The sequence below is a fragment of the Apium graveolens genome, chromosome 5 (genome assembly GCF_009905375.1).
Source record: "Apium graveolens cultivar Ventura chromosome 5, ASM990537v1, whole genome shotgun sequence".
NCBI classification, from domain to species: domain Eukaryota; kingdom Viridiplantae; phylum Streptophyta; class Magnoliopsida; order Apiales; family Apiaceae; genus Apium; species Apium graveolens.
Genome location: NC_133651.1, coordinates 61,035,357 through 61,107,445, shown reverse-complemented (window position 1 = coordinate 61,107,445; position 72,089 = coordinate 61,035,357). Strand labels below are relative to the sequence as shown.

Sequence of the window (72,089 nt, the reverse complement as noted above, 5' to 3'; positions counted from 1 at the left end):
TTTCATGACTCATGTTCATCTGATGTAGAGTCAGCATGGGATTCTGAGAGATTAGATTGAGAAGAACCTTGAGATGATTCTTCAGTGTTAGTACCATCAGTTGACCCTTGCTGTTGCTCCCCATCAATATGTATAGGTTCATCAGTACAATGATTATCTTCAGAATCTGAAGGAATGTCAGGATTTGGATCATTAGGATTTGACAGTTCATCAGAGTTTGATCCAGATCCCAACAATGCATTTTCATTTACAAATATTAGATTCTCATGAGTGTCTTCTTCAAAACCAGGAATCTTCTTATTATCAAAAGATACATTTATGGACACAACTACAGTGTTTGTTCTCAGATTGAAAACTCTGTATGCTCTTGATGGTGAGTATCCAACAAAGATTCATTCATCAGCTTTTGATTCAAACTTTCCTAGCTGATCAGTATGAGTTCTCAAAATAAAGCACTTACATCCAAATACATGAAGATGTTTGAGACTGGGCTTCGTTTCTTCCATCATTTGATAAGGAGTTACCATGCCTATTTATCAGAGTGATATTCTGAGTATAACATGTTGTGTTTACTGCTTCAGCCCAAAAGTAAGTGGGTAGTTTTGCTTCTTCTAGCAGAGTTATGCCAGCTTCAATCAAAGTTCCGTTCTTCCTCTCAACAACATCATTTTGTTGAGCTGTACCAGGAGCTGAGAATTGTTGTTCTATGCCTTTGTACTTGCAGAATTCCTCTATTTTTGAATTCTTGAATTCAGTGCCATTATCACTTCTAAGAGTTTTCACTTTATGAGTGGATCCATTTTAATTTGCCTTTATGTGGTCCAGAAGAATTTATGGAGTTTCATCCTTCCTGTGTAGAAAATAAACCCAAGTATATCTAGTGAAATCATCAACAATTACGAGTGTGTACCTTTTCTTGTTGATGGACATTATGTTCACTGGTCCAAAGAGGTCCAAGTGTAGCATGTGATATGGCTCAGAAATAGAGAATACTGTTTTACTTTTAAAAGATACTCTTTTTTGTTTGGACTTTTGGCAAGCATCACAAAGACCATCTGATGCGTATAGAATATTTGGTAATCCTCTTACAAGCTCCTTCTTGGCAAGTTCATTGATTGAATTGAAGTTGAGATGTGAGAGCTTCTTGTGCCAGTTCCAGCTCTCATCTACTGATGCATTAGAGATAAGGCAAGTAGCTTCATTCTCAAGACTTTCATGTAGCCTTGCTTCATATATGTTACCATGTATGTATCCTATCAAGACAATTTTCTTTGACTTGTTATGAACAACTTCACAGTGTGAGTCATAGAATACCACATGATAACCTCTGTCAGTGATTTGACTGATGTTCAGAAGATTATATTTCAGTCCATCCACCAGAGCTACATTCTCTATTGCTACCTTTCCAATTATCAAGTTGCCATATCCCAGAGTGTGTCCAACATTTCCATCTCCATAAGATACATCTGGGCCAGCCTTCTTCTCAAATTTTGACAGCAGGGATTTATTTCCAGTCATGTGTCCTGAACATCCACTATCCAAGATAAGTGAATTTTTCTTGTTACCCTGCAATCACAAGAATAATTAATTAGAAGGATTTTTAAGGACCCACACTTGTTGGGCCCTCTTTTTGGACAACTTAAGCCTTTGTGTGTCAGGAGTACTTCTGACATTTTTTACTTTGTCAAGATTTGTCTTGTCATAAGCAGATTTAGTAGAACCAAAAGAATTAAGCACACAAGCAACTTTATTAAATTTAGGCAGAGGTTCATAATAGTTGTGGTACAGCTTATGATAGGGACAACAAGTATAAATCGAATGCCAACTACTATAACGACTCGTGTATTTTTGAATTATTTAAATATATAATTGTGGAAGTATTAAATAAATAAAGTATGTGTATAGTTTTTTTTGTCAGCTCAGTTTTATTTATTATTATGTATGTGTGATTTATGGTGTACTGGGTTGCCCCCGTAATTAATTATGAAATTGTATTGAATTGTTTCCACTTTTAAAAGTAAATTTAATTCTAATTAATTTGTATAAATATGTGGATTATCTTTAACATCGTTTTAATGGTTTTATAATTAAAATAAATATTTTTGGGATTTTATAAAATTTAGAAATTAATATTTCATCAATTATTTACCCCTGTATGATTTTCTAGTTGCATTTATTTGTAAAATTTGTTTTTAATTCCAGCATTCAAAAATTATGAAACTCATATTTATTTAAGTTTGAATATTCCGAAAATTTTAAAATTATTTTGGGAATTTTTGAGATTAATTTCGCTCGCACGTTATTTCGTTAATTGTTAAAAAGCGGGTATAAACTGTGTTTCAGAAATTGTTTTAAAATTTTGAAAATTACGTATTTATTTACTTCGGAATATTTCTAATATTTTAAGACTATTTTCATGATTTTCGGGAAATTTTTTACATGCATCTCGGTTCGTAGATATCGAAATGCGGATTGAATAAAAGGCTTTGAAGAAGCATTAGGACACGTGTTAAGCTTCCAGAAATTGGTAGGCTTTGTGTACTGCTGGGATTGGCTGCCATTTGATTAGATTAATAAAATAATAATAAATAAATATAACACAGAGAACTCTGTGTCTCTCTCCCTCGACTATTACCCCCTGTTCTATCCCTTTCTCTCCCGGCTAATTTTACAAAATCCTCCCTATAATCTCCTATTTCCTTTCCCTTATGTGCTATTTTCCTGTTCCTTTCCTGTTCGTGGTAACTTTTCTGTCACCGGATTCTTATTTTTCGGCCGACATCTTCGCCTTTCCGGCCGTTCGCTGTTCCTGTTATACATATATACGTATGTGTATCTACTGTGTTTTGTATGTGTGTTGTATGTGTGGAATCGTGTGTGTGTGTGTGTCAGGTGTGTGTTCTTGGTTGTGTTTCCAGCTGCCTGTGACTTCGGCCACCTGTGCACAGTTGAGTGATGGTGTGACGCGCGTGTTTGCACGCGTGTGCTTTGAGTGTTCTTTTAATGATTCTATTTAATTTCTGCAGGTAATTAATTGATTGGTTTCGTGATAATAAAATATATTTTGTGCCAGAAATATAGATGTAATCGGTGGAATCGGTCTGGACACCTGAATTATTCGGGCACCGACTGATTCCGCCGTTGTCAGCAATGAACATCGGTGAGCTGACGGTGGACCGTGATGAGTTAATTCTGAGTCCTAATATTTAAAAATAAGTAGATAATAAATGTATAAATTTTATTATTAAGTCAATGCGAAATAGTAGGTGAATATTTTTATTCGAGGTTATTGGATTGTGAGTTGTAATTGTTGGTTGGTGCTTGAATTAAATTGTGGTTGCGATTGGGATTTGTGAAATTCTGGATTGTAGGATTGATTGGTTGTTATTGAATTGATGTCGATTTATATTTCGACGGGTAGTCCGATGAACAAAAGAGACGCTGACCGATTTCGGGGAAATCAAACTACGGAAATACGGGAGCATATCCGGTAATTATCGAGACGTCGAGCGAGTATAAGTACATATATACTTATGTTTTATGCGAAACCTGATTGTATATTGTGGTGAAACGTTTTACCAAAACCAATAACCATAATTTTGTACAAGGATGAATATGCGTATTTTCTGAAAACGAACACTGGATCGATTTTTCAAGAACGTGAACCCCGGTTGTTGTGTGTGTGTGTGTTATTATAATATGTATAATTATGAGTCAGAATTTGATATCGTATGGGTAGGTTGTTAGAGAGGATATGTCAAGCATACATGGACATCTAACATAGAGTATTTCGACCCTGTAGGTTATAATCGGGAAACTGAAAGTGGACGTTGGACTAAAGATAACCTAGTGGTCAGATGACGAGCTCAGTAGGGTTTCAACCGAAAAACCTGAGTGTCGAAGTCAAATCCAAGGAGATTTAGTGGTTGGACGTTAAAGCATGAGCGTCTGAATCGGCTTAGAGTCGATCAGTAATAGTTGTAAAGCCCTGCAGGGCAAGTACTTATAAATCTTTCTCGAGATATATTGCAAATATTTTTAAATTCTCTTGTGACAAATTGTTAATATTCAAATAGCACTGTTTTATATTGTGAGTACTTGGAATCATACAGCCTTGAAACCGGATCACATTATTTGAACTTTGAGCCATAAGCCTTATTCTTTGTAAACAATCCTTTGTTGATTTCCAGATACCAAACCACACAAATATGATACTACTCCCCAATGTATAACTACCAAACACCAAACACTGGAACAGAATTATTTGAACACACAGAAACTTTTATACCCCAACCATTCTTTATAACATCAAAGAACTAAACCTTGAAAAATCATTATTCGTCTAATACCTGATCCTCTTATAGGCTGAAAACAATTTCTCATACATACCTTGATATACCCTTGTGATACCCATGAACGGCATTACGCTCTTATTCAAGTGTTCTATCATCATTGATTATGATCCTGTTTTATTGAATTATATTGTTTATCATACTTAACTATTTTAGAATTGGATAGTTTTCTTTATGTGGACCAGATTCGTGGTCAGACCAGATTCGTGGTCGAATTAGGCCAATGTGTGCCTTGGATCCAGTTTATAGAGCAAAGTTGTGTGTCTTGCTCGGGGTTAGTACATGACTGATCAGCAGCCTAACCTTGGTTTTAAAATTTAAAATGAATATCCAGTTCTAATGATTGTTTAACAAGAAACTTGATTCCTCTGAATGATCCCATTTGAATATTGTTTAACCTCAGTTATCGTTATTGTGACTTGCTGAGCTAGTTAGCTCACTCTTGCGAATCTTTTTATGTATTCTACAGTTAAAAAAAGATATGGTTGATAGTGAGGTTTCCTCAGCCCAGTGTTCGAGCTAGGATTCCCGATTGAGTTGGATCGAGCTAGCAGGAGCTTTATATGGCAGTGAATAGCAAGATTGTAAGAATAATTTCATTATCAGTTGAAAGTTAAATTAGTTGAGATTTGGTACGTTGTAATAAAAGTTAAGGTTGTGGCTTGTTTCATACTTTAACCTGTTGCGATCCATGGTTATGTAAAGCAGGGTCATTGCAAATAATAATTCATATACAGGTTTATATATTGTGTGTGTTGTGGACCCCAAACTTCTGACTCGGGTTTGGAGGGCGCCGCAATACTACCACAATGAAAACAAGGATTTTGTGGTTTATAAAATACTGATCTACATCTAACATCAGACTCAGGAATAGCAGTTTTCATTTTCTTACTCCTCCTGCAATCAATAGAAAGGTGATTAGTATTTCCACAGTTAAAACAAGTTTTTCTAGGAGCATTGGGAACAACCTTGTAATTTGAATCCTTAGAAATACCTTACTTACCATTCCTATTTCTTTTAGGACTTTTTACATGAGGTTTGTCAGTAACCTTAAATAATTTCTTTTTCAGTTGTCTTGTTGACAAAAGTCCTATGCTCTTTTCATTCTTAACAGTCTTAATGGTTTCTTTGCTTTCCTTTCTTTGAGATTTATTACTTACCAATTTTTCTTGTGATACTGATGTTGAACCCTTTTCAAAGATGGATTTGGGTTCATCAGCATCTGAAGAGATAAAATTAACAGGACTCTTAAGGGAAATTTTATTTTCAGTGTCAACATCTTTAACTCCATCTTTATCACCTAGGCATTCTTTTCAGTTTTTCTTTGAGATCATCTCATGAACCTTTTTTCCTGAATCAGTCCAGGATTTAAGGTTTTTCTCTCATTTTCTAAATCCATTTCTAATATACTGTATCTAGCCTCAAGGATCTTTACTGTATGTTTAACTCTCACACATTCTTTCTTCAAATCAATATGATTTATTAAGTCAGACTCTAACTGTACATTCCTAGATTTTAAGATCTCAATTTTAGATACAAGTCTATCATTTTCTAGAGTCTTATTCTTAAAATTACCATGCAGAGATTTAAGAATAGATTTCAACACATATATATCTTCAGTATCAAAAGAAAAGAAAGAAGTTGGTACCTTAGACTCAGAGGAAGAAGGATCATCAAGGCTAGCCATTAGTACATCTTCATTTTCAGAATCAGAGGAGTCCATCCAATTCTTGCTTGATGTGATCAGGGCTTTGCTCTTCCCTTTATCATGCTTTGTCTTCTTGCACTCTGTAGCAAAGTGACCAGGTTCATTATTGAGTGGCATTTATGACACTTTATAATGCTCTAATAAGCTTTGAATTGATGCGTTTGTACTCAGGTTGTTAAGTGTTTTAACGTGTTTTCTAGTGTTATTGCATTTCAGGCATTAATCTGTGAATCAGGTGAATTAGCATTATTTTGGTGCTAATATAGTGTCTAGGTGGTGTTGGAATAAAAGCTCGCGAAGTCCGGCTCGAGGCTGCAAGAAAAAGAAAAAGAAAAGAAATAATTTTTGGCAGAAGCCCAGCGCACCCGCGCTGATCAAGCGCGCGCCCGCGCCAGAACATCAGAGAGCCAGCGCGCCCATGCTGATCAAGCGCGCGGCCGCGCAAGGTTAGGATGCAGAATTCCTGTTTTGAATAGAAGACTGATTTTCTGGGGTTCTATGCTGATCAGGGCTATTATATAAACAACTTTAGGTCATTTTTAATAACTAATCAAGCGAGAGACACTTCAGAGCTAAGGAGAAGACGGCAAGAGACCTATAGCACGAATCAACAAAGGCGAAGACGATCTAGTTTATTTTTGTGAATTTTTTTTTTGAGTTGTAATTTTGGATGCTCATTTCTTGTTTTGTTGAACCTATACTCTTGTGTTATACTCTGTTATTTCTTCGTTATAAAGACTACGTTTGTTATATCATGTTTTCATTGGAACCCACGTAGATGATGAGTCCGATTATGGGTTCATCGTTATCGTGGGGTTCTAGCGGATTTATTTATGGATTTCTTTAGTTAAATTGTTTGATGCCTTAGTATGTGGTGATTGTATGATATCCTAATATTGGTTGTGCGTATTCATCTTATGAGCGTCACGAATTTATAAGATAGTGTGTTAATTCTTAATAAAGTGAAAGTGAATTTAAGGATTTAGAACTTGTCATGTTAGCATAGGTTCATGTATTTGCTATGCATGATTCGTAGGTAATTTTAACCATCTTACTTGCCCTGTGTAATGAAGATAGATAAATTGTGCTTAAACCATTATGTTGTCAAATTCTATAGACATATAGGGTCTCAATATAATTGGTGTCTATTCAGCTTCTATCTCTTTTGTGGATGTCTGGTAGTATGGTAATCGTGAAATGAAAGTTGGCGTTTACAAGTTTCGTGTTATCTGATTAGTGTCATCACCATTGAATGCTAAGGTTAAGAATAATAGGGCTATTGAATGAAGTATTTAATGAAGTTAGAATCCCATGTTTGTCATATATATTAATTCAGTCAATATTAATCTCGTAGTTATAATTATTAGTTTAATTTTTAGTTTTAAACAACCTCAAATTATTATCGTCTTAGCATTCAATAATAACCATACATTGTTGCTTAAGTGCGTGAATTATATAGTTAACCAATATAGTCTCTGTGGGAACAAACTAGAAAAGATTATATACTACTTGTGAACTCGTATACTTGCATGTATTATTAGTGCGTGTTTAGCGACTAATAAGTTTTTGGCACCGCTGGCGGGGACTGCAGTGTTAATTTATAGTTTATGTGCTTTCCATCAGTGGTCGTTAAAGTTTATTGACTTGGACACTTTTACTTATATGTTTCTTTGTCTTATTTCAGGTATTCTAGCGAGGGTGTATACATACGCGTTCGCGTACTCATAAGAGAACACTGGATAAAGCCGAGGAAGAAGTTATGGTAGTTCGTAAGGAAGTTTTCGAGGAAGAAAAGAAGGTAGAAGAAGAAAAGAAAGTTGAAGAACCAGTTGTAGTAGCGATGGGAGATCAAGCAGAAAATCTGAAGGCTTTGATGGACTATTCTCAGCCTAAGATTAATGACATTCAGTCAAGCATCATTAGGCCAGCCATCAGGACTAACACTTTTGAGATCAAGTCAAGCACGATTCAGATGATACAAAACTCAGTTTAGTTTGGGGGTTCTCCTACTGAAGACCCCAACATGCACATCAGGGATTTCATCGAGATCTGCGACACTTTCAAGTTCAATGATGTGACTGAAGATGCTATCAAGCTATGCCTCTTCCCATTCTCTCTGAGGAAAGGGGCTAAGTGCTGGTTACACTCTCTGCCAGCAGGATCTATTACCACTTGGGAGGATCTTGCGCAAAAGTTTTTTATTAAATTCGTCCCCATGGCGAAGACTGCTGCAATCAGGAATGCTCTTACCCAGTTTGCTCAGCAAATAGGAGAATCTCTATGTGAGGCTTGGGATCGATATAAGGAGATTCTAAGGAAGTTCCCACACCATGGCATGCCTGATTGGATGATTATCAACTATTTCTATAATAGATTGGGTGCTACTTCTAGACCCATGCTTGATGCAGCATCATGAGGAGCCTTATGGGATAAAATCTACGATGAAGCCTATGAACTTATTAAACTGATGGCTGCTAATGAGTACCAGAATTCTTCCCAGAGACCGACTCAGGGAAAAGTCGCAGGAACTCTGGAGTTAGACGCAGCAACTGCTATCGCTGCCCAACTTAAGGATTTGACAATGAAGGTGGACAATTTGGCTAATTATGGAGTTAATCAAATTGCTAGTGTCTGCGAGCTTTGTGCAGATGCCAATGAGACTGATCAATGCAGAATTTCTAGTGAATCAGCTCAGTTTGTGAGCAACTTCCAGCGATCGCAGCAACCAGTGCCAGCCACCTATCATCCGAACAACCGTAATCATTCTAATTTCAGTTGGAGCAATGCTCAAAATACGGTTCAACAGCCTTATCAGCAATATCCAGCTAAGCTGTATAACCCCCCTGGTTTTCAGCAACCACAATATACACCTAGAAAGCAACTCCAGCTGTAACAAACCAATAAAAAATCTGAATTAGAGGAGTTGAAGCTTATGTGCAAGAGTCAAGTTATTTCTATCAAGACCTTGGAAAATCAAATTGGGCAAATTGCCAACGCCTTGCTAAATTGTCAGCCTGGTATACTAACTAGTGACACTGAAGTTCCAGGAAAGAGGGAAGCTAAGGAGCAGGTAAAGGCAATCACTTTAAGGTCTGGAAAGGTTGTGAATCCCGAACAAACTCAAGAGTTGACTGAAAAAGTTGGGGTTGAGAAAGAAGTAGAGCAGCAGGATGAAGAAGTAGAACCAAGGAAGACTACTGTTGAGCACACTCCGCCCAAAGGTAATATAGGGGAGAAACAGATATATCCTCTACCGCCTTTTCCTAAGCGGCGATAAAAGAAAAAGCTGGACAAATAATTTGAGAAGTTTCTGGAGGTGTTCAAGAAACTTTATATCAACATACCTTTCGCTGAGGCTCTTGAGCAGATGCCTAGTTATGCAAAGTTTATAAAAGGTATTCTCTCTCAGAAAGTGAAGCTAGATGATTTAGAGACTGTCGCTCTTACGGAGGAATGCAGTGTTGTACTGCAACAGAAATTACCTCTGAAGCTTAAGGATCCTGGAAGCTTCACTGTTCCATGTACTATTGGAAAAGTGTCTTTTGACAGATGTTTATGTGACTTGGGAGCTAGCATCAATCTGATGCCTTTGTCAATCTTCAAGAAGTTGGACTTACCTGATCCCAAATCGACTTATTTGACCTTGCAGTTGGCCGACCGTTCTATTACATATCCGTGAGGTATTGTGGAGGATGTCTTGGTCAAGGTTGATAAACTCATCTTCCCTTCCGATTTCATCATTCTTGATTTCGGGGAGGACAAGAAGATTCCCATAATCTTGGGGAGACCTTTCTTGGTGACTGGCCGAACCTTGATAGATGTGCAGAAGGGTTAGCTCACAATGTGAGTGTTTTGGATCAGGATGTTACTTTTAATGTGTTCAATGCTATGAAATTCCCTAATGATAATGAGGAATGCTTAAAAGTGGAGTTGGTCGATTCGGTAGTCACATCGGAACTTGATCAATTGCTAATGTCTAATGCCTTAGAGAAAGCCTTATTGGGGAATTCAGATAGTGAATATGATGAAGGTGAAGAACAATTGCAATATTTAAATGCTTTTCCCTGGAAAAGGAAGATTGATATACCTTTTGAATCTCTTGGAATGGAGGAATTGAACAAAGCTCCTAAACGCCTCAAGCCATCTATTGAGGAAGCTCCCACTCTTGAGCTTAAGCCTTTACCTGAGCATTTGAGGTATGCATTTTTAGGTGATTCATCTACTCTGCCTGTTATTATTGCATCTAACCTTTCAGGTAGTGATGAGAAAAAGCTTCTGAGGATTCTGAGAGAGTTCAAATCGGCAATTGGATGGACTATAGCAGATATCAAGGGAATCGGCCCTTCTTACTGCATACATAAAATTCTGATAGAGAAAGGTAGCAAGCCTACGGTCGAGCAGCAAAGAAGACTTAATCCAATCATGAAGGAAGTAGTGAAGATGGAAATTCTTAAGTGGCTAGATGCAGGGATCATCTACCCTATATCTGAAAGTTCATGGGTAAGCCCGGTTCAATGTGTGCCAAAGAAAGGTGGTATTACTGTGGTAGCAAACGAGAAGAATGAGCTTATTCCTACTAGAACAGTCACGGGGTGGAGAGTTTTCATGGACTACAGGAAGCTGAACAAAGCCACTAGAAAGGATCACTTCCCTTTTCCCTTCATTGATCAGATGCTTGACAGGTTGGCCAGTCATGAGTACTATTGTCTTCTGGGTGGTTATTCAGGTTACATTCAGATTTGTATCGCTCCCGAAGATCAGGAAAAAACTACCTTCACTTGTCCATTAGGTACGTTCGCCTTCAGACGAGTTTCTTTTGGTCTGTGTGGTGCACCAGCCATATTTCAGAGATGTATGATGGCCATCTTTTCTGACATGATTGGCCAGAATGTGGAGGTGTTCATGGACGACTTCTCAGTCTTTGGCGATTCTTTTGATGAATGCTTGCAAAATCTTGGACATGTTCTCAAAAGGTGTGTTGAGACCAATCTGGTTCTCAATTGGGAGAAATATCACTTTATGGTGCGTCAGGGCATTATTCTCGAGCACAAGGTTTCTAGTAAGGGTCTAGAGGTTGATAAGGTCAAGGTGGGGGTCATTGAGAGTCTTCCTCCACCCATTTCTGTTAAGGGAATTCACAGTTTTCATGGATATGCGGGTTTCTACAAGCGTTTCATCAAAGACTTCTCAAAAATTTCAAAGCCATTGTGCATTCTGTTAGAGAAAGATGTTCCTTACAAATTTGATGACGAGTGCCTTGTAGCTTTTGAGACATTAAAGAAGAGTTTAATCACGGCTTGGTCATAACTGCACCTGATTGGAATGAACCTTTTGAGATGATGTGTGATGCAAGTGACTACGCAGTTGGAGCAGTTCCTGGGCAGAGGAAGAACAACATATTTTATGTGGTCTACTATGCTAGTAAGACCCTAAATGGTGCTCAACTGAATTATACTACTACGGAGAAAGAACTTTTGGCTATTGTCTATGGTTTTGAGAAATTTCGATCTTATCTACTTGGGACTAAGGTGACAGTTTTCACTGATCACGCTGCAATTCGATATCTCGTCTCAAAGAAGGACTCGAAGCCTAGATTGATTAGATGGGTTCTTTCGCTCCAAGAATTTGAACTAGAGATCAAGGAAAGAAAAGGAACGGAAAATCAAGTCGCTGATTATCTCTCGCATTTAGAGAATCCTAATGATACTTCATTGGATAAGACATTGATAAATGAATCTTTTCTCGACGAGCAGCTGTTTGGAGTGCAAGAAGAAGAACCGTGGTTTGCAGATATTGTGAACTACCTTGTGAGTAATACCATGCTCCCGACTTATCTTATGCTCAAAATAAGAAGTTTCTACATGAAGTGAAGTGGTATATGTGGGATGAGCCATTTATTTTTTGACAAGGAGCTGACCAAATCATCAGGAGATGTATTCCTTATAGAGAAACGGGGGGGATCTTGCGAGATTGCCACTCAACGGCTATGGAGGACATTATGGTGGAGAAAAGACAGCGGCTCGTGTTCTTCAAGCAGGTTTCTTTTGGCCAACCTTGTTTAAAGATGCTCATCAGTTCATTTTGAAATGTGATTGATGTCAACGTGTAGGTAATATGTCCAAAAGGGATGAGATGCCTCTTAATGTGCTTCTCGTGGTTGAGGTCTTCGATGTTTGGGGAATTGACTTAATGGGCCATTTGTCTCATATTGTAACAATCAGTATATATTGTTGGCGGTTGATTACGTGTCAAAATGGGTTGAAGTTAAGGCGTTCAACGAACGATGCGAAAGTGGTGCTTAATTTTCTTCACAAGCAGATATTCACAAGGTTTGGAACTCCAAAAGTCATAATCAAAAAAAGGGGTCGCATTTTTACAATCGTAAGTTCACTGCTATGATAAAAAGGTATATTATGAATCATCACATTGCTACGTCTTATCATCCTCAGACAAATGGTCAAGCTGAGGTATCTAACAGAGAGATCAAGCGCATTTTAGAGAAAGTGGTGTGTCCATCGAGGAAAGATTGGTCTTTGAAGCTTGATGAAGTTATTTGGGCGTATAAAACAGGATATAAGACTCCATTGGGAATGTCCCCATTTCAGTTGCTTTATGGTAAGGGGTGTCATTTGCTTGTGGAGCTCGAGCATAAAGCATATTGGGTTTTGAAGAAATTGAATCTTGACTTGGATGCGGCTGGAAAGAAGAAGATTCTTCAATTGAATGAACTCGACGAATTTCGACTTCAAGCTTACGAGAACAATAAAATGTATAAGGAGAAAGTCAAGAGGTGGCACGATAGAGGTCTAGTACTCAAATCATTCGTGCTGGGGCAATAAGTTCTTTTGTTCAACTCTTGTCTCCGTCTTTTTCCTGGAAAGTTGAAGTCAAGGTGGTCAGGGCCCTTCATAATCAAAACTGTGTTTCCATATGAAGCGGTGGAAATTTTTGAGAATGATCCGGGCCAAGCATTCAAGGTAAATGATCAGAAGTTGAAGCATTACTATAGTGACACGGCAAACCGCGAGGTGGTTAGTGTCATTTTATTGTCCAAGCTTGTTGTACATTAGTAGGTTGAAGAAGCAAGAAGAAAGGAGAAAAACACAAAAAAGAAAAAAAAAGAAAAAAATTCAGGGCCAACTACAGAAGCTGGGCGCGCCCGCGCTGACCAAGCACGCGGCCGTGCCGTTTTCCCAGTAACCAAGCGCCCCCGCGCTGAACCAGCGTGCGGCTGCGCCGGTTTTCCAGAGAGTGAGCGCGCCCGCGCTGTTCTAGCACGCGGCCGCACCGGGTCCTGTTCGAAAAAAAATTATTTCAGCAGTTTTATAAGGTAAAATCGGGAATTTTACTCCAAAATCAATTCCAACCCGATTTTTACTCTTTCATATCCCATAATTCCCTCTCCTAATCAATTTCATTAGTCCCACGATTCCCACAATCAATTCTCACTTCTATTCCTTATAGAATTAACACCTCTCCACCTATAAATACATACACTTATTCACAACTTCTCCACCACATCACAAACTCTCAAACACAAATTCTCTCTAAACACTTAAGCTTTTATTCTCTTTTCTACAATCTCGATGGCACCCAAGAGACAAAGAACACAAGTTGGAAGTAGCACCACCGATTCTTCATCTGTAGGTGGTGTGAGGCCCAGGTTTTCTACTCCTGAGGCTGAGAAGGAGTACACAACGCTGCTCTCAAAGCCTATTGCTAAGGAGCGGGGGTTTCTTCCATCAGGGAAGGATGGTAAGTTATTGGAGATGATTCTCGAGATGGGTTGGGTACCTTTCTGTGAGGCTCCTGCTGCCGTGCCCATAAGTTTTGTGCGGGAGTTCTATATAAACGCCAAGGCGTAGAAGAATGGTTTCACAGTGGTGAGGGGGAGAACTGTAGAGTAAAGTGTTGAAGCTATCAGGACAGTGATTGAGTAGCCCGTGAGGAAGGTGGGTCAGGACACTTGGAATGATAAGACTCCGGAGGACTTGATTTGGATCTCATCGTAGTTACTCTCTGTGTGCCTGATACTCATTGGAAGTTCAAGAGGGGCACTACTGATTACTCCACATTTCCTGCGTCGTGCATGAACAGGTTTGCACGGGCTTGGAACTCATTTATTTGTGCTAACATCATGCCATCTTTGCATGTGCATGAGATTACTGTGGAGCGTACTCGTCTACTATGGGGTATTCTTCAGGGTGATTATATTGATTTGGGGATGGTGATATATCAGGGGATTTTGAGATTTTTGAGAGGAGGTACTACAGGTGTTATTCCGTATGCGTCCTTTGTGACGAAGTTATGCATGGCGGTTGGTGTTTATTGGCCAGCACATGAGCAGCTGCAGCTTCCCAGTGCTCCTATTGACAGTTCTACGCTGCAGAGCAAATAGGAGTGGTATGGAGAGAAGCCTGATCCTAAGGGGATTGAGTATTCATATGATCATCTGCCAGGTGGTGTGCCTATAGAAGCAGCTACGGCGGGAGGTTCTCAGCATGCCCGTCGAGCAGTTTGGAGAGCTCAGTATGGAGAGGAGGCTGGTTCATCGCAGCAGCAGCAGCAGGAGACGGCAAGAGCAAAGATGGGAGTTGGTTTGAGCTCGACGCCGTATAGGCGTCTCGTGAGGAGGATGGATGCGATGCACGACATCCATAGTCGGTTTGCACACGATCTCACCCAGGCACTTGGGACAGCTTTTAGAGCCACCGGAGTTGACATCCAGTGGCCAGTATTTGGTGAGGACTCAGTGTATCCTCCTCCAGATACGCCTGACACTCCACCCGTTGAGGGTGAGGATTCTGATTCGCAATAGGTATGCCTGATTCCTTACTATTACATTCACTGAAGACAGTGAATATTTTAATTTTGGGGGTAGTAGTTGAAGGAATATGCTTGTCAGTGAGTCTCATATAGTTGCATATTTCATGATAGTTTAGTTCAAATAGTTTGCATATTTTTCCATGTAGTTTTTTTATTATTTTTTTTATAGTTTTATGATATTTTGTTCATGTAGTTTCATGCATTTGCATTATAACATGATCTCTTAGATAATTTTCCGATTGATTGGTGATATTGATGTGAGTGTAGTGATGTCGTATTTAGTGATGTTGAGTCTTATTGGATTGATTTGCATGCTAGAGACACTTGTCTTTCACTAAGTCTTATAGGTTGCTAGAGTGCTAGATCATGGTCATGGTTTGTTTGTTTGTCGAGGTTTAATCGCTTGCTTATATTTAGAATATAGGGTATTCTCTTAATAATAAAAGACATAGATATTTAAAAATTGGAAAAAATTGGATTTCATTGCTAGTTGTGTGATTAGGTGTCAAATGGCTAGTAGCCGGCTCATATTTATATGAGTAGTCTAGGGTTGAATGAGATGGAGCGAAATGCACTCATTCAGAAATTAGTTAAAAAAAGAAAGAATAAGTGTTATGTATAATTGATCACGAGTGGGCTCTTTAGTACTCGAGTTATTAAGTTCTTAGGGGACTTTGTGCCTAGTGACCTAAGGGTTTATAGTCTGGGATCCGCTAACCTAACGCTCGCTACATGGGTACTACTGTATAAGTCTTTTGTGGACCTCACTCATTGCACGATCAAATAAGCATACTTGCGTTGTTTTATTGTGAATAAAAGCATGAATCCATGTTAAGCTCCGATATAAGAATGGAAGTGTTATAAGTTATTTTGAGTCTAACTTTTATTCTATTTATAAGCTTGCGATTGTTTTGATAAGTAGTGAGTCATGATTGTCGATCTAGTTGCGATAGTATATCTGTAAGCATTTACACACACGCGCGTCTCTCGTTTGTAGTTGATTTGTAGATTTGATTGATCTTTATGCGAATAATTGCATTTGCTGAGATGTTGCTTGTTGATTAGTTTAGTTATTCTATGGAGATCGTTGCATTTATATTAGTTGCATTCATGCATTTTTATTTCTTGTTCTTTGAGTCTGTTATGCTTGAGGACAAGCATCGATTCAAGTTTGGGGGTATGTTGAGTGGCATTTATGACACTTTATAATGCTCTAATAATTGATGCGTTTGTACTCAGGTTGTTAAATGTTTTAACGTGTTTTCTAGTGTTTTTACATTTCAGGCATTAATCTGTGAATTAGGTGAATTAGCATTGTTTTGGTGCTAATATAGTGTCTAGGTGGTGTTGGAATAAAAGCTCGCAAAGTCCGGCTCGAGGCTGCAAGAAAAGAAAAAAGAAAATAAATATTTTTTGGCAGAAGCCCAGCGCGACCGCGCCAGAACTTCAGAGAGTCAGCGCACCTGCGCTGATCAAGCGCGTGGCCGCGCCAGGTCGGGATGCAGAATTCCTATTTTGAATAGAAGACTGATTTTCTGGGGTTCTATGCTGATCAGGACTATTATATAAACAACTTTAGGTCATTTTTAATAACTAATCAAGCGAGAGACACTTCAGAGCTAAGGAGAAGACGGCAAGAGACCTATAGCACGAATCAACAAAGGCGAAGACGATCTAGTTTATTCTTGTGAATCTTTGTTTTGAGTTGTAATTTTGGATGCTCATTTCTTGTTTTGTTGAACCTATACTCTTGTGTTATACTTTGTTATTTATTCGTTATAAAGACTACGTTTGTTGTATCATGTTTTCATCGGAACCCACGTTGATGATGAGTCCGATTATGGGCTAATCGTTATCGTGGGGTTCTAGCGGATTTATTTATGGATTTCTTTAGTTAAATTGTTTGATGCCTTAGTATGTGGTGATTATATGATATCCTAGTATTGGTTGTGCGTATTCGTCTTATGAGCGTCACGAACTTATAAGATTGTGTGTTAATTCTTAATGAAGCGAAAATGAATTTAAGGATTTAGAACTTGCCATGCTAGCATAGGTTCATGTATTTGTTATGCATGATTCGTAGGTAATTTTAACCATCTTACTTGCCCTGTGTAATCAAGATAGATAACTTGTGCTTAAACCGTTATGTTGTCAAATTCTATAGACATATAGGGTCTCAATATAATTGGTGTCTATTTAGCTTCTATCTCTTTTGTGGATGTCTAGACTGGTAGTATGGTACTCGTGCAACGAAAGTTGGCGTTTATCAGTTTCGTGTTATCTGATTTGTGTCATCACCATTGCATGCTAAGGTTAAGAACAATAGGGCTATTGAATGAAGTATTTAATGAAGTTAGAATCCCATGTTTGTCATATATATATTAATTCAGTCAATATTAATCTCGTAGTTATAATTAATAGTTTAATTCTTAGTTGTGAACAACCTCAAATTGTTATCGTCTTAGCATTGAATAATAACCATACATTGTTACTTAAGTGCATGAATTAATTAGTTAACCAATACAGTCTTTGTGGGAACGAACTAGAAAAGATTCTATACTACTTGTGAACTCTTATACTTGCGTGTATTATTATCGCGTGTTTAGCGACTAACATTCATCACAGTTGTAGCACTTGATCTTTGTCCTGTCTACCTTTCCAGCTTTAGAGTCCATTCCATCTTTTCTTCCAGTTGACTTCCTTTCACCTCCAGTGAACTTCTTCCTGAAGCTTCTGTTATTCTTAGACTTCCTGAATTGCATCCTCCTGAAGCCATTAACCAGCAATACAGCCATTTGCATGACGTCGTAATCTGTCATGTTCTCATCAATTTCAGAATCAGTATCATCATCAGGATTTGATGATGAATCATCAGTACCTGATTCTGGAAAATTGTTCTTCTTTATTACAACTCCAACAGACTTTTCTTTTGAAGCTTTATCATTTATTTTCAAAGCAACTGATTTCCCTTTGCTTCTTTTCCTCCCTTTCCTTTGTTGGACTTCCAAATCATGAGTTGTTAGTCCCTTAACAATATAGCAAGAATTACAGAAGGGGGGTTGAATGGAATTCTTGAACCTTTTCTCGAAATAAAAATGTTCAGCTCGATTATAGATATATTTGTTTTGATTAGCACAATGCAGAATGTAAACTTAATTGAATCAAAACATAAGTAATTAAAAACAAAAGTCTTTAAAAACTTTCTGGTGGATTTAAACAATTCCACCAGAGATATATATTATATATCGAGAGGACTCTGTGTGCAAGAATACTCACAGCTGCTTACAAATTGAACTACTGAGAATACAGGAAATGCTAAAGATTCTGCTTACAAAGATTTCTCTATTTTTGTGTTTCTCAGCTATCTCAGTTATTTTTCTATTTGCTATTCTCTTGGTTTATATAATACCAAGATTACAAAGTCAAAAAGACTAAACAAATGTAAAAACTATCAGTCTTAAGTTTTGCTGCTTTTCGTCCTCTATTACCCAGTTAATGGGCTTCCACAGTGTGTTTGTATACATCTCGACGGCTGTGTGTCAGCTTTCACTGTTCAACTGCTGTTTGAATTCTTCATATGATCATCCATCGACTTTCAGAACATCCGTTGATGGTTTAATTGATCATCCGTTGACTGCTATATTAAACATCCGTTGATAGTCATTTGATCATCCGTCGATGGCTTTGTTAATCATCTGTCGGTAGCTATTTTGGCACTTGACTCTATTTCACTTATGCAGAATTACAAGACATCATTTATGTACAATTAATCAACCTATTCTGCATATCTAGTTAAAGTCAACATGACTTATATGCTACTACAGATTCTATACAAAGGTGCATACATAAATGTGCTACAAACTTATTATTACATAAGCTACTCACTCGATGGATAATAAGTTAATCATCCGTCGGGACTATAATGAGTAATCTGTCGGGACTATAATTCTTATCTGTCGAGTGCTACATAATTTCACTAAGTAAATTCTACTTAGATATTTTGTTTATGTAATCATCAAGTACACAACACATGCACAACAATCTCCCCCAATTTATGTCTACTAGAATTGTAGCCATAAATTAAGAGATACTTGATGATAACAAAACATCCTGAACATACATCTTTAAAGATAAGTAGATAAACTGAAAGTGCTTCAATTAAACAAAATGTACAAGGTTTGGCTCACAGTCAATTCAAGATGCTCCTCTAGCCTGAGCAGATTTTTCTAGTTCCTTGAAGGTCTGGATCTTCTTCCAAGCTTTCTGTTATTTTCCTCAATTTGATTCTGGAGCTGCCTGTGGAATTCCAATTCATCAGATTCTGAGAGATCTAGCTTTTCTTGCATTTCCAAGAGAGTCTCATTGCTAGAGATACTCAGTTGGTCTTCTAATATGAAGAATCTTCTCACACCCTTATCATCCATGAACTCCATCAGCCAGTAGGGCCTTTGATGCACTCTTCTCCCTGTATATGGGATGAAAAAAGCATTTTGATATTGATAGAGATAAAAACGAATTAATTAAATTAACTAGGAGTGCATCCTTAGCTCTAACACTCCTTAGCTCTTCAATCTTCTTCAATACTAGTCTTCTTGCAGTTACATTGAACCCAAAGTTTTTCTTGAAGGATGAATAGACTTTAATCAACACAACTTGGCTTTCTTGAAGAATCCTGTGAAGTGGCCACTGAATCTCCCTTCCTCCTTTGTACTTGAACACCAACCTTTCAGGTAGGTTTTAGTATGCATCAATTGCCCTTACTTCATCCAGTTCATCCAGATAAAGATTTAGATCTAAAAATTCTTTGATGTCACACAAGTACAAGTAGTCTCCCCTGTTGACCTTGGGTTGAGCTTTAACTACTGACTTGGATTTGAGAGGTGACAGCTTCACTTTCTTGACTGCCCTTGACTTTGTCCTTTTTGGCTTGCTAAGGATTGGTAAGTTGAAGTCAGGAATTGGTATGTTATCCCACTCTATTGGCTCATCCTTTGGCACAATAGGTTCACCATGTATGTTCCTGTAGGGATCCACTACCCTTATGTCTTCAAATACCATAGAGGGCTTTGATGCTTGAGTTGTAGCTGGTGTGGATTCCTTAGGAAATTGATCTTCCAATTCCTTGTCAACAACATCCAGTTTCCTTTTTGTTCTTCTAGCCAAATCTTTCTTCCTTGGGGATTTCTTCTGTTCTTCAATATTCTTCTTTGATTCAGCAGCTTCAGATGGTTGAGAGGGAATTTGTTGAGAAGAGTTTACAGCCTGTAGCTTGGCCAAGATAGCAATATGTTCTTTCTTTTGTTTAGACTTCTTTGCATCTAGAGCAGCTTGCCTCTTGTCCTGCTTTAATCTGGCTTTTTCTTCTTTCTTTGCTTGAGCAAATTGTGGATGTCCAGCTACCACACAAATTTTCTTTCCATTTCTGAATATCTTAGCAATTCTCCTTTTTGAAGCTGAATCAGCTGGATCTTTATAGAAGACAATAGATCTTGACAGAAGCTTCTTTTCATCAGGCTTGGGTGTCTCATACACAGTGTCCATAGGGTTCTTTCCAGATGATTTAGGATAATTTGCCCTTGGTTTAAGAATTGTTTCAGCCTTTATAGACTTGATGCAGGAAGATTGTCCTTTTTCCAGATAGTTCATGCTCATCTCATTCACACTGATTGGCTTGACATGAGAGTGATGGATGGCTGACTTAACTGGCTCCTTGACTAGTTCAAACTTTTTCTGTATCTCCTCATCAATCTTATTCCAGTTGATCAAACTCGACTTTCCTTTTTCAGCAACTTTCAAATTTGTTGCTGCTGTTTTAATTAGATCTATACCATCTGCAACTGTTGGCTTGGAGACAGTAATTGAAGGTACAATTACTTTGCTGATTTGTACTTGAAGTTTCTCCCCCTCAGTTGGTCCTTTCTCCCCCTTACTTGATTCTCTCTCCCCCTTATTGTTATCATCAAGTTGAGGAGTTAGGCCTTGTGCTTTAGCCAGTTGCATGAGAAGATTTGTTTGAGTCTGTTGATTTTGAAGAAGGATAACCACTGAATTCTCAATAACTTGAACTCTGTCTTCCAGCTTGGCCAGCTTCTTTTCAGAATCTGATTCTCTCCTCAATCTTAGTAATAGATCTTGCATGGTACCATATGGCATTACTGAATCCAGCTTCTCAGAATTGTATGTCTTCAAGTCAGCTATATCTCTTTTTAGTTCATCCACACTTAGATTCTGTCTTAAGTGCTGGATCTTCATGAGATATAGAGAGTCTAGGTGAGCTTGAAGAATGGCCTTGGTACCAGCATCTGAAGTTTCCTGAAGGGCTTTTGAATAGCCATCACTTGCTTGACCAAAGATACACCAAATTGACCTGGTGTAGATTCCTTTGTCCATGCCCATCCAGGTAAATTTGAAACAGAACTTGGGCCTTCATCTCCCCCTAAGTTCATGCTTCCATCCAAAGAATCAGAGTCATCATCATTAGAATTTACTCCAAATTCTTCAGATGGCTCACCAGCTTGAGAAGGCATCCTATTGATAGTAGCTTTATCTCTTTGAAGAGATTCTGAGGAGTGTACTAAATTCAAAGTCTGTTCTGCCTCCACATTGCCCTGAGTAGCCAACAATTGATAGGCTGACATAGGATGAGTAAAAGTGTCAGCATCCAAGGAAATGTTATCAATTTCAGCTTTGTAATGTTGCTGAAATTGTCTTTCCTTTTCAGCATCATCCACAATCATTGACTCACTAGCAATGGCTGGATCCACCCTTATTTCTCCTGTACCCGCCTTTCTCTCATAATCTCTCTTTTGTTGCATCAGGGTCTCACCCTTGCTCCCCACCCTCACACCCTCACCTTCACCTACTAAGGTGGGACTCCTCTCACTCACTTTTGTCAATCCTGAATAAATGGATTGCTGAGATTCACTTATTTCCTCTCCTTTTGCCTGGGAGCAACCCAGCCTCTCATTCAATGCACTCTCCTCTCTCAGTCTTAAGAGTGACTGTATTACCACTAAATCTTCTGCACTAGAAATAATTGAAGTTTAAAGTTGTGCAGAGACACTCGACGGATAAGTGATATCCATCGGGTGAGTGGTAAAGCTATCTGACGGATAACTGCTGTTAAGCTTATCCATCGGGATACAATCACTACTCGACGGATGAGCAATATCCATCGAGAGAGTAGAAATGAATGAGGTGGGAAGAGAAACTATTGTTGACTCTGTGTTGATTGAAGTTATTTGAGGCACAAATGTCATAATAGTATCTGAAAGAATTGGCAAGTGAGCCAACAAATCATCTAAAAGATGATGCTCACTTGCACTAGATTTTGGCTTCCCCGACAGAGTTAAAGAAGGGGAATCAGGAATTGAAGTGTTTATCATATCCACTTCCAGAGAGTTTGTTGGTGAGTATGGTGTTTCAGAGGCTTCTATTATAAGAGATTTTGGCTGTGACCACATTTATTGGAGCCACATCAAACTGAATTTGAGAAAGTGTAGGGACTGTGTCTTTAGCACCAGTTTACACTGTATGTGTGCCCTGTGCATCCCCAGTGGTTTTGGATTTCTTCTTTCTTGTGTAAGTTTGGGGTGAGCTTGTGTCCCTAACCCTTTTGGCCTGTGCTCTTGGCTGAGAGCTTTGTTCAATAGCCACATCCTTTTGGGAGGATGTAGCTAGAAGTGAGCTTTTGTCCTTTTTAAGCACTGCAGTTTGTTGGGAAACTGCAGTTTGGCTAGGCTGGGATTCACTCAACTCTCCAACCTTATCCTTGGGGTTTCTTCGATGTTCACCCCTTCCCTCGCCTAACTGACCCTCCTTCACACTCCCCTTTTTGGCTTTGGTGGATTTTTGAACTGATACCTTTTGAGAGATACCAGAGGGGGTATTCTTTGACTTGGATTTATAAATTACAGTTGTTTTGGCAGCTTTGGTAGGCAACTGTTTGGTCATTGTCATAGTTGCCATAGCTACTCCTGAACTCAAAGAAATTGAGGAGATTGGAATAGTTGAGGGTATGGATGAACTTACCTCACTTACCTGAGGTGTCTGCATTACAGGAAAGTAGAACATTGGCACATCCCTATGATGGTTGGCTTTGTTCAAATCTGCAATGATTCTTTTCTCTTGAATCCAACAAGCTAATTTGTTGTTTGGGTTCTCAAGTACAATCTCTTGACAAAGATGGTTAGCCAATATCATGAAAAATCTAGCATAATATACATTCTTTCCCCTTTTGGCTAACTCACATAGTTTAAAACCTAACTCATACAAGATAAGGTCACTGAAATTGTAAAATTTATCTGTAACTAGCATGTATAACATGTTAAGCATGGAAATGTTCACAGAATCAAAATTACTGATTTTTCCAGAGAAAACTTTAGTCACAACATCACACATGAAAATCCATTCCTTCCTAAGACCTAATCTTCTAATATCACTTAGCTTAGTAGTAGGAAGTGCATAATGCATGGAATTAAGCATATTGATAATATTAGTGTCATTGTGTGGTGAAGTTACATTATCATCAGGAATTTTGAAACATGCTTTTATCACATCACTATTGATACAGAACTCATTACCTTTGATAGTTAGAGTAATGGTTTTGTCAGTAGAGTTGTAGATTGCAGTGGTTCACATCTCTTCAACAACTTCACAGAAAATTGTGGGTGATTCAAGCATGGCATAACTTAACTTGTAGTTCTTCACGAAGTCCATCATCTTGTGATAGTCTTCTGATTGCTGAATACCCATATTGACCAAAGCAGTGAAGTTGTTCTTCTCATAAATGAACCCAGTCTGAGACATAATCTTTACTACAGGTGCCATTGTTAGAGAATGAAAGCTTGAAGAGAAGGAGAATATTTGCTTGAGAGAGAATGAAATAAAAGCAGTTGAATTTGAGAGTGATAAAAGAAAATAATTAGAATGAAATAAGCTTTTATACTATCTCAAAAACAACGGATGAAAATAATAAAGAAAAGTAAATTACCCAATAGAAATTGCCTAAAATAGCCGTTTTAAAAATAAACTGTAAAAATTCCACCCATTATCCGTCGTGTAATGCTTACAAGCTGTAAGTATACTCGATGGATAATGTTCAGGGAATTAACGGTTAAGATTTAGACAATTCGACGGATGAGGATAAACTGTTATCCGTCGAGTTTTAAAAGATTCCAGAAAAGTAATTGATTTTTATTTGCAAATAGTATATCGATAGATGACTCAACTCGATGGATAATGGTCATCCGTCGAGATGCAAATTTTGACTTAGCCAAAATTTCATCCAAGACTAAAAATCAGCTAAATTTCTAGGCTACATTTCAACTTGCAAAATAACTCAGATAAATTCAAGAGTAATTAAGCATACCTAACTCACTTACCAACCTTGAAAAGGTGGATTCATCCAGTGGCTTGGTAAAGATAGATCGGGTTATCATCAGTTGAAGATCAAGGCATAAGATATTCCAAAGACTGCTTTTCGAACAAGATACGGACACTACGAATTTCTTGTGATGGCATGTGGACTGACCAATGCACCAGCAGCATTCATGGATTTGATTAACAGAGTTTTCAAGAAGTACTTGGATAAATTTATCATTGTATTTATTAATGACATCTTGATCTACTCGAAGGCTAAAGAAGAACATGTAGAACACCTGAGAATCACTTTGGAAACATTGAGGAAGGAACAACTTTATGCAAAGTTTTTGAAATGCGAATTATGGTTAAAGGAGGTGCAATTTCTAGGTCACATAATTAGTGTTGAGGGAATTATAGTTGACCTAGCAAAGATTGAAGCTATTTTAAATTGGGAAAGACCAAAGACTCCGAAGGAAGTTAGAAGTTTCTTGGGATTAGCTGGTTATTACAGAAAATTTGTTAAGGACTTTTCCAAGATAGCTACGCCATTGACCAAGTTGACACGGAAGAATGAAAAGTTAGAATGGAATGAAAAATGTGAAGAAAGTTTTCAGGAATTGAAGAATCGACTAGTAATCGTACCAGTACTTGTGTTACCTGATGATCAACGAGACTTTGTCATTTACAGCGACGCCTCCTATTGAGGACTTGGATGTGTATTAATGCAGCATGGCAATGTAATCGCATACGCTTCTAGACAACTAAAGCCTCATGAGCAAAAATATCTGACGCATGATCTGGAATTAGCAGCAATTATGTTTGCACTGAAACTCTGGAGACATTATCTATATGGCGAGAGATGTGAAATCTACACAGATCATAAGAGTCTGAAGTATATTTTTACGCAGAAAGAACTCAACATGAGACATCGAAGTTGGCTAGAGCTAATCAAACATTATGACGTATCAATCAACTATCATCCAGGTAAAGCGAATATTGTAGAAGATGTATTGAGTCGATAGGAAAGATTGAATCTGCTGACGTCCTCAAAAGAATTGATCAGAGAATTCGATAAATTGGAATTTGAAGTTCGTATTATAGAAAGCTCCACTGAAGTGAACTACGCAATGACATTCCAGCCCATAAAAATGATAAGGGAATTTTTTGAGTTGCTTCGAGAATCTGGATACCCAATATACCGGAGTTGAAGGCAGAAATTTTGCAAGACGCTCACAGCTCAAGATATTCAATTCATCCCGGAAGCACAAAGATGTGCAGAGATTTGAAGGGAAACTTTTGGTGGCCAGATATGAAGAAAGAGATAGCGGAATGGGTTAGTAAATGTTATACGTGCCAACGAGTCAAAGCTGAATATCAATGCCCAAGCGGATTACTACAACCACTAGATATTCTAGAATAGAAATGGGAACACTTAGCAATGGATTTTGTAGTAGGACTTCTGAGAACTAGAGCAAATCATAATGCGATTTGGGTTATCATTGACAAGTTAACGAAGTCAGCACATTTCCTTCCAATCAACGAAAGGTTTTTGCTTGACAAGTTAGTACACCTATATCTTAAGAAAATAGTGATGCGCCATGAAGTGGCGGTATCCATTGTATCTGATCGAGATCCCCGTTTTAATTCGAGATTTTGGAGATAATTTCAGGAATGTCTAGGAACTAAACTAAACATGAGCACTGCTTATCATCCATAGACGGACGGGCAAAGTGAAAAGACAATTCAGACAATTGAAGATATGCTACATTTATGTGCGATAGATTTTGAAGGTAGTTGGGACGAACAGTTACCGCTAGTGGAATTCTCTTACAACAACAGCAATCATGCTCGCATTGGAATGCCACCTTACGAAGCCTTATATGGAAGAAAGTGTAGATCACCTGAATATTTGGATGAAGTTGGAGAACGCAAAATTCTAGGTCCAGGAGTGATTCAGCAGACCAAGGAAAAAGTAGAACTTATCTAAAAGCAACTCGACACAACGCAAAATTGACAACATAAATATGCAGATCCAACCATAAAAGATGTGGACTATCAAGAAAAAGAACATGTATTGTTGAAGATATCACCATGGAAAGGATTGACTAGGTTTGGCAATAAGGGCAAGCTAAAGCCTCGATACGTCGGTCCATTTAAAATTTTGAAGAGATTCGGAAAAGTTGCATACGAGTTAGCCTTACCGCCCCATATAAAGCATATCCATAATGTGTTTCACGTGTCAATGCTTAAAAAGTATAATCCTGATACAAGACATGTAATAGAATATGAGCCGATAGAGCTTCAAGCTGATTTATCGTATATAGAACAACCAATAAGAATTTTAGATCGACAAGAGAGAGTATTAAGAAACAAGTCTGTACCATTAGTACAAGTCTTATGGAGAAATCCCGTGGTTGAAGAATAAACTTGGGAGCTTGAAAGTGATATGTTAGAAAAATATCCTCAGTTATTTTCATAGCGTGATTCTGAGGACAGAATCCTAATGGGGGAGAATGTAACAACCGAGAAATTACGCTTGTAATATATCTTAATAAATGTGATTTATGTGTATTTTTATGTCAGTAAGTGTATTGAGTCCTAAAACCCTAATTGCTATGTGCTACGTGTTATCTGTTTTGATCAGAATGTATTCCGGGTATTTATCGAGTGTTTTATTATAAGTTAAACGTCTTGATCTCAAAAGCCGTATAGCCCAAACAGTGTTTTAAAAGCCAATATTTCAAATAAAATCATTGGCCCTATTTTTCCAAGTATGGCCTATGCCACATCGATATATTGAACATCTAAACGTTTTACAAATTTTCTTATTTCGTGAAAAATGACTTTTCCGGGCCCCTTCGGTTGTCAAAAACCCCACAAAAATCACATTTTTATTTTTATATGATCATGAAATTATCAAACATCATTTTTCTTTGCATTTTTGTATTATTCACAATTTTTGGGAATTTTGGCATTTATTTTGTTTTTATTAAATATTTAAAATTTCATAATTAATACCTAAAAATTATAAAAATTGGGGCCAGTTAATTTTATTAGATGTATAATTGGGGCCTTAATTTTATTTAGGGGTATTATTTTAGCTAGTATAAATAGCTGATTTACTATTAATTATTAATTAGTTAATTATTAAAAAAATCAGAAAAATAGAAATTAAAAGTGTTGGTGAAGTTCTTGTTCTTGGAGGAGGGTGAAGATCAAACTGTGATTGCAGAAGATTCACTGAACCACTGAAAAAGCTCGAGTAACCAAAATCATCCTTGTGAAGAGACCGATCTAGTGATACTAATATCATCAACTGAGGTTGGTTAATCGTTAAAATCGAATTTTGTGTTCTTAGTATGAATTTCGATTTTTGAGTTTGAAGATTCGTTTGATTGTTTTGATGATCCAGTTAGCTTTATCTTGATCTTAGGAATGATTTGATGTATTTACTTTGATTTTATAACCCCTGTAGTGCTATATCGAGTTCTTGGTTTTAGTGTTTTTTTATTTCGTTTTTTTACAATTTATAGGAGTTTGTGATTGATTCTAATTGTTGGAAGTGATTGTAGACACTTAGGGCTTTGATTTAGTACCAGAATCGTGTTATTTGGTTTCGATTTGACTGAAAACGATGTCGCCGGAGTTTGGAGTTGAAGGTCGCCGGTTTTTGTTCGATTCTCGCCAGAGAAGGCGATGGAGTCGTCGTCGGTTGTAGTGAATCAGGTAGATATGCTGTAGGAGTGATTTGGATTGAATTTGCAGCAAGAAAGGAGCAAAATCATTTCGTTTGGCCTTTGATTTGAGCTCGTCGGAGTCCGGCGAAGACATGCCGGAAACTAGAGCTTTTCCAGAAACCGGTCGGTGTTCTTCCCTACCCGGTTAGCTTTCCCTGACCCGAATTTTTAACCCATTATGACCCGGTTTTGATCCTGCAAACCCAGTTGTAATTTCTGAAAAGTTGTTTCTGGAATTTTGATTTAATTTTATTTTATAAAAACAGAAAATTAGTTTTTAATAATTAGAAAAATTAAATAATAATTAGATTAAAATCTGAATTATTTTGAAAATAATTTCTAAATTATTTTGAAAATAATTTCTAAATTATTTTATTAATTTAGAAATTCGAAAATTTATTTATTTATTTATTTATTATTTAACTAATTATTCAGTAATTGAGATTAATTGTTTAGATCGATTAGTTGTTCGGTAATTAATCAGTTTAATCGAATAACTTGTAATAATTCGAGTTGCGTTCCGAATTTTAGGAATTCGGAGTGCGAGTATCGATTTATTTATTTACTTATTTCTGGATTATGTAATATTGATTCGTATTGATTAAATATTTATAATTAATCAATTTAACTAAATAATTTGTAATAAATTGTAATAATTCCAAAAATTAGGGAATAATTATTTTAAAATATGATAATTCTTAATTAGTTGTTTAAAAATATAATGAAGGTTTATAATTGTGATTAATTAATTATAATTGATTAAATTTTGTTTATTGCATAATAATTAAACCGTCTATCCGATTTAAGTGAAACGAAGACCGTTAGAGTCAGAAAAATGACCTGATTCTATTAACAATAGTTATAAATCATAATTTCTTTCGAGAGCGAGTCAGATTATGATAATTAATTATTTATAAACCCTATTATTGAGAAAAACGAGTCCAATAAGTCCCGAAAAATTAGGAATCAAGTCAGATAGTGTTTGTTAATACGAATATAGGTCTAGTATCGATTCTAAAAATATTTATAAGCCTAATTTAGTCATGTGCCTTATGTGCTATGTGATTATGTGATTATGTGAACTCTATGTGTTAGATAAATATATACGAGTCAGATAGAATCGTATGGGTAGACGTTAAGGGCTACGTTGTATCAGTCTAAGATATACGTACGACATAAATCAACTAAACAAGTATCTTTCCTTGATAGATTCAGCACCAGCAAGGCGAATCAAGTCGGAGATAAAAGGTTGTGAATTACCCGAGGCGAAGTGCATACCAGGCAAGTTTTCCCCTATTCTATGTTCAGAATAGTGAAATGCTTACAACTCTTCCTGACAGCTACACCTTGATAAATCTTGTTCACAAACACTGATACACAATTATTGATCCTTTATTTCTATTTCATTTTGATTCTTGATTTCTCCTAATTCATTGAATCCTCTATCGTATTCCAGTGATTATACACTTATGTACACATATATTCTGATATATTCTGACGTTGGGATACATCGAAAGTATACCGATTGTTCCGGATGCTAAGCTATGGACTGGATGGTTACGATACGGGTCGGGTATGAACCAGACCCTTGATTATTAAGCCATAGTGTCTGGGTACCCTATATGTTGGTGAGGTCTATACAGTTGGGTATAGATTTGCGCTATATCATAACTGATCAGCAGGTTATAGTGCATATGTTGGTTCTTGTGTCCATTCTCATTCATTTGGTACTCGCCAGTAATGGCATTCATTGTTCCTTACAAAAACAGATGGTTGTTCAAACCAGCCGATTACCGGTTTATTTATCCTTCTCTCTCTTCACTATATATATATATATTGTTGCTAGCTTGTTGAGCAATTTTGGCTCACCCCTATTATTGTTGTTCACCTTGTTTTTTAGTTAAGGTTGAGAATGAAACCCATCAGAACCCGAGTAATCAAGAAGCGGGTCAAACTGCGGGACCCTCTAATTCCAAGAGTGTTTATCCCTATCCCAGAAGAGAGTTTTGAAATGTCAAAGCAGATGTAGCAGGATAAGTGGTAGTTGTAATTTGAATAAAGAATGTTTAGTTTAAAATTTGAATAGAAAACTGGTTTATAATAAAGAGAGTTTGTAAGACAGTTTATTTAGAATTGTTGTAATAAAGTTGGTGTGTCGTTCTTGTTTTCAATCATTAACCTTGAAAAGATCCTGAGTAGTAATCATAAGGGATAGTTATATATTTATATTACAATTGTATAGGTTCAATAAGTAGTTAGTGTTCGTAATACCCCAGATCTATACCCCAAATTTGGAGGGTGTTACATCCGTTAATGACTAAAAATCGTTGTAGCAGGTTGATTCCACCAGCGTAAGTAGGTAGATAAATTTACCCTATTGTTTTTTTGTCTCACCATTGAAACCGACGAGTGTGGTGAATTTTTTTTCAAAGTCTGCCTCTGCCAATCCCATTTCGCGTAGCGTGTCAAACATCATTATATTGGATGCACTTCCGTTATCCACCAATATTCTTTTTATCAAACAATTTTCTACAGGAAATGACATCACCAAACTGTCATGTTGTGGTGCCCTGACATGTTCCATGTCTGATTCATCAAATTGCAAGACATGTGAGTTATTTGTTGTGATTTCAGCCCTACGAAACTTGTAGCCCCTTTTCTCTAGCTATCCTCTTGGCTTGCGAGTATGTTGCTCCATAAATTTCAGATCCGCTAGCAATGAAGTTGATTACTTTGTGATGAGGGGAGGTGGTGAAAATTTAGTGGGAGTCTTTTCTCTTTGAACATGATTACTTTTGTGAGTTGACATGTATTCCGTCAAGTAACCTTTCTTTACAAGAACCTCTATTTCCCTTTTTAAAGCGACATAGTCGTTGGCTCTGTGTCCGTAGTCTCCGTGGAATTCACACCATAACTTTAAATCTGGATTAGACTTAGGCTTGTCTGTATTTAAAGGCCACTTAGCGACACTTCCTAATTTGCCAAATCCTTTAACTAACACCGTTGGCATCACACTGAATCCACAGCAGTCAAATATGGGTGGTAAATTCGGGTATTTTCTCCAATCTGCACGAGTTTGTAGTGAATTCACATTTTGTTCTTCTCGAGAGCTTCGAGAGTATGGCTTTTAGTCTTTGTGTCTTGCCTAGACGGATTTCCTACTCGATCGATAGTACTTGTCCGTGTCTTCCCTCTTGTCTTTCAGGCGCACCTGCGCCATAGTTTTGGCTTGCGCGTCATCCATATTCCTTCACGGGTACTTGGTTAACTTGTTGTAAAAATGTGAGTATCTTTTCAATCCTCTTCTAAATGCTTCAAAAATAGTAGAGGTGTCACAATTTGTTATAGGGACATTCTCTCTGTTGAATCTAGTCAGGTAGTCCCTCAGCGGTTCTCGGTACTTTTGATAAACCTTGTACAAGTCACTCGTAATATTCTCGAATTGTCTACCACTTGCAAACCGCATATTAAATGAATCTTCTAAGCCGAAAAATGTTTCGATACTCCCTTTGGACAATCCCGCAAACCATTATAGTTTTGGGCCAATCAATGTTGACCCGAAACCTTTGCACATGCAAGGTTCCCTGTATTCCCCAGGTATAGGCACTGTAAACATACATTGCTTGTATTGAGCTATATGCTCTTGAGGATCTATTGAACCATCATATTGCCTCATGTGAGGAACCATAAAAAGCTTGGGAATTTCCACCAAAGCTATGTGATCTGCAAACAAGGAATCAGTATAGCTATAGGATGTACTTTTTTCAATGGCTTTCGTACACTGGGTATCCGTTGGATCATCTCTTTTACTTCTTGTAATTCACTTTTAACTGATTCCGGTATTTCAGATCGTGATTTAGATTTCCCGTGCTTTGATTTTTTTTCCCGTGGCGCGTCTCCAACTTCCCGTTAAAATGGATGTCGCCTTATTGTTCAATCCTCGCTTTCTTCCCCGTGACCTTCCCGTCTTTCTCCTTTTGTAGTTCTTCTGTCCAGCCCTTCATCTGTGTCTAGGCGTCTAGTGACACTTTTCACTGTATGTCTACTCTTTGTTTTGTTGTTTGATATCACTATTGTTAACTCCTTTTTTAAGGTCTCGTTTTCCGATCGTAGGGTTTCCATGTCAGCCTATAGTTTCCTCACAGCATCCATCAATTCAATATTATCAGCCTGTTGAGAACCCTCTCCTTGAGGTTGAGGATTATCTGCCATCTTTACAAATCACCTAGACTCTTAAAAAAATTCCCACATACGACGCCAAATTGTTTTGGGTGATTTTCGAGTTTAGTTCTAAGTTATAAGATTCGTAAAAAATGATAAATAAATAAGTAAATGCGATAAGAAAATAAAGACAACGAAAATTAGTGACGCGGAAAACTTCCGTAAGGAAGTAAAAACCGCGGGTGGGGATAAAGCCCAACCAATTATTGTACTATGTTGATGTTTTGTGTTATAATATTAATGAGTTTTTCTACAAGAATTGAAAGTGTAATTGTTGTAGGATTGTGTGTGCATTACATGAACTACCGAGTTAACACTACACCATAAATGGCCTATCGCAATGATTTTTAATCATGAGTGTTACAAAAAGATGTTACGTTAGGTATGTAGTTTTTAACCTATCGTAACATAGTACTTTCGATGTTACTATAGACTTTGAAACATGTTACTATAGCTACAAAGTGTTACATATCGTAACATGTGAAAACTTATGTTACAATAGGATATTAATGGATTTTAAAAAAATAACATTTTGCAAATAAATATATACAATTATTTGACTTCCAAACTAATCAAGTTTCATAATACAATTAATTAATAATATTAAGATATACTTTCAGATAAAATAATTAAATAATTATGTAATTATTTTAAATAATAAAGTAATATAATTTTTGAATTATTAATTACACCATTTTTAAAATAAAAATATTATAAATAATCATTATATTAGACTTTAAAATTAGCAAATTTTGATAAATTAAATTTTTTTGTTTAATTTTCTAAACTGTATAAAGTAATTGATTTTTTTATTAATAAAAATTTGAATAATATTTATAATTACAAAAGTTTCTATAAAATAAAAAAAAAGTCAAATCATCAATTTTTAGTTAGGCTCAGGCGGGCTAAAAATTCTCTCAAATTTTGGAGAAGCGGACAATTTGCTTGTCAACTCGGCGGGTTAAAATTTGAGGTAGTGAGAACTTACTATCTCTCTGAAAACAAATCTCCGCCTACCCTCTCTAATCATCTCTCTTTATGTCTTTCTCTCTCGCAGTTCTTACTCTCTCTGTCAGCTCTCTTCTAATTGAAAGATATATTAAAGCTAAACTTTCACAGATCGATGCAAATGAGTACTCCTTCAACCAATTCTAGTTCAAACAAAACTAGGGTTTTATGTTTGAATTGGGTATTTTATTTCTTTGTTAATTTCTCTTGTTCCCGTAATAATTTCATCTTTATCTCTTTTTTTATAGTGCTAATTTGGGGTCGAATTAGCTTTAGGGTCGAAGAAGCATTGAGGTCTAATCAACTTTAGCTTACCTTGCACTTCTACTTTAATGATGGTAATGACTTGGGGTTGAATTAGCTTTAGTGTGTTTAATTTTGTTTCTCTTTAAAATCTGATTTTTCTTTACGGGCCTAAATATAGTGTTTGTCTTGCAGCAGAAGGAGCACCCCAAGTTTAAGAGGAAGGGTGATGATCTATTTGTTGAACATTCCTTGTCTCCTACTGAAGCACTCTTTGGTTTCCAATTTACCCTGACTTGCCTGGACGGCAGGCAGCTTCTCATTAAATCCCAACCAGGAGAAGTCATCAAACCTGGTAAGTTGGAGCATTGCAAATTAGCGCTAATTTGAAGTTACCCCTGTAGTATCATTCTCTTTGCTTGGTTGTTTAGTTCTAAATTTTGCTGGTTAGTTGTAACTAGTATTTACTTGTTTATGTTAAGTAGGGTGCTTGTGTACGTGTGTGTGTGTGTGCGCATTTTTAATTTTTGACATGTGGCTGCACTGAATACTATCTATGTAGATTGAAGTCTGGATGTAGTTTTTTTGTTTGGAGGGGGGAGTAAATCTTAAGACGAAGTTACATTGCTCCTATGAATATTGGTTTCTAAAGCAATTCACGTGTACTAGAGCATGTGAATACATCCATTGTCAATTAGTCAGAAAATATGTATTATATTTAAAGATCCGAAGGAGTAGTGCTATACCTGAAAAATATACTAATTGGTTTTATACCCGTACTGATGCCATGGTTATTCATTATGAATTGTTGTCCTCTAGACCAAATTCAGGGGTTTATAATTTTCTGGCCAGTTATGTTCATTATTTGCAGATATAGACAGATTCTGAGGAACTTCTTATCATTAAAACTGGGGAGTCACTTTTGGATGCTCTAAAGGAGCATGTGAAGGAGAATCACGAATACGAGTAAGTAACAAGTAGTAAAAATAAAAACATAACTGAATCACCTATGTATACTTGTTATTGGAAAGAAATAAGATTAATGGAAGAGTTTAGCTATAGAGGTACCAGAGATAGATGAAAATTAATATCATGGTGACTTTTTCCAGCAAAGGTAAAATAGGTACCCTTTATTAATGGTTATCTTATTTCTTCTTTTGTCTGGTTGTTTTACAGTGTGCCTGAGGTGATAGCATTGTCTATTGTTGGTGGTAGCCTCCCATACCTCGAGTGGTTAAAAGAGAACGCAAGGGACTGAATTCAATTCCGAGTATAATAGCATATATATGTGTCATTGAGTGGAGCCGTGAGAATTTGCAGAGCCTCAAATGTATGTGGCTAGTGAAAAAAACTTTTTAGTTAGCATTATTGAAACTTTAAAAGAATTAAAAAAGAGAAAATAATGTCACCTCGCTTTTTTTAGGTAGACCTATTTACATTAATAGATTAAGTAATGTTGACCCAAGTATATAGATTCAACCCTGCCTATAGCACACCACAAGCCCTGTCTCTTGCACACAGCTGTGATTATGTGTTTCCTCCGCACTGTAAAAAACTCTTTAACAACATGAAATACTAGTGTATAATTATGATGTATGTGTTCAAGTCATATGATTATAGCGTTTATCTGTAAAAAAGATTAAGAATGTAGTTGTGGTGTAAGGAGATGTTTCCCATATGATTGATACTGTATGAAATTAGAATGTTGGAAAAATTGTGAATTGAGTAATTTGTTTGAAGAAGTAGTCACATTTGAATTATGATTGTAGTATGTTCACATGATTGAATTATTGATGGTAAATTATTGTTAGGCGGTAGATTTCAATTATTTTTGTCTTATTTGGTATTTTGAATTGGCGGAATTTTAAATATGTCTTCCCATCTTTCACTACAAAAATTGGAAGTGTTAGGCTTCCAATTTTGAACTGTTGTATGTTTGGGTAATTGATTTACCTGATGTTTAGTTTTGGCGAGGAAATGGTCACCACAAGTGGACCCCATTTTGTTTTTGCAAATTCAAAGTGCAAAGGTAACATAAATATTATGATACTATAAACATATATTGATGTTAACTTTGATGTCTATTGTAATACAAAAGTCCATGTTGCACCAGAGCAAAGGAAATGTTATCTTAGGGGTCAAAGGTAACTCGGAAAAAAAAGCAACTTAAATTTTATGTTACCTTAGGTCTTTTGGGTGACTATGGTAACATTTTTTTGGCCGGCTGTAACATATTTTGGGTGTTGCTGTAGGTTTATATATGGCGCAGTGTAATCTCCTTTATTTTCTCTGTCCAGTTCTTGTTTTTCCTGCATCTGTTGCATACAACGTTTTTAAACCTTCGTAGCTTGATACTCGGAACCTATAGTCCCAAACTTATCCTATTTTTATCTGTAATTGACCTGGTTTCGTGCTTATAAGTGAATCTTTCCTACTTTGTCATGTTCTTCTCTTTCATCATGTCATATTCCTTTGTCGTCTCGTCATGTCGATCATAAAAATCTTGTTTTAACATTAACCTTTTTGAATCCAAAAAGATGTATAATTTTTTAATTACTTTTAAAAAATTTAAAATAACATTAAAAAATATTTTTTTATATAATTCCACGCCATTTTCTAAAAATTATATATACATTTATTTCTAAAAGTTATATACATTTCTGTGTATACACTATTACTGCTATTGACTCACGTATGGACATCTGTCATTCCAGTCCAAAGTACCAAATTATAACATGACTCGCTAGGGGAAAAACATACTGCCGATTAAAATGTCTAGTTGTGAAATATGAGAACTTATTTTGTTTTCTACTTGTTTTCAGATTTAAGTACTTCAAGAATAGTGTTTGACACCGGCGGCGATGATGATTAGAAAGTATCATCTCTCTTCTTCTCCAGCACTGCTTCAACCAGCACAAACAATATTTCCAGTAGAGATGCACAAAAGGCCCACCGGGCCTTAAAAACCCCGGGTTTTAACCGATCCGGGTTTTTCGTGTTTTGACTTTGACCGGGCCGGGCTGGGTTTTGCCTAAAAATATAAGGCCTGTCGAGGCCCGAAACCGGGGCCGTAATCGGACCAGACTTTGACCGGGTCGGGCTTGAACGGATTTTGACCGGATTGGGCTGGGCCAGATTTCGGGCCCGGGCTTTTTGTTCATCTCTAGTTTCAGGCCATATTTCAAATTTCACGGCACAAGTATCCTTCATTTTTTTTTTCTATTTTAATTAAGCATTGTATTATTTTACTCTCACATCTTTTACCGGGTATCCAAAATTTGAATATTTTCAAATTCAAGATGTGTGTTTATTATCATATTAAATTAAAAAGTTAATTGTACTTCCCCTGCTTTGATAAAAAAAAATATGTATCAGAAATTTGGTAAAATCGTATTGCAACCCTTAACTTATATTTTCGCAATCGTTATAGTAATTTTAAATTTTTAATTGATAATAGTAATTTTAATTTTGATTTTCATTTTATAGTCTTAATGCTACTATTTTGTAGTTCTGCTAAAAATAATTTTAACAATTAGTTTTGATTATATATTTAAATTAAATTAAGTATAGTAATACAATTTTGAAATTGATATTATAAAAATGAAAATCGAACGTAAAATTAATAGTATTATTTGAAAATAAAAAATTTATGATTTTATAGTTGATATAAAGAAATATATAATTTTTAATATTATTTGAAAAAGAAAAATTTAATTTTAATTAAGTATATTGCAAAATTTCGATTTTGCCCCTGTCCAATTCAACAAAATTTTGGAAAGGAGAATCCCAAAAAATCAAACTGAGTTTCCCAAAATTCTAGTACAAATTTGTTTTTAAAACAAAGTAATAGGGTGTAAAATGCATTAATCATAAATTAAATAGTATCTTTTCCGGACAAAAAAAAAATATAAGGGATATATGACAATGATGTGTATATATGGACAAAGCAATTGCAAAGAAATAGATGAGGGGGATAAGCTAGCAAAATACAATATTATGTTAAAGTTTGAATCAAGACAACGGGTAAGAGCACAAGTAATCAAGCCTACAAAATTTAGCCTATAATCGTAATTTAAGCCCAAACTGCACTTTCACTATATGCTTCGCAAATTGTTTAGGTGCAACTTCAACTCTCATGTGTAGAATATCTATATGCATCTACCAAAATATTGATAGCTACAAGCACGTTTCAGACCAACATGATGGAACTAAGATATTTTTAACCAGTTGGTTAGTTACTTAGCTCTAACTAAGGAATACAAAAGGATCTCTTCTATATCAGTCTTCCTTCTTGTCGAGCTCATCGATTGCGGCCAACCTTTCAACCAGGGGTGGATGAGAGTAATGATACGCTGAGTACCAGGGATCTGTGTTCATAGCTGACAAGTTCTCTTCCTGATAAACCATCACATACAGTGAATAAGGGAATATTACTTCAATATACTTCTAATTTGATTCAACATAAATGCACGGGGGATGACATTCCTAGATAGGACAGTACATTATACGATATATCATGCACGCAAAGATAAATATATCACTAAAATATTGGAAACAAGAAGGCGTTGAGCTGACAATAGTTAAGGACACAATCTGGGACTGGGAGGCACACTATTAGCATTCTACAAAAAAATAAACATTCAGAAATTTATGCAAATAAAAGCTATAAGAAGAAAAATATACCTGTAGTTTCACAAGAGCAGCTCGAAGAGGTTTAGAGTACCCGAGCTTCTTAGCAAAATCATCAGCCTTCAATTAAAGAGAATTAAATATAACTTGTCAAAAGAAGAATAATCATAACTTTATTAAAATAAAGTAGAAATGACACCTATATGACCTATTTGAATAAAAACTTCAGCTAAACTTATCCACAACCATACACAGAAACATTACCTGAAATTCAAAAGCTCGGCTGACAAGATTTAGTACAAAGCTTACAATACGCTGGAGAGGTATCACTGTGTGCTGCAAAAAACAGAGGTTGTAGAATCCAGTTCATGAATAGGATCAGTTGTTATCACTTGTCCAGAATACAGGGATAGAAACTATTATAGTCCTATTAAGTATTAATCATATAGGCTACATAATTCGATGGATATTAGTAAAAGATAATGGCTAAATGTCTCAAATGACTTGGGCCTTTTACTACTGTAATGTACCATACCTTCGTCACAACAGTTCAGGGTATATAATTTACCTGGAAAAGAATGAGTCCAATAAGGACTGGCTGTGTATCAAATCCAAAGCTCCCGAACAGTTCCTTTGAGTTTCTAACCAGTGTATATCCTCCAAATTGTGAGAAAGAGAGTATCTGTAACATGTAGGTACCCGGATCTGATAAGCTTAATCTGAAGCTAAAATAGCCTAAGCATTACATTTTCCATTTTAATAATTTGTTTAATTGTCGACTAAAATAATATATAAAAGACCTAACATAATATGACAAGTCACACAACCCAAAATACCCTATTAATGAGCTGCTCTGGAGTATTAGCATACATAAAATGCTTAGGACTAGATTCTCTTTAGGAATGATCCGTAAGACATATATTTCAGAGAATTTCCTGTTCTGCCGTAACTTGTGAGTTAGGGGAATCACTTTCTGTCTAATTAAATTCCCAAAATACCCACCAACTCCCAAAATTAAATGTAAGATTTAAGATTCAATGACCAGCAGTTGGAGAAGTGCAAAGCAGATGAATGTTTTAACTCAGGAAGCATCACTGCAATTTCAAGCAGCAGTAAGATTGCTGCTCAAGGATGATCAGGGACCAACATTGGTCTACGGATCACAAACATAAAAAAAATAAAAAAAATAAAAGACTTTCAATTTAGCAACCAAAAGACAAAGGAAATAAAAATAAATCCTTAATGCAAGAAGTGTAATATATAACAACTTTTAATGTCTTGACTGATAGCCTTGAACTAGGTAATGGTGATGGCACAACATTTGGGACATCTACAGCATACCTGAACAGCAATGAATGTAAACATGGTGTGATTAAGCTTCCAATGACCCAGTTCATGGGCGATAACAGCAACAATTTCCTCATTTTTGCACTGCATAACATCAGTTAAAGCGGAGATCTCAAAATTTGTAGCAGCTTTCAATTTTATGTACTTTATTTGGTATTTAAAAAATGCCGGGTTAATGGTATTATGTTACCAAGGAAAACATTTATGTCAGTCATATTTGTACGCTAAACAAGATCACTCGTTAAAATAGACAGCACATGTAATTCATCTAAAGCTCAACTAAACAAAAGCTACATAGAACCGGAGGTCTTCCAAGAGCATCAACATAAAGTAGGAGGGAAGGATGCAAAAACAATTACTGAGTTGAAACAGAATAAATTAAATTCATGCCAGGGTAGAGTCAATAATATGTATCACCCATTGTTATAGAAATCGGCCGATTTTTCAAAAATCTCCGATAAATCGCTTAAAAATCGGTCAAAAATATTTGTTTGATTTGACCGATTCCCGATAAATCGCCGACAAATCATTCAATTTTTTAAAAATCACCCGATAAATTGCAAATCAGTATCTCAACTGAATAGTTCCGATTTCTGAATCTGTAATCATGGTATCACCTGACAAATTTATTATCAAATACATTTGACAAGATCAATCTTTTCGCTTTGCTAACAGTAGTACTAATTAGACCCGGCAATTTTCTACACGAAAAAGACACGAAAATTTGGTAATTGTATTTGCATTTTGAGTACACTAACACGAAAGTACATGACCAAGTAAATTTTGTGTTTACCCTTCAAGTACACGACACGACGATGTACACAAAATAAATAAAATTATAATTAAATATAAATATTTATAATGAATATATGTAAATTTTAGATAAATATGTATAGTTATTTTTATAATAATACATGATTTTATAATATTGTATGTAAATACAATTTATATATATATATATATTTAATATGGTTTATACAATTCTTATCTAAAAGTATTACATTTTTTATTTTATTTATACTTATATTTATATTTCTATTCAATTTTACATGAAATACGACACGAGAACGGCACGAAACAAAGGTACACAGACATGGAAATACGCGAACTCTAAATGGGTCGGTTTTGTGTTTGGCATTTGAGTACACAACACGAGAAGGTATACGATAAGAAAATAAACGACATGAACGAATTGCCAGGTCTAGCACATTTAGTACAAATCGCCCTACTGTAAAACGAGAGTCAACAGAGCAGAAAGGAACAGCTAAACAGGGTCAGTTATGCATTATGACATGAAGGTGTAAAATCGATATTTTCTACTTTACTAGATAAACACCAAATCAAACAAGTACGTGAAGGTGTAAACAATGAATATGGCTCTGCACCTGCTGGATCAATGTATCATAAAGGACGATCCTCTTGTTCTTAAAGAATCCATACATATACGCCTGCACAATATTGGAAGGTGATTAGATCACTAGAAGGGGCAGAAATAGATAAGCAAGACCAAAATCTAATATCCTATCTAACAAAACATTTTATCATCCAATAGAAGAGCACTTTTTAGATAAAGAAATGATTAGTAGAACTAGCTGCTAAATGGATGTTTCCACATCAAAGACTAAAACCAACTTCCTGAATCGATTAAATTCAAAATTTGTGGGGAGAAACAAGTTCATTTTAAGAATTTTGCAACAGGTCATTAACCAATCAGTTGTAGCATATTTTATAAAGCATGGGTTTTTCAGCAGCTTTCTGAACTTCAATAATTGTTTATGTAAAAGATTAGACAATCGCTGGGAGAATAATGCTTTTCTATGGATCCAATAAAAGAAATGTCACAGTTATAAAAAAATCCAAAACCAAAAGGCCAACTGCTGAATGAGGAATCAATTTATTCATTTTTTTGTAACTATTTCAACTTGTACGACGCATTCTGCACTATCTAGGGGGAATTTGAGAGAAGATACACACTATAGCCAAAGTAATCTTCTAGATACTATAGCCCAAATGATATTCTAGATATAGTTTAATTCAAAAATAAAGTAAACAATATAGACCAAGATTGATTCTCACATTGCTGTGGCTTGATCGAGTAGATCCGTCAACTACAAACAGCTTCTTTAGGGGGAACTTGAGAGAAGATGCAAGGTTCTCGATTTTCGTCCTTAGCTCTCCTTCTGGAAGCTATTCATTTACAACATAATTACACAATAGGATTCCTGAAAATCATTTATGTATGTAAAACAAGAAACTAGCTGGTACTCACAGGCGTGAATTTGTTAAAAAGTGGGGCTATAAGAACTGGGTATATAGTCATCATAACAAGAGATAAAACAAGCATGAATCCCCATAGATATATGGCCAGGTAAGGGCCTCCTTTCTGCAATCAAAATAAAACTGATAATAGCAAGAAACTCAACTTGGAGAATCTAAAAATAAATATCTCAGCACTTTAACTTTGCGAGGTAGACGAGAGGCCCCTTTAGCTAAAAAATGTACAATTAAGCATAATCTATTCAGCTTACATAAGTTTGGATATGAAAACCGAGTATACCTGTACTATTACGATGATCGCAGCTACAATAGGTGGCCCAATTATGACAGATAGGGCAATTCCTTTCATCATATCCCTAACGAATAACCATATTGTTTGCTGTATAATATAATTACATATATTAGAAATGACTTTTGCAGCCTGTAACTAAGAATAACCGAGTATACCTGTATTATTACGATGATCGCAGCTACATATATTAGAAAAATGATGCTAAGGTAATGATTCAGAAAAGCTATTTAAAATTTGGATTGGACTCTTTAGTATATGCTACATAAAGCTACTAGAACGTAATGTCAGAAACTAACTTTGTTAAAACCATGGCGGGCCTCAATCACGAACGTTGAATACAATGAAAATGGTAAATCAGTAATCTGCACAAAGCACAAAACAAATATTGTCAAGTAAATATATATTAATAAATTGCACACATAAGCATGTAAAATATACAATTTAATATCTAGATAAGTTGCACAGAAATTCCTGAGAGAAATGTTTCAATTCTTAAAGTATTGTCATAAGGTACTATCGGATTCATCTAAGTACTGTTATCATGATGGACAATTTCAACACTTGAAAAAAACAATGTTATCAAGAATTAGAGGACTTCTACAATTTTTTAAAAAAAACCGAGACATCACCTTCAAATTAAAGTTCCAACTTGGTAAATCTTACTATACTCATTTAAGCGAGTGGGAATTCTAAGGTTGTGTTTGGTTAAAAGTAAAGCGAGCACATCAAGGCAATTAGAAGAGCAAGAAAATGATGAATGATGAAAGACATCTTTGTTAGATGAGATAGTTGGACATGATTGTGCATAAGGAGAAGCAATGAAAAATGTGAAGGATACAATGAGAGATTAGCACGAAGGGCACATGACAAAAAAACAGTATGACAGAAAAGGTGAAGATTGGACTTAAGGTCAACCAGAGAGCTTAGCCTAATAAGTTATTTCAGTTTCGTCACAGACCTCTCTTGCCAACCAAACACAATTAACATGTGTGAGACAACACGTGAAGTGAAAATATGCAAGAGAAAATCAAATCAAAGTCTATCATATCAATCTTCTGTTTTAAAAGCTCCTAGTTACTCAAAATGTCCACATTCCATATATCAATGACTTTCTGCATTTCAAGGAACCTATATTACTTTATCATGTCTAATCAAGATACACGGCATCTTAATTCAAATCACACTGAGAAGGCCAAATTATAATCTGCAAATGGACCAATAACTTTTGCTCTTTATCAGTACTACTATTCATTCTAATAATTAGATAGATCATCATTTTGGGCCAAAGGAAGTAATTACTAGCAGCAAGCACAAGTGGTCGACTTATTGAACTATCACTACCATATGAACATGCTTTAATACTTTCCATATATGGAAAAGAAGATATTATATTACCTGTGACCAAATCATAAAACCAGCCAAAAACGAAAGAGTGTGCAGTATTTCATTTTCTGCGTTCAAGCCAACCAAAAGCAAAAAAAATTCCGATCTCTGCAATCAAAACCTAATCAAACAACAAGAAGCCTCCTGCCAGATTGTGTTGAATTATAGAACAGGATACTCACCTTCCAAAACCAGGGCAACAATCCAAAGAACAAAATTGCAGAGTCCATTATTATAGTCACAAACTCGTGAACAAAATGGAAGTTGCTGAAACCAAAAGGGAATGCTAAAAAACATAAGAAAACAAATGACCACCATATATAATATTTAAACAAATATTTGGTAACCAGACCTCTTATCAATACTATAGGCTCTTGACTTTTCAAACTTTTCTTGGCTAATGACACCTTCCAAAGTTTTTGGAAGTGATGGTAGTTTAAGGGCAGAATGTTGCCTCAGATCGAGGTAACTCTCAAAGACATACATCAATATCATAAACCCTGAAAAAAAAATAAAAAAATCATTAGTCCAGTAACATCGCAACCAGTACTGTGAATGCAAACAACGAAATTGTGTAGGATTCAAACAGATATGTGCCAGATAAGTGATAACATTTTTATGCCAAGCCAGGTGCATAGGGATCTAAAATAATGTAATTGACAAGGGAAAACCTAGTGCTCGTCATATTAGATCCTACACGTGTAACTGTAAAAGCAGTGTTGTTAAAGGCGCGCCGAGGCGTACGAGGCACAGAGAGGCGCAGCGAGGCGCACTGAGCATATAGTTCTTACCGAGGTGCAGCGACTTCAATCCAATGATGCGCGCGCCTAGACCCCTAAGGCGAGAGGTGCAACGAGGCGCAAAAATTGATAAAAACAGCCTTAAATCCCATACTTTTTTAAGCCCAAAAGCCCATATTTGTTTTTAAACCCATGTTATCTATAGAAACAAACGTGAAGATATATCCTTACACATATATGTATTTTCTACTTCTAATCTTCTCTGTTAAGCTGTGTGCATATCATGTGTGTATATATATAGTTATATATGTAAATATATATATGAATACAGTTATTTATACATACTAATATACCATGTATTTGCTTATTCTTTTGTTGTTTCCAGTTACAAATAATATATATGTATGAATGTACACTCTATCCAGCAATGGCTACTGCAAAAGTGATGGTAAGAAAACTATCCAGCATGGAAGGTTCTTTAAGTTTCATATTCCTATTTGTGGTGTTTTTGCAGAATTCTATAATATATATTTCGTTTTCTAAATAAATTCGTTTCACTTTGATGAGGCACGCGCCTCGCCTCGCACCTCATCGCCTAAGCTCCAGGGGACCCTAGCGCCTCGGTGTGCATCTCACCTTTAATAACATTGTGTAAAATTGATTTTATCTAAAGTACTGCCAAAGGTCTGGGGTCGAATCTCACCAGAAAATATCAAATCTAATTTTTATTTTATAAATGCTAAAAGCTTAGGATTAAAATTTTGAAAACTAAAGAATTTTACATTATATTTGTGTTGCATAATTTTAACTGAAGTACTTGGTCAATTTAACATGCAGAAACATAGTTCTATTTCTATAGGGCACAATATCTTAAAAATTTGAATGTGTTGCATAAATAGTTCGTTATATTTTGTAATACGATAGTACACAGAAGTAATAGTTAACTCGTCAAGATCAAATAATTAGAAGAAAAGGGAGCGAAGGAACTCACTTAAACAGAACAATAAAAGATAAAATTAACAGATTGAAATTATGCATGAAGTAAAGAAGACAAGAAGAGATGACGTTATCGAGTTGATAACAATTGAAGCCCTAAGTATCATTCAGAAAGAAGTCTTTAACTTTGGACCTTTCGTTATACTTTAAAGCGCCTGAACTGGGTGGAATACGACTCTCTTACTCAATCCCATATCAGATCTATAAATAACAAAAGGGACAGTCATCACATTACTTACCTATTTTTTCCCCAGCCCCCAAATTTAGTAATCTTGACATTTTAAGGCACTTATCATTTGCAAAATGTGTCACCCTAAATTGTCCTACACCTGCACTTCTTCCAAACCTTTGCACTGTGGCGTTCAGCATACAAGTTAGCATTAAACTGTACTTCTAACAACTGTGTAAATATTAAAAAAGTTGATGGCTTGAAACAATAAGCAAGATGATAAAGCCCTATTCCTGAAATGAGTTCAATAAATAGAATTTCTTTGAGCAAACTCATACTCATGCCCCCAATATCAATATGAGGAGTGCTACATACTTCAAGAGTTTATAATTCCATATCTAGAATTGCTGATGAATCCCTGCCTTAAAATTCAATTCCCTTTAACCTGGCAATTTTGATTTCGTATTTTCCTACTTCTGCAATTCACGGAATTCGCTCCATCAATCAAAAATGAAAAATATAATGGTCCAGAAAAATTTAATTTCTCCTGAATCTCCAAAATTCCTGTTTCAAAATCATCTCCATACTAGCCCCTACAAACATCCCTCGTTTACAGACATTGGAGCCAAAATCAAAACCCAGAATTCCCTTTAGTTTGAAAAGAGAAATTGCAATAAGAGAAGAGAAATAACATGATGAAAGAAAGGTGGTTTTGAGTGGAATTCAGAAAGAAGGAATCAGAAGCGAAATAAAGACAAGATGAGAGAAGCTGGCTTTTATCAATTCTTCTTCTTGGTGGACTTAAATCTATATATCAGGCATTAGATAATGTTCAGTTTACAGAAAAAATGACAATCCAGTTCTGTGGACAAGAATTTTTTTATATTTTAGGATGTAAAAAGCAGACACACAAATACATAATACAATAACCAAAAGCTGGTATTAGTGACATTAATTGGACTAAGCTTTTAATTCGAGTTCGCCTCTTTGAAATATTTTAAGGCAAAATGCTAGCACTAACAAGGAATGGAGGTTATATTATAATGGATTTTTTTAATAATTATCAGGTAATAGTTTCATTCTATTTAGTTTGTGGAAATTAGTGTAGCGGTGTAGCCATATATTTGTTTAATATGTGGGGGGGGGGGGGGGGGCTAATAGCATATCAAACATGTAGTAGGCTATTTATATTAAGTCCAATTGTTAACGAGCCTAAGTCCATTTCACTACTTGACTAGGTATTTAATTATCTATACAATGATTTAAATTCCTCACATTTCATATTATGTGACGTTAATAAATTTATTATCTTAGAGCAAGTCAAACAGTATCCTTGATGTTCCTTAAAAATATTATTAAAAATCTAGCTCTTAGTAGTTTAGGATATTATAAGGTAGGTCAACTCCAACAATACTACTTATATTTTCTCCTTATAAATATCATAATATTAAGTTCAAATTCCACTAATAAAAAGTTATGAAAAAGAGATGTAGATTTGGAGGGAAATGATTATTTTATTGGTGAAAACAAAATAAGGAATTACTAGAGCTTCTGCGAGCCACTTAAGAGGCTATTGGAGCATTATTTTGTGTCAAAATCCTTAAATGTTAAGTTAAGACATAATATAGCTAGCCTGTTGGACTTGCTCTTATATATCTAAGACTTAGTTAATCATATCTTTTGCGTTTGGGAAATCCTTGGGCTAACTGTTCTTTTGCATTTATCCACCCAAATTTATATTTCGTAAATAAATCATTGTTCTCATAATTTTCCTACATCAAGCATCGAGTGATCAATTTTAAGGTCCTATCATAGAACAAACGGTAATTAACAAAATGAGGAGAAAAACACATGACAATTGCTTGCTTATTGCATTTTAGAAAACATATAATAATGTTGACTGAACACCTGATAGTGGTTGATAACTACAAGACTCCAGCAATATCTGTGAAAATTGAAGTTGCGGTTACCGAAACCCCCAATGAATGAAATTTAATCTTAACTAAAAAAAGCTATACTCACAATTAGGCTTGAATCTTAAGAGGACTAAAGATTGTCTATCTCCTTTCCCTCTCAGGCATCTTTTCGTTACAGATAATTAAGCACTTTACGTATCTGATTTCATTAATTATACCCGAAAAGAACAAGAACAAATAATTACAATAACCAAACCTAGAATCAACACATCATGTAGCTATAAGAATTTCAATATATTCATATAATCTTGAATACTGATGACAAATTAAATAGTTAATATACACCCACATATATCAACAACAGCATAGGCCGAGTATGAGCGAGCGTAACTCATCGCAAAACACTAGCATAGGATGAACAGATTTGTGCAGACATATAATTAAGTATAAACATTTAGATATAGAGAGGGGATAAAAGAAAGATGAGTAGAGTATATACCAACAACAGCTTCCATGTACGGAAACGCCATGGCGGCTTTCAGTAGTTACACTTCACACCGGAGAGACGAAAGAGAGAGGGTAAAACTAAAAACTTAAGACTAAACCCCCAAATTTTATTAATTCTTAATAAAATTAATTAAGAAAAAAATATAACATAGATGGTTCTGTTTAAGCAGAATATTTTTCTGAAACAAGTTATCAGTCTCACTGAAATTTTCTACTTTAATGAATCAAATATATATTTTACTAATATTAATATTTTAGTCATTATAATTTCTAACTATATTCTCATTGATAATTTCAAATCACCCCGGGGTCTACTCCTTATTCTACGCGACCTCAACCTCCATTTGAGCGGAATGACAATAATTTGTGGCATAGTTGTAGGATGGGCACCTACAAAACATAATCGAAGCAGGGTGGCGTCCCCGCGCCACCTCCGGCATAAGAATGAGAAAGAGTATCGGAGAACAAAGGGTAAAATAGGAATTAAACATATACCATTAGATGGTGGTGTGTGTATATGTGTGTAGATAGTAAGGATTCAGTAACCCTCAATACACCTTTTGATTGGCCTTTTATAGGCTTCCCATTACGGTTTAGGGGTTTGTACCTTGGATCTGGACCGTAGGTGAGTTTTTTATTGAGAGACGTATGGACGACTGTGATGAGCCAACGTGTTCCCGGATACGGACCGTTGGAAGGTTCCAGATCCGGGACACCTGGACGGTGGTGATATTGCCACGTGTCCTGGAGTCCCTCAGTGTTCTTACTAATTGGGCCCTGGACTCCTCTTATTGGGCCAGAACTAATATAGGCTATCATTTGCCTCCCACTCCCTTATGCGGGTTTCCCGGATGGGGGAGTAGATTAGTTATTGTTGCATTACTTAGAAGAATTTTTTTTGGGTTTTTCTTTGATTTATTGCCCCCTAACTACGGGGTCTCGTGAATATGAGACCCCGGGGTCTTATGTATATGAGACCCCGGGGTTGACTCGGTTAGTCTCTTTGATTTGAGTCCAAGATGGGGTTCCTTGAACTCTTAGAAAAATTTTAGGGTTTTTCTTTGATTTGTTGCCCCCTAACTCTGGGTTCTTATGAATTTGAGACCCCGGGGGTTGACTTAGTTAGTCTCTTTGATTTGTGTTCAGGGTGGGGTTCGTTGAACTACTTAGAAAATTTTTAGGGTTTTTTTTTATTTGTTGCCCCCTAACTCCGGGGTCTTATGAATTTGAGACCCCAAGGTTGACTTGGTTAGTCTCTTTGACTTGAAACTTAATTTGAGATAAGGACGGATGGTTAAGGACAGGCTGTCCTTGATTTGACCGGACTCTGAAAAGCAACGGCTAAAATTTCGGGGTGTCTGGAGTCTGTTGGAATTCCATCTGGACTGACAAATATTTATGTATGTATATACATGTATATTTGAGTGCACAAAACGCTTCCCCCCCCCCCTTTTTTGAAAAGACGTGCCTTTGCAATAATTACCGTGACAAGAGGTATAATAACTGTTCTGCAGTTATTATTTGTGGACCAATGGGAAGCCGCCCCGTGGCGTGGACGTTTTTTTGGCCAAAAAACAGTTCACCTCTTTTCCTCTTTCTCTCACTCTCCTATACATACTTACAACCCCTTCTTCTATTTTCTTTTACGCGCATACAAGGTTGAGAGAAAACACTGAGAATTTGTCGAAAATTTTGAAGCTTTTTGTTTGAAACCTCTCTCTTTCTCCTGTTACTTGTAAGTTTCTTTACTTTTCTTTCACTTTTCCTGTTCTCTTTCGACTCTGTGCCTTACATGCCATCAATTTGTGAGACTATGGTCTCGATACTTTGTAGTTTTTGTTCGAGTTTTGCAACTGATTCGCTGCTTTAAACTTGAGTTTGTGTGGTTGTAATGTTGTGTATAGCATTGCAGTTTTTTATATTTGTTTTGTGTGTGAAACACCGATTTTGCTAAATTTCTATGCGAAAAAATGGGTTTTTGGAAGTGTAGAGTTTAGCTGAGTCCGGGGTCTGTTCTTGGTTTGTGTTTTTGGCTAAAATTGTATATATTTTGTGTAGATCTTGTGTTTGACCTTGGATTTGTATAATACACGCTTCTGAATTTCTCTTGTTTGGTTTTTATTTTTGTGTTCGGGTTCGGGTGTGGCATTGACTCCGGGGTGCGTAGATATATATATATATATATATATATATATATGTATGTATGTATGTATATATGTATGTATAGTATATGCAAGGTATGAGATTTAAGCAAACAGCTAACCTTAAGAAACGGAACCCGGACAAACCTGAATTTATAGGCGAGATAGAACCTAACTCTTCCTCTTCATCTTCCAGTAGAGATTCCTTAGAAATGCCTCCTCGTGCAGAGAGACCGGTCCAAGTGTTAGCCGAAACCTTAGTTCCGGGGCCCAGGGGTACCCTGTCTAACGACAATGGGTCCTGGGAGTACGTAGACCATTATTTTGTCCAGTGTAGGAGAGACCCCAGGCCCCTGGGTTTTATTACAGAGATTTGTCCGAGGTTTATGGGGGCCCGGAGGGCTTATATAGGAGAGAGCCGTATGATGAGGCGGTCATGGACAGAAAGTTCTTTAATGCCCTGAGGTTAAGATATGAGTGTGGCCCTGTGCATAAAGAGATCGGGGAGAAGAATACCGATGTCGAGGTAGATAGTGCATTTTGGCTCGCGTTTAACCTTGGGGATGAGTATGAGTGGAGGTTGCTGGAGGCCCATGAGAGTGTTTATCACATATCGGCTGGGACTTATGTCAGGATACCCTTAGAGCATCTCCGGGAATGTGCTTAGGCCTGCATCATTTCACCAAATCCCTCTGCCGAGATGTGTATGGGATTCCCTTCACTCAGTTGGCCCCGAACTCGGTGAAGTGGATTAGTTGGTTCCTGGCTTGCTGTCATGCCAAAGATTACCTGCCCACATTTAGGCTCTTGCACCATCTCTTTAGGATTATAATATCTATAAGTAGGCCGATATATGAGCTACTGTTTTGGATTAAGGATTGTGGGTTTCCGTCCGACAAGATGGTTCTCCCGGTTAGCATGCTAACCTCCCTTAAGGGTTGGCACTGGGAGTTCATATTTTTCCAGGGTGGGGATTTGGAGTTCATGCCACTTCACAAATTTAATTTCAAAACAGATAAATTTCCGTTCCAGAGGCTCAGACAAGGCGCTCTCACGATGTTGTATGCCTTATGTGGGGAACTCGGAGCACAGTGGACCCGGGACACTTTTAACAATAATGTGAATATGCATGATGCCGGATGTAAGTCACTTTTCCTTAATTTTTTCCTTGCTTTTTATTATTATTGTCTTCTTTTATTCGGGCCTAATATTTGAATTGTTGCTACTTTAGGTATTCCGAAGTTGATACCGTATCCAAGCAATATGTCTGCACATTTGAAGGATTTGGTTGCGAGGTGTAGGTGGATTGGGGGTCTGAACAGTCTGGACAGCGGTAAGAAGAAAGTTGGTGAAGCTGAAGATGGTGGTGCTGGTTCGGGAGCTGGACCGGTTGCGGCTACACGTCCGGGGAGAACTACTATCCAGATCAATGAGCCTCGGGAGGAAGCGGTGAAAGAAAAGGAGAAGGAGCAGCAGAAGGCTCCGAGAAAGAGGAAGAATGTGTCTGCGGAGACCAGGGAGGAGGGAGCCGAGGGGTCTGGGAGCCAGGCTTCTAAGAAGGTTGCTACGGAGATGACCCCGGATACGCCTGAAACCCTTAAGGCATTGTTGGCTAGTTTCACTCCAGAGACTCGCCAGAAGGAATTATTTGGAAACTACGCCACAACTGTCAAGAGGAGGCAGTATCGGATGGAGCCTCTCGAAGACTTTCTTGTTTCTATGCAGGAGGATATCACTGTTGTAAGTATTTGCTTTAGTTTTGTACTTGTCTTTTTTCTGTGTTTTTATTCTTCAGTTTTGACTCGTATTTGTTCGCAGGCCAACTCCCGGATTGCAGGCTTGGTGGCCATTACCCGGACTCTGAAGGTGAAAGCTGAGGCTGGGGATGTTGCTAAGACTCAGGCTGAGAATTTGGCCCGGGAGCTGAAGGAGCTGAAAGAGGCTAATGCCAAGGAGATTGAGGCTCACAAGAAGCTCTTGGCTAGAATCAGGGCGGGGCAGAATCAGGCTGAGGCCTCTGTCTGGGAGATGAGGGGGGAGAACCGGAAGCTGGCTGCGAGGCCAACTGCGGAAGAAGTTTTAGCCAGCTTTCGGGGGACCCTAGCTTATTTCGAGGAGTTGAACGAGAAATCCCCGGAGAAGATCCAGATATGTTGAAGGGTTGCCTCTCGGTACCTTGCGGATTGCCCCAGGGGTACCATTGATGCCTTCTTTGAGAAGTACATTGAGGAGAAGACCCCTCTGGAGAATGAAGCTAATGTCATCTTGGCTAGAGAGTCCGGGGTTGGACCGTCAACTAATGCTTCTCTTATTTCCGAGCCTCCTCTAGCCCCGCAACCGCCACTTCCTCAGAAAGATCCGGAGCAGCCTCCTTCTCCTCCCTCCGAGCCAGCAGCTGAAGATTGATATGTTTGGCCCTCGTGCCATGTAATTTGAATTTGATATTTTTAAGTGATTCTAAACTAAGCACCTGGCTTTTTAAATTTGTATGTATGTTAGATTCTTCCGGGGTCAGTTTCCCCGGATTCATTTATATTATATCTTGTTTTCTCGCATTTGCCTTGTAGGGATGAATTTTAACATATTTGAAAATTTTTCCAAGTACACGTTGTTTGTGTTTTTAACCCCATGTAGAGGTAAAAATTTTAATTTTTAGAAATTTTCTAAGTATACATGGGTTGTGTTTCTCGACCCCGGGCAGGGGTAAAAATTTCAATTTTTAGAAATTTTCTAAGTACACATGGGTTGTGTTTTTAGCCCCGGGCAGGGTAAAATTTTCAGTTTTTAGAATTTTTTTAAGTAAACATGGGTTGTGTTTTTCGATCCCGGGAAGGGGTAAAAATTTCAATTTTTAGAAATTTTCTAAGTACACATGGGTTGTGTTTTTTGACCCCGTGCAGGGGTAAAAATTTCAATTTTTAGAAATTTTCTAAGTACACATGGGTTGTGTTTTTTGGCCCCGGGCAGGGGTAAAAATTTCAATTTTTAAATTTTTTTTAAGTACACATGGGTTGTGTTTTTCAGCCCCGGGCAGGGGTAAAAATTTCAATTTTTAGAAATTTTCTAAGTACACGTGAGTTGTGTTTTTCGATCTCGGGCATGGGTAAAAATTTCAATTTTTAGAAATTTTCTAAATACACATGGGTTGTGTTTTTCGGCCCCGGACAGAGGTAACAATTTTTATTTTTAGAAATTTTTCTAAGTACACGTGGGTTGTGTTTTTTGACACAAGGCAGGGGTAAAAATTTCAATTTTTAGAAATTTTCTAAGTATACATGGGTTGTGTTTTTCGACCCCGGGCAGGGGTAAAAATTTCAATTTTTAGAAATTTTTTAAGTACACATGGGTTGTGTTTTTGGCCCCGGGCAGGGGTTAAAAATTTCAATTTTTAGAATTTTTCTAAGTACGCATGGATTGTGTTTTTCGACCCCGGGCAGTGGTAAAAATTTCAATTTTAGAAATTTTCTAAGTACATATGGGTTGTATTTTTTGACCCCGGGCAGGGGTAAAAATTACAATTTTTAGAAATTTTCTCAGTCATAAATTTATCTAAGTCATGCATTTTGGTGTGCATATAATGGCAATAATCAAACAATAGAATGAAATTGTTCTAAGCTATTGGATGCTCAAAATAAGTTTTATCATTTAAATGGAAATAATTTAGAGTGTACATTCCGGGTCGAACAAATACAGATTTCAAATCATTTAATTAGGAAATAAGGTGTAAAGCATAATATAATGTAACATGTAATCGAGGATTTATAACTCAACAGGAAAACAGAAATAGATAAACAATATTAAACTGTGAAGCACAGGAACCCTACAGATGAAGAAATTATAAACACAAAGAACCAAATAATGTGATTGACTCGTTAAGTCCTCCAACAGATCATGGGAAGAAGTTCATTGTCATATTTAAGCAGCCATGAAGAATAAGACATCAAGGGACTTTAAGCATCAGTTGCATGTATTGATTTCAAGTGTTACATATCAAGGGTTTAGTGAGAGAAACAATGGATAAACATCAGTCTGTATTAACTCAGGAACACAAGACAAATTGAATTATGATCCTCTCAATGCTAGTTGTTTTTGAACCAGACCAGTGCACCAAACATCAATATTCAAGAAAGTATTTTGATTCAATCACGGAAGAAAATTGATTGATACATTGAAGAATGGTTTGACAAAGAGCTAAAATACTCTAAGTCATGACAGCTCTCTCTATCTAGTCGCCACAGGAGTACTTGTCGCCACAGAGCTGTTATCAGAGTTATGCACAAGACAACTCCGTCGCCATAGAGCTGTCGCCACAGAGCTGTCACCACAGAGATATGCACAAGACAACTTTGTCGCCACAGAGCTGTAGCCACAGAGTTGTCGCCACAGAGCTGTCGCCACAGAGCTGTCACCACAGAGATATGCACAAGACAACTCTGTCGCCACAGAGCTGTCGCCACAGAGAAGGCACAGGGGAAGCTGTCGCCAGAGAGAAGGCACAGGGGATGCTGTCGCCACAGAGCTGTCGCCATAGATGTGTTGTTCACTGATTTGAAGTGCAGAAAATTTAATGAAATGAGTGGACAAGAATTGGCCACCTGTCCATTGAATTTGAAAAGACTACCGAAGCAAATTGAATATATTTTCATTCAGTTAGTTATCTTCTTCAGCAAACACATAAAGTTTACGAGAGCTCCATTAAAGCTTCACATTTATTATCTTTGTAAACATACTGTTATGCTGCTGAATTTATTGTAGCTAATCAATAAATTGATTAGATTGTAGCAACCTCAAGGTTTATATTAATAAAACAATATATTCCTCGAATTGTTTTGTGTTATTTTTGATTCCGTACTTTTAACGAAGAACTTGAAACAAATTGAAAAAGATTGTAGGTATCGTATTCAACCCCCCCCCTTCTATGATACTTTGGGACTAACAATTTGTATCAGAGCTTGTTGATTGACATACAAATCAAGATCCGGAGAAAGAAACTAGTTCTTGAAAAATTTCTTGAATTTTTTAATTTTCAAAAATTTTTATTTCTTGAAATTTTTGAACTTTAAATAATTTAATTCCGCCAAGATGATGAACAACCAAAGAATTGGAAGTATAAAGGTTCCCCCATTCGATAGAGATAATTATAACCTATGGAAGAAAAAGATGATGCTGTTTATGAAAGCTTCGAATCCACTTTACATTGGGATATTACTGAATGGACCTTATGTTCCGATGGAAGTAGTTGCTGAATCCACAACCCCAACTAGTGTGAGAATTCCTTCTTCATCCACTCTCAGGGATCCGTCTAAATATACGGAAACTGATAAGGAGTTGATAAATCTGGACACAAGCCTTCAACTCATAATTGTGGAATCGACCGATAATGATATGAGCCATCAACTTCTAGGATGTAACAGTGCAAAAGATATATGGGATACATTGAGCTTTTGATGGAAGGAATAGAAGAAGTCAAAGAAAACGGGATGGATATTCTAACGACTCAGTATGAGGCATTCAAACTTCAACCCGGAGAAGCACTATCTTCACTCTTTGAGAGATATACAATACTGTTAAGTGAATCAAAGCTGCAAGGGAAAGTTTACCCTATACGAGAGTCTAACAGAAAGTTTATGCTGACGCTCCCAGTTCACCTGGAACAAAAGAACACATCAATCAGGGAAAGAGCGGATTTTATTACTATATCCATGGATGTCTATGGTAAGCTAAGAACACATGAGCTGGAGCAAGAGCAGAGAGCTATTATCTATGGACCTGGTTCTATTAACAGTAAGAGTATGGCACTTGCAAAAACCACTACACTTGTAGTTCGTGAACCTGAATATCAAGAAAATAAGGTTGCACCCTTTTCAATAATTAAAGAAATTGTCATAGCTGAAATTGCTCATGGTGAGCCAAAAGATGAAAGTGAGTTTTATACTCAAGAGGAACTTGAACAGTTGGAGGACAAATCTATGGCATACATGGCTGCAAAATTTAGTCATATTAGATTCAGAAGAAAGCCCAACTACAAACCAAGGGGTTCATCAGGGAGATTTCAGAAAGAAAACTACTCGTCAGGGTCAAGCTCCAGAGGAGGCTACAAGTCAAGTTATATAGACAAGAGTAAAACCAGATGCTACAATCGTAATGAGTTAGGGCACTTTGCATCTGATTGCAAAAAGCCTAAGGCAGTTAAATTAAATGATTCTTATGAAAAGAAGGAAACTTATGAAGATCTGAAAAGGAAGAATGAGAAGCTGAAACAGAAGCTGAATGTTTATGTGGTAAAGAAAAAGGGAAGAGCATACATTGCTAAAGGAAAAAGCTGGGATGATACTGATTCGGATGAAGAGGAAGAGTATATAAATCTGGCTCTTCTGGCAGACTCTGCAGAGGAATCACCACAATCATCTCAGGTTCCTGAACTTATCACTATAGATATGTCTATATCTGAATACAAATCTACTGTGCATGAGCTTACTTTAGAATTGTATAATGTTCATACTAGCATGCTTGCATATAAAATGGAAAATGATAAGTTAGTTCTTAAATCTGAGAGTTTAACCTCTAGAAATGAAGAACTAGAATTGCTGGTAGTTGGACTAGAAGAACTTAAGCAAAAGAATGAATATCTAGAGAATAAGGTTAAGTACAATGCAGGCATAGAAGCCATTCTTAGAACTCAAATTGCTGATATAGAGAAGAAGTTACAGGCATTTAAGAATGCAGCTTTGACTCAGAAGGAGATAATAGATAGTCAAAGATCTAAATCTAAGACTTCAATAGGACTTGACTATTCTAAGCTGGACAATAAGAAACATAGTGGTACATCTGAGATAACCATGTTTGTCTCAGAAAAGGTTCCATATGTTATTAAGGATACTGTATCTCCGTTATTCACTGAGTCTGTTTCAGAACCTTTGGATGAAGTAAGTTTGCTAATCAATGAGGAATTGATTGCTGAAGATAGAGAGAAGGTAGAGGAATCCCCTAAGACTCATAAGGCTCCAGTTAGTAAAGCTAAACCCATAACTGACCTAGGTGCTAAGGTGGATAGAAAGGAACCTGATACACTTAAGAAACCAGAACCAATAGTCAACCCTAAGACTGGTGAAAGTGTTAAGGTTAAGACTAAGAATAACAGGAATGGAAAGGTAGGTGTTAATAAGAAATCTGATTTTGCATCTTCTTCATCTGCATCTAGGTTGCTTTGTAATAATTGCAATTTTGCTGCACACCTTACACATGCATGCACTAAAGATAAAGTGTAATCTATTGCAACTTCCAGTATGCCTGCCATGCTTAACATGCCTAGTTTTCATGAACCCTGTGGTGTAGTTGGATGTATGCCATGTGCATTTGTTACCGTGTCTGAATATTTTAAAGTTTATCATGCAACTACTAGCACTTGCACTGACACTAAGACAAGCATGGGTAATGAGCACACACAGGCTAAGACTGTAGTACCTCATGTCTCTAAGTTTCACATCTATGATAAGACTAGCACTGAGAAGGAGTCAGTCAAAGTGAAAACTAAGCCTATAAAGGTTTCATTTGTTGATATTGTTTCTACCCCTAAATCTTCAGGACCCAAGAAAGCTTGGGTACCAAAGTCTTCTTAATCAATCTGTGTTTGCAGGGTAAGGTGAGAAAGGAAAAGATCATGTGGATTCTGGACAGTGGATGTTCCAGGCACATGACAGGAGAAAAGTCCTTGCTCATAGGTGTGGTTGAGAAAGCTGGCCCTATAGTTACCTTTGGAGATGACATCAAAGGATTTACTAAGGGATATGGCAATTTGAAAATTGGCAATGTCATCATTGAAAACATCTCTCTTGTGGAAGGATTAAAGCATAATCTTTTGAGCATAAGTCAGTTTTGTGATAGGGAATACAATGTTGATTTTAGAACAGAATGATATTTGATCTCTCACAGGAAAGATGAGAAGCTTGCTTTACAGGGGGTAAGGAAAGGTAATCTGTACGTAGCTGACTTGAAGTCTACCTGTGATGGAGTAAGCGGATGTTTCTACAGCAAAGCTTCATCAGAGTAAGTTGGCTATGGCATAAGAAGCTCTCGCACTTGAACTCCAAGACAATGAACTCCTTGATCAAGAGAGAACTAGTGAGAGGACTACCACAGATTGAATTCTATCAAGAAGGACTCTGTGAAGCATGTGAAAAAGGGAAATCAAAGAACGCATCACACAAAAGCAAGGAAATGACAAGTATAACTGAACCTCTTCAGTTGATTCACATGGATTTATTTGGTCCAGTGAACGTATTGTCACTATCAAGGAAAATATATGCTTTAGTGATGGTCGATGATTTCTCCAAGTACACATGGGTGTTGTTTTTACAATCCAAGGATGAAGCACCTCAGATGATAGTGGATCATATAAAGAAGATTGAGATGGAAGCGAAACTACCTGTTAGAAAGATGATATCAGATAATGGGACATAATTCAAGAATGCATTTCTAAATGAATTCTATAAGGAGAAAGGTATTTCGAGACAGTATTCAGCTCCAAGGACTCCACAATAAAACGGGGTAGTAGAAAGGAAGAATCGTACCTTGGTTGAAGCAGCAAGGACTATGCTAAGTGAATCAAGACTTCCTACCTACTTTTAGGCTGAAGCCGTCAACATAGCATGTTATACTCAAAATTGTACCCTGATTAATAAAGATCATGACAAGACTTCTTATGAGATAATGGCTGACAAGAAACCAACACTGAAATACTTCCATGTGTTTGGTGCTACATGCTTTGTGCTGAAGGAAGGAAATGAACATCTAGGAAAGTTTGATGTTAAAGCAGAAGAAGGCATATTTCTTTGCTATTCTCTGGAATCTAAAGCTTATAGGGTTTATATGATTGCTGATCAGAAGGTGATTGAAAGCCTTAATGTAACATTCGATGACACCAAGTTGGCAAGCCTGCAGAGAGAAAAGGATTCTGAATCTCTGAAATTTGAAAATCTATCAGATGATCCTTTGGATACAATAGAACCTGAGATTGCTAGAACTGTGCATGTGGTACATGGCAATGTTGATTCAGGATCAAGTGGTGATAATGGTGGAAACAATGATCATGATAATTATTTAGGAACCCAATCAAGAACCACTATAAACAGATCAGAATCATCCAGTCATGGTGACAGCAACTCAGGGGGAGCAGAAAGAGGATCTATAGTTCACACTCAACATCAGACTGAACAAGGGGAAATATCAAGATCATATCTGCCTCGTCAAAGAGTTTGGAACAGAGACCATCCCTTTGAATTGATCATTGATGATCTTGACACAGGAGTAAGAACTAGACATGCCACTCAGAATGAATGTCACTTTTCAGGGTTTCTTTCAGAAATGGAACCTAAGAAAGTGGATGAGGCACTGGAAGATCCAGATTGGGTTATTGCTATGCAAGAAGAACTCAATCAGTTCGAAAGGCAGAAGGTATGGAAACTGGTACCCCGACCAAAGGACAAGTCAGTGATAGGGACTAAATGGGTATTCAGAAATAAGCTAGATGAAGATAGCATTGTAACGAGAAACAAATCCAGACTGGTAACTAAAGGTTACTCTCAAGAAGAGGGTGTAGATTATGACGAAACCTATGCACCAGTGGCTAGACTTGAGGCAATCAAGATGTTTCTGGAATTCGCAGCATATTCAGAATTTAAAGTTTATTAAATGGACGTGAAGATGGGGAGCTAGAAGAAGAAGTGTATGTGGAACAACCACCAGGTTTTGAAGATCCAAATCTGGCTAATTTTGTATACTTTATATTCAAAGCTCTCTATGGTCTTAAGCAAGCTCCAAGGACATGGTATGACACTCTCTCTGAGTTTTTACTTGAAAATGGTTTTACTAGAGGTGTCATAGATAAAACTCTGTTTCATAAAATGCATAAATCTGATATGATATTAGTTCAAGTATATGTTGACGATATTATATTTGGTTCTACTAATGATGATATTTGCAAGAGATTCTCTAAGCTAATGTAGAGGAAGTACGAGATGAGTATGATGGGAGAGTTGAACTACTTTCTTGGTTTACAAGTGAGTCAAAGGAAAGATGGAATATTCATTTGTCAATCCAAGTATATCAGAGAACTTCTCAAGAAGTATAATCTGGAAGATTCAACTCCAGCAAAGACTCTCATGCTAACAACCTCCAAGCTTGATCAGGACAAAACTGGTAAGAAATTTGACATCACAAGGTACAGAGGTATGATAGGCTCATTACTATATCTCACAGCAAGTAGACCAGTGATAAGTGGAATTTTATACCACTTAGAACGTCTTAAAATGGCTTAAATTGGTGTCTTGAAATCAAGTATTTTGTGTATTTGATGCGTTTTTCTAGTGTTTATGCATTTCAGGGTATTAGTTGCATTTCGGGGGAGGAATCATCAAGAATAAGCCTTGGCATGTGTTCACCATTGCGAGAGGAAAGAAACGGGCAGATTACGGCGAAGAAACGGAGCAAAATCAGATTTTTTCCAGTAGAGGTCTGAGCGCCGCTGAGCGGCCGCGCAGGGTCGGGGAAAAAATATATTATTTCAGGACTTCTACTTCTGTTTGGTTTCCACTTCTATGTAATCTGAGTTTTATGGGACTATTATATAAGTAGATTTGAGACGTTTTCACAAGTGTGGATTGAAGAAGATTGTGTTTTTACGCAAGGAGCAAAAGAGATAAGGAAGAAGACCGATTTAGCACACCGCAACGAAGAGGAAGCATATTTTCTTGTGATTCTTGTTTTGTTGTAACGTTGGATGCTAGTTTTCTTACTTTGAACTTATTTACTCTTGTGACGTACTCTGTTTTAATATAATTAGTTTAGTTATTATTTTCTTGTGTTTGCTTATCATGATTTCATATGAACCCATGATGACGATAAGTGCTATTATGGGCTAATCGTGATCATGGGGTTGCAACGGATTTATTATGGAATTCTTTAGTTAATTGTTTTATACTTTAGTGTGTGATGATTGTATGATATCTAGTATTGGTTGTGCGTATTCGTCTTATGTACGTCGCGAACATATAAGATAGGGTGTTAATCTCTTGTGAAGCGATGGTGGATCTTGAGATTTAGAACTTGCCATGCTAGCATAGGTTCATGTACGTTGTGCATGATTAGTGGGTAACTCTAACAGTTTTATTTGCCCTATGTAATCAAAAGGAATAAGTTATGCTTAAATCGTTGTGTTGTCAATTTCTGTAGACATATAGGAACTCAACATAATTGATGACTATTCAACTTCTATCTTAATTGTGGATGTTTGGTAGAATGGTATTAGTACAATGAAAGTTGGCTTTTATCAGTTTCGTGTTATTCGATTAATATCATCACTGTCACATGCTAAAGGTAATAACAATGGCTATTGAAGGAAGTAATAATGAAGTTGTGATCTCATGAGTGTTTTATTATTGATAATTTGAAGTGTTAAGTAAGTGATTAATTAAGTAGTTAATTGTAGTTAATATTTAATCAACAATCTTAAGTGTTAGTGTCTTAACATTGAGAAGTAATCATACATTGGTGAGTGAGTTTAATTAGACAATAATTTAGTCTGAGTCTCTGTGGGAACGAACTAGAAAGTATTCTATATTACTTGCGAACGCGTATACTTGCGTGAATATTAGCGCGTGTTTTCGCCCTAACAAGTTTTTGGCGCCGCTGCCGGGGACTCGGCGTATTTGTTTAGTTTATATACTCACCATCATTGGTCATTAGGACTCAGTGATTAGGACGTAGTAGTTAATTATTATTTCCGGTTGTGTTTCAGGTACTTTAGCAAGCGTTTATGCAAACTCGTTCTCGTGCTCGCAAGAGGACTTTAGATACAGCTGAGGAGACAGACGAAGTTCTTGATATTCCGGAGAAGTTAAATTTTGAGGATTCGGATTCAGGAACTGAGCGGAAAGAACCAGTAAACATGGGAGATCGTATTGTTCAAGCTGATCCAGCTCTTATGAATTTTTCTCGGCCTAAAATTGATGACATTCAGTCAAGCATCCTTCATTCGGCTATTCAAGCTAACACCTTTGAAATCAAGCCGGGCACTATTCAAATGGTGCAGAATTATGTTTCTTTTGGAGGAGCGGCAACTGAAGACCCCAACATGTACATAAGGAATTTTGTCGAGATCTGCAGCACTTTTAAGTATAATGGCGTGACTGATGAGGCTATCAAGTTGAGGCTTTTCCCATTCTCACTGAGGGACAAGGCTAAAGACTGGTTACATTCTGAACCAGCTGGGTCCATCACTACGTGGCAAGATCTTGCACAAAAGTTTCTGGTGAAGTTTTATCCGATGGCAAAGACTGCTGCTATGAGGAGTGCTCTTACTCAGTTTGCGCAGCAACCTACAGAATCTATGTGCGAGGCTTGGGAACGCTACAAGGAAATGTTGAGAAAATGTTCACATCATGGAATGCCGGATTGGATGGTGATCACGGGTTTCTATAATGGTCTGGGGGCCCAATCTCGGCCCATGCTCGATGCAGCAGCTGGAGGCGCCTTATGGGCTAAAAGCTATACTGAGGCGTATAATCTTATAGAGACGATGGCTGCAATGAGCATCAAAACCCAACTCAGAGGATGACGTCAGGCAAGGTAGCAGGTATTCTGGAAGTTGATGCAGCCACCGCTATTGCAGCCCAGCTCCAAGCGCTATCAATGAAGGTTGATTCTTTGGCTATATATGGAGTTAATCAAATAGCTATGGTTTGTGAGCTTTGTGCAGGTTCTCATGCTACGGATCAGTGTTCTCTTGTCAACGAATTAGTTCAGTATGTGAATAATTATCAGCGACAACAGCAGCCTGTGCCAGCGACCTATCATCCTAACGACAGAAATCATCCAAATTTCAGTTGGGGGAATAATCAGAATGCTATTCAGCCACCATATCAGCAAGGAGTGAGTAAACAGTTTAACCCACCTGGATTCCACCAACCACAGCAGTATGCTACAAGGCAATCATATCCTCAATAGGGAAGTACAGCTGCACCTACTAGTGCTGATTTTGAGGAACTTAAGCTGTTGTGCAAGAGTCAGGCGGTTTCTATCAAGACCTTGGAAAATCAAATCGGTAAATTAGCCAATACAGTGCTCAATCATCAACCTGACACTCTTCCCAGTGACACGGAAGTACCAGGCAGGAAGGAAGCTAAAGAGCAAGTCAAGGCTATTACCTTAAGGTCTGGAAAAGTTGCTGATGCTGAAAAGGCAAAAGAAGGAGAAACTGAAATTAGAGATGAAGAATCTAAGCAAAAGGAGAAAGCGGCGGAACCAAGAAAGACTACTGTTGAACACACTCTGCCTGAGGCTAATACAGGGGAGAAACAGCTCTATCCTCCACCACCTTTTCCTAAGAGATTACAGCAACAAAAGCTGGATAGACAGTTCGGGAAGTTTCTGGAGGTGTTCAAGAAACTTCACATCAATATACCTTTCGCTGAGGCTCTGGAGCAAATGCCTAGTTATGCGAAGTTTATGAAGACTATTCTTTCAAGGAAGGTGAAACTGGATGACCTTGAAACCGTTGCTCTCACGGAAGAATGCAGCGCTGTTCTGCAACAAAAGTTACCACCAAAAATAAAAGATCCAGGAAGCTTCACTATTCCTTGCACCATTGGCAATCTTACTTTTGACAAGTGCCTTTGTGATTTGGGAGCAAGCATTAATCTGATGCCGTTGTCGATCTTTAAAAAGCTGGATCTGCCTGATCCAAAACCCACATACATGTCTCTACAATTGGCTGATCGTTCCATTACTTACCCAAGGGGCATAGTGGAGGATGTGCTCGTCAAGGTGGATAAGCTCTTCTTTCCTGCAGATTTTGTTATTCTGGATTTTGAGGAAGATAAGAAGATTCCCATAATCTTGGGAAGGCCTTTCTTGGCTACTGGTCGTACCTTGATAGATGTACAAAAAGGTGAACTTACTATGCGGGTACAAGATCAGGATGTGACCTTCAACGTATTCAAGGCAATGAAATTCCCTACAGAAGATGAGGAGTGCTTAAAAGTGGATGTGATTGATTCTGCGGTTACTTCAGAACTCGATCGCATGTTAATGTCTGATGCATTGGAAAAGGCCTTAGTGGGGGATTTTGACAGCGATGATGAAGATGGCAACGAGCAATTACAATATCTGAATGCTTCTCCCTGGAAGCGGAAGCTAGACATGCCGTTTGAATCTCTTGGTACTTCTGACGTTAAGAATGCTGAAGGAAAGCTCAAACCATCAATAGAGGAAGCACCTACCTTGGAGCTCAAGCCATTACCTGAACACTTGAGGTATGCTTTTTTAGGTGATTCATCTATGTTACCTGTTATTATTTCATCTGACCTTTCAGGTAGTGAGGAAGACAAGCTCTTAAGGATTTTGAGAGAATTCAAATCGGCTATTGGATGGACCATAGCAGACATTAAGGGGATAAGTCCTTCATATTGTATGCATAAAATTCTGCTAGATGAAGGTATTAAGCCAACTGTGGAATAGCAGCGAAGACTGAATCCCATCATGAAGGAGGTGGTGAAGAAAGAAATTCTAAAATGGCTGGATGCAGGCATCATTTATCCTATTTCTGACAGCTCGTGGGTGAGCCCCGTACAATGTGTACCTAAGAAAGGAGGTATCACTGTGGTCGTAAATGAAAAGAATGAGCTCATCCCCACTCGAACAGTTACAGGATGGAGAGTATGCATGGATTATAGAAAATTGAACAAAGCCACAAGGAAAGATCACTTCCCTCTTCCATTTATTGATCAGATGCTTGACAGGTTGACGGGTCATGAGTATTTTTATCTTCTGGATGGTTATTCAGGGTATAATCAGATTTGTATTGCACCAGAAGATCAGGAAAAGACTACCTTCACTTGTCCATTTGGCACGTTTGCTTTTCGCAGAGTTTCGTTTGGGTTATGTGGCGCCCCAGCCACTTTTCAGAGATGTATGATGGCTATATTCTCTGACATGATTGGAAATAATGTCGAAGTGTTCATGGACGACTTCTCCGTCTTTGGACATTCATATGATGAATGTTTGAATAATCTGCGCGCCGTACTCAAAAGATGCGTGGAAACTAATTTGGTGCTCAATTGGGAGAAATGTCATTTTATGGTGCGTGAAGGCATTATTCTTGGGCATAAGGTCTCTAGCAAGGGTCTGGAGGTGGACAAGGCCAAGGTGGGAGTCATTGAAAATCTTCCCCCACCTAATTCTGTGAAAGGAATCCGTAGTTTTCTTGGTCATGCGGGTTTTTATCGGCGATTCATCAAGGACTTTTCAAAGATATCTAAGCCGTTGTGCAATTTGCTTGAGAAAGATGTGCTTTTCAAATTTGATGATGAATGTTTGGCAGCATTCGAGACTCTCAAGAAGAGTTTGATCACTGCACCAGTTATTACAGCACCAGATTGGACAGAACCGTTTAAGATGATGTGTGATGTGAGTGATTATGCGGTAGGTGCAGTTCTGGGACAGCGCAAGAAAAATCTCTTCCATGTGGTCTACTATGCGAGTAAGACTTTAAATGGGGCCCAATTGAACTACACCACTACTAAGAAGGAACTTTTGGCTATAGTCTTTGGTTTCGAGAAATTTTGATCTTATCTACTTGGTACGAAAGTAACAGTATTCACTGATCATGCGGCTATTCGCTTTCTGGTTTCCAAGAAGGATTCGAAGCCGAGACTCATTCGTTGGGTGCTTTTACTTCAGGAATTTAAGTTAGAGATCAAGGATAGAAAAGGTACTGAGAATCAAGTAGCTGACCATCTCTCTATGTTGGAGAATCCCGATTCTACTTCACAAGATAGGACGTTAATCAATGAATCTTTTCCGGATGAGCAGTTGTTCGTAGTTCAGGAGGAAGAACCATGGTTTGCAGATATTGTAAACTATCTCGTTAGCAATGTAATGCCTCCTAATTTGACATCCGCTCAAAAGAAGAAGTTTCTGTATGAGGTGAAGTGGTATATGTGGGATGAACCATATTTGTTTAGACAGGGAGCTGACCAGATCATCAGGAGATGTATCCCGTTCTGTGAGACGGAGGGGATATTACGAGACTGCCATTCCACGGTTTATGGTGGACACTATGGTGGTGAGAAGACGGCAGCTCGTATTCTGCAAGCAGGTTTTTTTTGGCCTACTTTGTTCAAGGATGCTCACCAGTTTGTTTTAAGGTGTGATCGTTGCCAAAGAGTGGGAAATTTAACAAGGAAAGATGAGATGCCATTAAATGTGATGCTTGAAGTCGAGGTCTTTGATGTTTGGGGAATCGATTTCATGGGACCTTTTATCTCGTCTTGCAATAACCAGTACATCTTGCTGGCAGTCGATTATGTCTCAAAATGGGTCGAAGTTAAAGCTTTACCGACAAATGATGCAAAGGCAGTGCTAAATTTTCTTCATAAGCAAATTTTCACAAGGTTTGGAACACCTCAGGTAATCATAAGCGATGAAGGATCGCATTTCTGCAACCGTAAGTTCAATTCTATGATGCAGCGTTATAATGTGAAACATCGAGTAGCTACTGCCTATCATCCGCAAACAAATGGTCAAGCGGAAGTGTCTAACAGAGAGATAAAGCGCATTCTAGAGAAGGTTGTTTGTCCGTCAAGGAAGGATTGGTCTTTAAAGCTCGATGAAGCTGTTTGGGCTTACAGAACAACATACAAAACTCCACTTGGTATGTCCCCGTTTCAGTTGGTGTACGGTAAGGGATGTCATCTACCTGCGGAGCTAGAGCATAAGGCCTACTGGGCATTGAAAAAGTTGAACCTGGATTTAGATGCAGCTGGTAAGAAAAGAATGCTTCAGCTTAATGAACTTGATGAATTTCGACTTCAAGCGTACGAGAATAACAAAATGTATAAGGAAAAGGTGAAGAGGTGGCACGATAGGAAGCTACATCCTAAGTTATTTGTGCCGGGGCAACAAGTTCTCTTATTCAACTCTCGACTCCGACTTTTTCCAGGGAAGTTGAAATCGAGGTGGTATGGGCCTTTTATCGTCAAAACTGTGTTTCCACATGGACCGGTGGAAATTTTTGAAAATGATCCGGACCAAGCATTCAAGGTTAACGGTCAGCGTTTGAAGCACTACTATGGGAACATGGTAAACCGAGAAGTGGTTAGTGCCATTTTGTTGACTACTTGAGAAGGGTACGAAACGTCAAGCTAATGACGAAAAAGAAGCGCTGCGTGGGAGGCAACCCATGAATTGTTGTTACAGGAACCCTTAGAAGTTAATAACTTATCCAAAAACACAAAAAAATTAGAAAACAGGGGCTGAAATTTTTTTTTTTCCAGTGACCCCCTGAGCGCCCGCTCAGCAAGCTGAGCGCCCGCTCAGCAAGCTGAGCGCCCGCTCAGCTTTGTTGAGCGGCCGCTCAGGGGTCGAGTACCAGAATTTTTTTTACAGTTCAGAAAAAAAAAATAAAAAAAAAATAAAAACAATTGTAGCCCATAAACCCACGATTTGTTCCCACTACCCCATCATTTTAACCCTTAATTCCCAAACCCTAATCTAATCCACACCCTATATATACATACACCTATCCTACATATCTCCCACAAACTTCCTACATTTAACTCTCTCCCAAACACCAAAACTCAGTTCTTACACTTTTTTTTTCACGAATCAATGGCACCCAAGAGAGCACGCACTATTGACAACAGCAGCACAGTTCCTACTGCTGATTCATCGAGGGGTACTGCTGCAAGGCCTCGGTTAACTGACAGAGCTGCGGAGGAGGAGTACACTAGGCTTTTGGGGAAGCCAATTCTGAAAGAGAGAGGGTTTTTACCATCGGGGAGGGATGGTGAGTTGCTGCCCATGATTGCAGAGAAGGGGTGGATAGCTTTTTGTGAGTCACCCGAAGTGGTACCGATGAGCGTTGTTCGTGAGTTCTATGCGAACGCGAAGGCCGAAAAGAATGGGTTTTCTATGGTCCGAGGGCTACAGTTGATTATCACCCTGCGGCGATTCGCCGTGTGATTGGACAGCGAGAGAGGAAACCCGAGGAGGAAAACTGGAATGAAAAGACTGCTGAGGATTTTGACTTGGATTTGATTTGTGCGACTCTCCGTCGACCGGGCACAGTTTGGACCTTCAAGACCGGCACTAATGAGTATCGTCACTTTTCGGCGATCACCATGAACAGGTATGCCCGTGCATGGAATGCATTTATTTGTGCTAATATTTTGCCTTCTTCGCATGCACACGAGGTCACAGTTGAGAGAGCACAGTTGTTGTGGGGAATTCTGAATGAGGAGTACTATGTGGACCTTGGTGAGTTTATCTACCAAGGAATTCTGAAGTTTTTGAGGGGAGCGAAACATATGAACATCCCTTATGCATCCACGGTTACGAAGCTATGCCAAGCAGTGGGAGTGAACTGGCCGGCTCATGAGCAGTTGCCGGCAGCTCCGATTGATTCTGGCACTCTGAATGGGATGCAGGAGTGGACTGGTGGTGAGCCTGAGGAGCATGGGCTGGGTTATCGTCTTCCAGGAGGGCGTCCAACACGAGGAGCTACGATGGCTAGGCCAGGGCGTGATGAGGCTGGTTCTTCGAGGGCTCAGGAGGGTGCTGGGTTGGCTGATGCTCAGTATAGGAGGCTTTCACGGTGGATGGATGCCATGTATGAGACGCAGAGCAGGTTTGCTCAGGAGCTCACCCTTGCGTTAGGGACTGCTTTTCGGGGCCTTGGAGCTAATATCCAGTGGCCAGTTTTTGGTGAGGAGTCTGCATACCCGCCGCCTGATACTCCACCCACTGAGGGTGATGATGATGACTCCGAGTAGGTATACCCTGTGTTCCTTTCTACTACCTTCACCGAGGACTGTGAAGATTTTAAGTTTGGGGGTGGTAGTTAAGGAATATTGTGTGTGTGTCATATATCTGCATATTCATGATAGTTTAGTTCATATAGTTGCATAATTTATGCCATATAGTTTTTTTGTTATGTATGTCATGTAGCTCATGCATTTACCATGATCCCTTTTGCAATGATTTATCGACTGAATTGTGATATTGATGCGAGTGTAGTGATAGCATTAAAGTGATATTAAGTCGTGTAGGTTGATATGCATGTTAGAAACAATTGTAAGTCCACTAAGTCTTAGAGAATGCGTAAGGGCTAGTTTGTTGTTATGATTTGGTTGTTTCCGAGGTCAATCTATTTATTATGCTTAGAATTCGATAATAGGTTCTTAGTGATAAAGGCATGAAAAAGAAAAAATTTGGAGAAAAAGAAAGGAATTTGTTGCTAGTTGTGGCTAGGCGTCAAATGGCTAGTAGCCGGCTCGCATATGGTGCGAGTAGTCTAGGGTTGAGCAAGATGGAGCGAAACGCACTTGCTCAGAAGTTATAAAAAAAAAAAAATTAGTTTATGCATAATTGATCAAGAGTGGGCTCTTTGGTATTCGAGTTATTAAGTTCTTAGGGGACTTTGTGCCTAGGACCTAAGGCTTTTAGAGTCTGGGATCCGCTAACCTAACGCTCGTTATATGGATACCATTGTATAAGTCTTTTGTGGACCTCACTCATTGCACGGTCAAATAAGCATTTGTGTTGTGAATAAAAAGCACGATTCCGTAATAAGCTCCAGAATTCTTGTAGTGTTGTATATCACTTTGTGCCTAGAATTTTTATTCTTTGTATAATCATGTGATTGCCTTGAGAATAGTCGAGTCATAATAATTGGTCTAGTTCTGAAGCATATCTGTTAAGCATTTGCACACACCACGTTTCTGGCTGTATGTTCGTTTGCATGAGTTTATTGATCTTTAGTTGTCTAACTGCATTTGTTGAGATGTTGCAATTTGGTTGGTTAATCGTAGTAAGGGGGATCGCTGCATTTTCATATAGATTTGCATTCATGCATGTTTTTATTTGTTTTTGAGTCTGTGACGCTTGAGGACAAACATCAATTTAAGTTTGGGGGTGTGATAAGTGGCATTTTATACCACTTAGAACGTCTTAAAATGGCTTAAATTGGTGTCTTGAAATCAAGTATTTTGTGTATTTGATGCGTTTTTCTAGTGTTTATGCATTTCAGGGTATTAGTTGCATTTCGGGGGAGGAATCATCAAGAATAAGCCTTGGCATGTGTTCACCATTGCGAGAGGAAAGAAACGGGCAAATTACGGTGAAGAAACGGAGCAAAATCGGATTTTTTCCAGTAGAGGTCTGAGCGCCTGCTCAGCATTGCTGAGCGGCCGCGCAGGGTCGGGATGCTGAGCGGCCGCGCAGGGTCGGGGAAAAAAATATATTATTTCAGGACTTCTACTTCTGTTTGGTTTCCACTTCTATGTAATCTGAGTTTTATGGGACTATTATATAAGTAGATTTGAGACGTTTTCACAAGTGTGGATTGAAGAAGATTGTGTTTTTACGCAAGGAGCAAAAGAGATAAGGAAGAAGACCGATTTAGCACACCGCAACGAAGAGGAAGCATATTTTCTTGTGATTCTTGTTTCGTTGTAACGTTGGATGCTAGTTTTCTTACTTTGAACTTATTTACTCTTGTGACGTACTCTGTTTTAATATAATTAGTTTAGTTATTATTTTCTTGTGTTTGCTTATCATGATTTCATATGAACCCATAATGACGATAAGTGCTATTATGGGCTAATCGTGATCATGGGGTTGCAACGGATTTATTATGGAATTCTTTAGTTAATTGTTTTATACTTTAGTTTGTGATGATTGTATGATATCTAGTATTGGTTGTGCGTATTCGTCTTATGTGCGTCGCGAACATATAAGATAGGGTGTTAATCTCTTGTGAAGCGACGGTGGATCTTGAAATTTAGAACTTGCCATGCTAGCATAGGTTCATGTACGTTGTGCATGATTAGTGGGTAACTCTAACAGTTTTATTTGCCCTATGTAATCAAAAGGAATAACTTGTGCTTAAATCGTTGTGTTGTCAATTTCTGTAGACATATAGGAACTCAACATAATTGATGACTATTCAACTTCTATCTTAATTGTGGATGTTTGGTAGAATGGTATTAGTACAATGAAAGTTGGCTTTTATCAGTTTCGTGTTATTCGATTAATATCATCACTGTCACATGCTAAAGGTAATAACAATGGCTATTGAAGGAAGTAATAATGAAGTTGTGATCTCATGAGTGTTTTATTATTGATAATTTGAAGTGTTAAGTAAGTGATTAATTAAGTAGTTAATTGTAGTTAATATTTAATCAACAATCTTAAGTGTTAGTGTCTTAACATTGAGAAGTAATCATACATTGGTGAGTGAGTTTAATTAGATAATAATTTAGTCTGAGTCCCTGTGGGAACGAACTAGAAAGTATTCTATATTACTTGCGAACGCGTATACTTGCGTGAATATTAGCGCGTGTTTTCGCCCTAACAACCAGATATTATGTTTGTAACATGCTTATGTGCTAGGTTTCAAGCTGAACCAAAAGAATCTCATCTTATAGCTATTAAAAGAATATTTAGGTACCTTAAGGGAACTCCAAATCTTGGAATTTGGTACCCTTAAGGTACATATTTTGATCTAGTTGGCTATAGAGATTCAGATTTTGCAAGTTGTAAGATTGACTGGAAAAGTACATCAGGAAGCTGTCAGTTTCTTGGAAGAAGATTGGTATCCTGACATAGCAAGAAGCAGCACTCAGTATCCACACCAACTGCTAAAGCTAAATACATAGCTGCTGGAAGCTGTTGTGCTCAAATCTTGTGGATGAGGAACCAACTCCGGGATTATGGTCTGTTGGTATCAAAGATCCCAATATTCTGTGACAATACAAGTGCAATTGCAATCTCAAACAATCCAGTTCAACACTCGAGAACAAAGCACAGTGATATTAGGTATCACTTTATCAAAGAGCATGTCATAAATGACACTGTGGAGTTATACTTTATAGCCACAGAGGATCAAATTGCAGACATCTTCACCAAACCACTTGATGAAAATACTTTCTCTAAGTCGGTTAGTGAACTTGGGATGTTAAATATTTCTAATTATCTTTAGAAGTCAATAACTGTAATTTATCCTGGTTAAATTCACTTGTTGTTTAATTTTAATATCTTAAGGACATCTGAATTTACATGCCATTAATTATTTCTCGTAATTCAATCATTTATGTGCTTGCATACAATTTATATATATACGTTTTTGAGCACATTCATATTGATAAAGCTATTTAATTTAATTTCAGTGGACTTTAAG

The 72,089-nt window shown here is 37.4% G+C and overlaps 1 protein-coding gene, 1 long non-coding RNA gene and 2 other non-coding genes across 11 annotated transcripts; 1 reads left to right on the top strand and 3 right to left on the bottom strand.

Annotated features, from left to right (window-relative positions):
* Nucleotides 1–8,290: 8,290 nt before the first annotated feature.
* On the bottom strand, nucleotides 8,291–8,397 carry LOC141662213 (small nucleolar RNA R71). The gene has a single exon (XR_012550337.1). It is a non-coding gene; the product is annotated as a small nucleolar RNA R71 (small nucleolar RNA).
* A 24,718-nt stretch (nucleotides 8,398–33,115) lies between these two features.
* Nucleotides 33,116–36,756, top strand: LOC141724081 (uncharacterized). Of its 8 annotated transcripts, XR_012576487.1 has the most exons (6): nucleotides 33,116–33,180; nucleotides 33,265–33,340; nucleotides 33,464–33,553; nucleotides 33,654–34,424; nucleotides 34,635–35,487; nucleotides 36,281–36,756. It is a non-coding gene; the product is annotated as an uncharacterized LOC141724081 (long non-coding RNA). The 8 variants fall into 8 exon arrangements; XR_012576486.1 differs by having other exon boundaries at nucleotides 33,265–33,553; XR_012576485.1 differs by lacking the exon at nucleotides 33,116–33,180 and having other exon boundaries at nucleotides 33,188–33,340.
* Nucleotides 36,757–37,394: 638 nt separating this feature from the next.
* LOC141724080 (CAAX prenyl protease 1 homolog) lies at nucleotides 37,395–47,855 on the bottom strand. Its single transcript, XM_074526067.1, has 14 exons — nucleotides 47,707–47,855; nucleotides 43,739–43,886; nucleotides 43,569–43,653; nucleotides 43,399–43,494; nucleotides 42,300–42,365; nucleotides 41,992–42,090; nucleotides 41,704–41,817; nucleotides 41,511–41,621; nucleotides 40,820–40,882; nucleotides 39,429–39,518; nucleotides 38,656–38,769; nucleotides 38,352–38,423; nucleotides 38,142–38,207; nucleotides 37,395–37,853 (listed from the first exon to the last, which is right to left on the bottom strand). The coding sequence occupies exons 1-14, from the start codon at nucleotides 47,735–47,737 to the stop codon at nucleotides 37,737–37,739; spliced, it is 1,272 nt and encodes a 423-aa protein (XP_074382168.1). The 5' UTR covers nucleotides 47,738–47,855; the 3' UTR covers nucleotides 37,395–37,736.
* Nucleotides 47,856–62,192: 14,337 nt separating this feature from the next.
* LOC141662945 (small nucleolar RNA R71) lies at nucleotides 62,193–62,299 on the bottom strand. The gene has a single exon (XR_012551044.1). It is a non-coding gene; the product is annotated as a small nucleolar RNA R71 (small nucleolar RNA).
* Between the last annotated feature and the right edge of the window lie 9,790 nt (nucleotides 62,300–72,089).

Excerpts from the sequence above, each read along its gene's own strand:
- LOC141724080 (XM_074526067.1), bottom strand. The coding sequence starts at position 47,737 with ATGGCGTTTCCGTACATGGAAGCTGTTGTTG. Across the intron at positions 40,883-41,510 it reads CTCGATCAAGCCACAGCAAT|GCGTATATGTATGGATTCTT; the intron begins GTGAGAATCAAT and ends AATATTGTGCAG. Across the intron at positions 37,854-38,141 it reads CTGCTCTTGTGAAACTACAG|GAAGAGAACTTGTCAGCTAT; the intron begins GTATATTTTTCT and ends ATGGTTTATCAG.